This window comes from Pempheris klunzingeri, chromosome 11 (genome assembly GCF_042242105.1).
Source record: "Pempheris klunzingeri isolate RE-2024b chromosome 11, fPemKlu1.hap1, whole genome shotgun sequence".
Lineage (NCBI taxonomy): Eukaryota > Metazoa > Chordata > Actinopteri > Acropomatiformes > Pempheridae > Pempheris > Pempheris klunzingeri.
In genome coordinates, this window is record NC_092022.1 from 22019420 (window position 1) to 22082180 (window position 62761).

The following is a 62761-nucleotide window of genomic DNA, read 5'->3' on the forward strand; positions in this document are numbered from 1 at the left end:
GATCTTTCACATTCAGAAGGGGAAGGTGTGGGTAAACAGTTTAATGAAGTTTATATAAGAAGCTTCTTGAGACTTGATTATATCTCACTTATGTTGTGGGTCAGCTTCCTGCCACTATAAACACGGGTTTAATGATGAAGAATACAGCTGTGGGACGTTTGAATGGAGAAGCCTACAATTAACAAAGATTAATAACGGTGTGCTGTGATGAAGCCCCTCCTCGTACTGGGTCCCTCAGGCAAAAGCTCTGTGAGAAAAAAAAAGTGTTTGTTTATTTTCACCCTCCATAGTCATGCTGATTATAAGAAACTGGAGACGTTGCATTCTTGTCTGCGTGGAATTTGAAGTGTTTTTTTCCCCCCATGTCACCTTTCATCATCAGTTCATTGAAAACTGAACAAAAGGAGGCATGTCGGTTTTTATTAGACGACGGTGAAGACGTGCACTTCCCTTTTTTTCCCCTCCCAATATGAATCAATACATTTATTAAATTCTGATCCCTTTCATTTGCTCAAATGCATAATTTAGTGTCTTACAGTGAGGAAATGATATTCTCTCCCACACTTTATTAGGACCAAAGTTGTGTGATTGTAGTGTTGTGTGGCCCCACTCTCCATGGCCCACCTGTAGCGTGTGCAGTATTGATTGCTCCAGACGGCCTTGTGAGGTCCGATTGTTCAGCGGTGTTTAATGGAGCTCATCGTCCCCTACCAATTCTCTCACCATTTCCCCTGAAACTGGACACTTCTGCCCATGTATCATCCAGCAGCACCTTTCTTAGGAAGCGACTGGAGCATGGAGCGGGAGCTTTAACACTTTAAAGGATGAGACAATGAGCTCAAGACAAATTTCCAATGGAGCAGCTGTGTGGTGGAAAACACTCGCCTTTGTCCAGTCCTTCCCACCGTCACATAGGGGCTGTCATATGCCCAGCTTTTGGTTGATTCTTGTAGATGGGTTTTTGAATGCATGTGGGGTGGAACCAAACACATTCTTATGTGTGTGAAAGTCACCGGGTATAAAGACAGATGTAGCATTGCTCAACTCCTGCCCTGCTCCTGCCTGTGCCCTGGAAGGATCAGCTGGTATTCTGGTCTTTGAAACCAATTCAGTTTTCAGATGTTTTCCTCATATAAGCAACTATGTGTGTTTTCTTAAAAAAATATATATTTTACTGGCAGTCAAATGTTTAAATTGATGAAGCAACCATTTGACATTTTGTGAAACATGCTCGGTTATTTTCTTGCTGGGAGTCAGGGGTTAGAAAGTTAATTTCAGTTTCATGTCTGTCCTGTAAACATGAAGTTAACGCCAGCAGCTGGTTAACTTAGCTTAGCGTAAAGACAAAGGCTCTCTCCTAATTTAATCAAATCTATATGATAATCTTTAATTAATCCATATGTTGTACCTTTTAGATGATCTTTGTGCTAAGCTAACCTGTAGCTAAAGGTTCATCCATCGTCTCATCTAACTCACAGCGATTTCCAGAGATGCCGAACATTAACTCCCATAATGTGGATCTATTTTCCATTATAATGTCTGACAGAGAAGATACTAGTTTCCCTTCTCTGCAGTCTGTATCTCAGACGAAACCTCCCAGTGTCTGTATCCTGTTAGCAGGCAGATTCTATGCGCTGACTCACAGACAGCAGCCAGCTAAATGTGTCTGTGCGATAAGTTCAGCCCAAGCCTTTCATCCTCTGGACGTTGGGACGGAGACACAGACAGGTCAGGGTTAATGACAGGCTGTCATTGCACCTTTAATGTACTATGTGTTGAGTAAAGACTGTTTGCGTGTCCAGATATGGATCGGGAGTTTGTGTGGAAACAAAAAATGTCAAATGTTATACAGAAAATAGAAATAGAAAACTCCAAGATGTAAATATATTCTCAAGGGTTGAGTGTTTGGTTTGTTACGTAACTCGTTTTGATTTAGAATGAATTTATCTCCCATCATACACCACCTGGGTGAGTTAATACCCCCATGTCTGTGCAGCCTACCTCTCTCCTCTCTCTTGCCCTCCCCACAAAGAAACTGAGTATGAGCAACATTTCCTTTCGAGGAGTCCCACTGTAATGGAATACTTGTTAAAAAGAGAAGAATGTGCTTTAATTTGTCAAGGGGATCTGAGCTGACAACTTTAGTAAAGTCCACTATAACAACCTTCCAGGGCCCCTGACCTAGGGAGGGAGTGACCCCTGACCTTATTTGGGCCTCTTTTATGAGGACTTTTTTGGCTCCGGCCAGATGGCTAAACTATCAAAGGGTTTTTTTATGAGAAAAATCTGCAGGCAAGAGCGGAGTAGTATATTTATCTCATTGTGTGGAGGACGAAGCCTCTGTAACTTCCGACTATGGTGGGTCGAGAAAGAACTGGATACATGGAGGGGTGTGTATGTGCGCGCCAGCCTGCTCACCGCTGCTTAACATCTGAAAAGTTGTCATTTGGCTGAAATGAACGATTTCTATATCATAATATCAGCCTAAGTTGTAGAGCTTTTCATTACACCCCAATAATTTCCACTTGTCTTTCTCATACTCGAACACAAACACATTCATGCCTCCAATGTAGATTTTACAATCTGATATGATTGCAAGATATTTTACTCAGTGGTTTGGATAAGCAAGCTATCCTTAAAGAAAAAATAAAATGTCTCTGTGTTACCGTTATCAGCAGCTTACTATTGACTCAGTCCTCCAGCTAACAGCAGCAAACAAGAAAAAAAAAGATATTGATTTCATGTCTTTTCCACTCAAAAGCAGCTGCTTGTTAATCGCGGCAATCAGACAGTAGAACGAAATGAGCGGCCTGCAGCTGAACACGGCTGCAGCTTTTCTGTTTCCAAGCGAATGCGGACGCTTTTACAGGTAACGTAAAACCGGTGTATGAAAAGATTTTGAAAATGTTACCCTGAAGCCGATGTGACAGTTGCCTGAGATCACAGATGGGCGCAAATCAGTGGAATTTGTGTGTTTGAGAAAAGGGAAGAGTTGTGTGTCCCAGGGTCACTATAACTTGCTCTGCTCACATCACTCATGTGGCGTCTTTATGAGCGATGGGCTGTTTTGTTGGATTAGGTTTCTGGGGAAGCATTTAGGGCCGGTCCATAAGCAGAGCAATACATGAATGGATTCAAGATCCCAGTAAATCTTTGATATCATGTTTGATATGCATATGATCCTGTGCGTGTGTGTGTGTGTGTGTGTGTGTGCGTCAGTCTGACTTTGAGGGTGGTGAAAATGCTGCTATACCTGTATAAAGGCTCTGCTGAAAAGCCCACTCAGCAGGAAGTAGCTGCCTTCTTGTACACACATGAATAGTCGCACAGCTGCTGTAAGCATTACCTGTTTGTTGTTCTCTTCAGAAACCAAATCAGCTGCTCCCTCTGAGCCTACTCATCATACGTCTTTTGACCTCCGTATGAACAGGAGCAAGATAATTTCCAGACATGTATTCCATGACACATGACACCCAGGAGTTTTAAAGTCGATGCAACAACAGATATGTCTGCACAAAGATTCAAAGGGATTCTCTTCTTTACATTGAAAGCCAAAAAATATATATCACTTAAATGACAACATTCGGCATGTTTTGGCGTTATAACCTTCCCAGAGACACTGCTCAATCATTTATGAACATTTGTAGCTTTTTAAGTTGTATCTAACCCTTCGTAAGTGGGGTAATCTAAGCTGTCGCCGGCCTGGTTGTTTTAATGTGGCCATTCCTTCTCCTGATTGCACTCAGAGGTCGAGAGAGATCTGAAGTCACTGGAAGCAGTTAAAATAATAGGAGCTGACCATGTGTTTGAGGTTATGCAAAGGGGAGGGACAGCCACCCCCACCCACCCCCTTACACAGAGCCAAAACAGCCACAGTGGAGACTGCTGCAGTTTGCTTCAACATTATTGGAGCCCAGAGAGTGTATGATGACAAAGCATCAGGATTTTAGATTTCTTTTTTTTTAATTTATTCTACTATCTCCTTTGGCATTAATTTCAACCATTAGACACCATGCTACACACACAGTTCCAGTTTGGATCAGATAGTAGATGGTTGTTTCAATCAGTAGCCCACAAAAGGTAGTTTCATCCAGCATTTAAAATGAATTACAGCTGAATATCTGAGTTGAATAAGATGCTACCTGGAAAAGCAACCGAAGCAACAAAGTACGCTAAAGCAAGCAAAAGGAGAAAAATCTCAATGATCTGAAATTCATACAAATGTAGAAATGATGCACATTTTTATAATCATAACTCGATTAGTAATTCATGTTGTGCTGTGTGCATCTTCATCTCTGGTGCCCCTCTGTACATACTGCCTGTTTGCTTTCCCCTGCGGGAGCAACGGCTCAGCACACGTACACACACATGCACACACGCGACTGCTTTCAAAAATACTCAGCCACACACATGTACATAAACTCTGCACAGCTGTCTCCGCCCATTTTCATTCACAAAGACGAGCGTGCTGAAGGAGGCGGGGCACTGAGAGAACACACCAGGCATCTGCTACATGCTGCAGAAGTCACTCATCAGTTTTTAGTCATACTTTTATTGTGAAAATTCACTAAAGATCCTCTAAACAAAATGCCTATCATAAAAATGCTCATCAGTTTATGAGTACTTTTTCCCATGCCATTTTGGCTTCACAGTTTGATTTGTGTGTCTTTCAAATGAGCTAGAACCAGAATTATGAGGGGGATCCTTCACCTCAAGATTTTTTTTTTTTTCACCATTAAATCTCCTGAAGTTTAGAACACAAAGACCCCTCAGCACTGGCCAGCCCACCCTGCAGATGGCCGGAGGATCAGAGGCTGTCAGCACGCTTAAACGAGCCAAGAGTCGAGGCTTCAGCCCTGCGGGGGAGGACGGAGCATGAATGGGGTATTTCCACCAACCTCTATAGCCCCCCACTGGGCATTTGTAAAATGATTTGTGGCAAATTTGTTTAATCAATATGGATGTGGGGGTTTGGATACCCTCCTCATACTCAAGTCTTTCTTTTCTCCTTTTTACCCCCCTTTTTTTCTTGCCTCAGCGGTCAGTAGGAAAACTCAGGTTTTTGTCTGTATTTGTGTGAGTGCTGAATTCAGCGGATGCATACCTGAGAGGACAGAAGCTCGTGATCCACACGGGGATTCAAACTAGTAATACAAGTTTGGACACCTCATGACAAAGACCTCTTTGCAACATCTCTTGCATGTCCATCCTGGAAGAGTGATCCCTCCTCTGTTGTGAGTTTTTTTCTCCCTTTAAATGTCTTTTTGGGGGAGATTGTCCTCACCTGAACAATAGGTCCAAGGATAGAGGGTGTCATATTCTGTGCAGATTGTGAAGCCCACCGCTGTAGGTTGTGATTTTTGCCTTAACAAATAAAACCGACTTGACTCCCATAAGTTCTCTTTGTTGCTACTTGATGACATGTCTCTCACATGTATGATATCTTGAGCCTTTCTGCGATATCGTCGATAACCCATTTGGAGGTTTCCACTGACGTGGTCTGCGAGGGCAAACTGGGGGCGATATGCTGTAAAAATGACACACTTGTAACGCGTCGTGTGTGAATGCATTAGGCAATCTCATTTTCACCAGAAGCTTAAATCCTTCCTGCATCATGTAGGAAAGCAACTGTGTTCTCTCTTTTATTCCGTGTGCACGGTGGCTTTGCAGGCAGGCAGGTGGCTTCAATCCAATTCTACCATGGCTGCTGTCCATGAGGAATCAAAGGACAAAGGCACTACAGGGTTTTCTCCTTTTTGTCTAGCTTGTGATTTACAGTTGTGCCTCCCATAAAGTAAACCACCCTCTCTTTCTCTCTCTCACACACACAATCACACAAACCCATGCTCATTTTTCTCTCATCAGAGAGGAGAGTCATTTCAGTGACTTTTTGTTTAGAAAATCAGACGGTCTGCAACATCCTGTCATTTCTGAGTATATTTCTGACAACTAAATAGACTAAATTTCACCCTCAAATTTTAATCCTCAACATCTCTCCCACCACACCATCAGGCTCACACAATCCCATTTTTTGTGCTCATTTCCTTTTTGAAATATCTTTTTTTTTTTTTTATTAATTGTCTTGGTGTTTGTATGTTCTGCTATATCTGCCCTGTTGTGTTCATGTCCCCCTTATGTTTCACCAATAAAAGCAAAAAAGGGCAGAAGAAAGCCCTAGAAGCATATATTTTACCTCTGCATACCTTCCTGGGGTCTGTTATTATTTACAGTCTATCCAGCAGGATGTTTCTGGCTCTTCCTATGGAATTGTTTGCCATTATAAACCCTGCACAGCACATAAGAACTTTTGTCACACACTTTTTTTTTTCCTTTCTTGCTTCCTATCAAAACAATCCTACCAGAGCTCAGTGCATCGCAGCTCCCGGACAGATGTAGGCAGAATTCCTAATTTCATTCTCATTTTCTCAGCCTGTCAGGTTTGAAAGGGGGAAGCAGGACAGAAAATAATCGGCAGAACATCCCATAAGTCTGAATGTGGGGGCAGCAGATGTGGGTGTGGAGGGGGTTGCCACTGGGCCTCCCCAAGGTCCATCTGACCATTGTTCACCATAGAAGCCATTTCTGTGGTTGCTATAACAACCATAATACACTCTTATCCATGTCCTTGCTCTCGTGGTAGGTTAAGCTCATATTCTTTGAACTTTATTGACAAGAAGCAGCAGCAACAAAGTCAAACATGTCTAATTATCTTTTTTTTTTTTTGTTATCAAATTCAAAAACTTTAAATGTTTGCCTTGGCAGACATTATAGGACCAAGAAGCAGATAGAGTTGCTGTGTTTTCAAGTAACAAGGGTATTTTACTCGTACGACAGGAAATGTGAGCAGATTTTAAATGCCAGGGAGTGAATATTGTTGAATACAGTAGGCAGAGGCTGTGGGGATTAAGGGTTTCTTTCAGCGATCACAGAAGGCAGTCAATACCTCTGGGGTCCATGGCTGTCTTTGTCAATGGCCGCTGTAAACCTACATTGAAGAGGCTGAAAACCCACCAGGTGTCTTATAGTCTGTGAGCCCCAAAGAACGACCACATTCACTGTCAAGTGCTTTATGTGGCGTGTTTCTTTTGTATTCAGGGAAGTTTTTACCCCTCAACACCCAAGGGTGCTTTTGAGAACTTCTTGCTTATGCTAAATGAAGCCTTTAAGAGTTGCATTAAAATCATTTGAGTGATTAATGGTCATTCTATTCATGCCATGCCTGTAATATCCGGTGCCACTGAAGATTCAGCACAAAAACAAAAATGTCATGAGGTCATGTGCGTTATTGCTAATTTTCTGCTTTTTATTCTCAGATTTCTGACATTTTTTCTGGTGATACTTCTGCTTCATGAACCTGTACCATATTAGCCAACTCACGTTATGTGAGGACTTAAATGTGTTAAGACACTGTGGGGGCTTCCCTTTGGGGGTAAAATGCAAGTTCCCACAATGTAGATCATCAAATTTTAAGGTGAAGACTATTTTAAAGGTTAGTGTAAGGTTTAGAATTAGGGAAAGGGTTAGGTTTAGGCAAGTAGTGGTTACGGTTAGGGTAGGCCTCCATCAAATGAAAGTAAGTCAATGTAATGTCCTCCAAAGTGATGGAAACACAACTGTGTGTTTGTGTGTGTCAGCGCAAGATCACGTTAACAGGAGCGTGTTACAATCATCAATGTTTCATCAGCACCATACTTTACTCTGGTCACTTTGCCATCTGGCTGCACTCTTCACAAAACTTAATCCTTCAGTGTGAATGAGCATAACATGTGTCCTCCTGCACCATAAACCAGCCGCCTGGTTCTGTTTGGTTTCAAAACCACTCAAATACATTAACGCAATCAATTTGTTCATTTACCAAGTCGACCTTTTGACTCCTCAGTCGATGTAATTCATATTTTACAGCTAACTTCAGCAAAAGTTTTAATTTGAAGTTTTCTGAGGGCCATGTGTGCCTGTGGACCAGATTGTTTGATTCCCCTGCTGCTGTGAAACTCTAATTTTCCAAAAGATAACATTAAAAAAAACTTTAAACAGATTGTTTTGCCCTTCAACTGAAATTAGCACTTGGAAATCACCAAAATAAGGGTTGTCAGTATGCTATTGTATAACTAGTGCATTCTCATAAGCTAATTAGAAGTGAGAGAGGACCAACATCCTGCAGGCCCTCTGCTCAGCACTTCCCACCCTGTAAATGTTTATGACCCTGGCGCAGATTGCATCTCAGATTTGAGGGATTGGCCCCCTGTTGACTCACAGCTTGATGGTGACTGCCGAGCTCTCCCTATCTCTTTGTTTATTGTGTCTCAAATTCTTCAAGTATGACCTCTTCATCCTCAAAACTACAATTCATCTTGGCAAACGTGTAAAAAATGTGTCATTAATAGCGGCAAAATCTAAGAGAGGTGTTGCTTCTCATCTTCAAAACATCCCTGAAAGAGCTAAATCTGTTGCTCTGCTTTCCTCTCGCTCTGATGTGTGACTTCAGCTCTCCAGGCTCGTTATTGCATTGGCTCATCATACGCTTCTTCACCGCGTGGCTGATTAGGAGAGAGAGTGAGAAGTGGACACAGTGGGGTTCTCTTCATACATTGAGTCCTTGTCCCCCTCCCTTGTGCCCCTACCCCCCCCCCCCCCCCCCCCCCCCCCCAACACTCTATTGTTTATTGATGGAGGCGGTTGTCATAGTCATGCAATAACAAAAGCCTGACTATTGGTGTGTTTACCTCTGCGCAGGAACCACTGGGCAATTCTCCATTAAATTACAGCCATGTGTGGGCCACTGATCTCTCCCCTCACTCTCCAGCCCCTGCACACACACACACACACACATCTCACACTCAGGCTTGGTCAGGATATTTGACTGTTACTATCACTATAAACCAAGACCTAAAAAACACACATTGGCTTTTTTTGGTCATGTCACCACCCGTAGGACAATGTTAAAAAAAATAAATTGCCAAAAAACAGTGCTAACAGCGATTTTGACACAAATTATCATACCCAAACTAAATTTGAATAATTCTTGACCAGAGCAGAAGTTGATTGTGGAATGCTGTGGCACATAATCTCATCCAGCCCTCAACTCTCAACCCTCAGTCAATGGTGTGAGACAAATAAGTGGTCATCTTGTTATCTCCAAAGACACAGATGTAGTTAAAGACAGAGTCGTTTATGCTTCCTGTTTCACCCAGGTGTTACAAACCATTCCAGGTTGAGCTCTTAACATGCAAATGGCCCTGTTAAATTTGATTTTGTATTTTGTCACATAATGTATTCAAACATCCCCTTGAAGCGTTACGACATATAGAAATAGTCTGGTTTGAATAATACATTGTGTCTGATATGCTTTTTTCTACAAATTAAAAGTGAAATTATCATATTAAGAATGTTAGAATTACATCTACTCTTTTTCCTCTTTGAAAAAAATTCCCAATCTATGAGTATGCAAATGATTTCTTTATTTTAAGATGTTTTCTTCATCGATCGTCCATTCTCAGTGTTTCATGCTTCCACGTCACAAAATCACACTGTGATGTCACAAAAATCATGCTCGTACAACCGTCCCTTCATATTTGAGGTGAGCGCAGAAACTTTCTCCCCCTCGATGGACAGATGTGAAACTGTTTGCCTCAAACTGCACAGTCATCATTCTGCGCAGTGAAGGTCAAATATCTGAGTGAAGCTACAATAAGCACCAATATTTTTGGGTGGGGGGGACTTTAACAATTCAATTTATTACATAATATACACCCCACAGTTTATATGCTGAGTCTACATATCTACATGTATGTAGCCAGCTGACCAGTAGGCATATGTTGCATGCTGTATAAGTCATATGGGCTATGTTATTCAAAAAGGAACATTCAATAGGGAAAAAAACAATATTGGTGCAGCATACAAACATCCAATACCTTTCACCCCAATGCCCTCAGTCTCTATTCTAGTCATTGGCAAACAAAAGGACTAAATACATGTGTACATGAAAAGGAGGACATTTGAAAGGGTGTTCGCTGATAAATAATGACAACAGTCTGACACTGTAGTAATTGCAGTGAGCCTCTATACTTGTATTTGCTAGATAACACCATCTTTAGATGATTGTACAATCACTGAGGACAAAGGCAGGGAAAATGTCCATATAGTCTTAACGGTGCTGTCATAGAAAAAGGGGCATTGATTGCCTACAAGCACAGCTTATGTTGTGATATGACTAATATAAGTGGGAAAAAAAACCCCAGGTAGTCGAAGCAACGGCGAAAGGTCACCTGGACTGCATTCATTTGTGCTTGTCTGTCCTCGGTATTACTTATCTTTTCCTTTCCAATCAAGCCAGGAAAAGAAAAACTTTTCCATTTGTCCTTTGTGTGAGTTTAATGACGTTATTTATGACTACAAGGGAGGAAATGTTTTAAGGGGCACCTGAAGAAAACCAACAGAGGATAAAATAATAAAACAGGATATAGGAAATACACTCAGAAGAGATCCTGATGTCCGTGACCAAGAACCTGGTCAACCGTTAAAAGACTGTTTGTGGTGTCTTGCTGTTAGTGAGAAATGAATCGCCTGGCTGTTCTTCCGCTCCTCATGGAGGGAAACTCTGTTTTGTCATTCCTCCGGTAGGCAGTTAATTATTTGCAATCTAACACTTGTCAAGCGTGTGATTCAATGCATGGAGCTCAAGATTATACTGAAATGTCATCAGGAATTTCAAAAGGTTATTACAAGTAATTAAGTGTTTCCTGCTAGATTTTGCGCCCATAGTTGATTGAGAACTGTTTACAGAAAAAGAAAAAGTTAAAAATAGTATAAAAAATCTAGAAAAATCACACCTGTTCTTTCTGTCTCATTGAAAAAAAGTCAAATCTCTCATTCACTGAGGTGAGGTGTCAGTTTTCCACATCACATTTGTATGGATCGCATGTTGCACTGTGATTGGCTGTCAGGATAGTTGATAGTTGTGATGTCACTAAATCATGCTGGCACATACATGCCTTAAACTCAGATGGAAGGCAACGGTACTCCCACCAATGTGAAAACAACCTGTTAGTGTCGAACTGGAAATACAGAACTCTGAAGAAACACCCAAAAGAAGTGACAATAAGCCATAAAACATTTCTGGACGGAGGGGGACTTTAAGTTATTTTAGCTCCAGACTCACAAGCTTAATGATTAAACCTAGCTATTTGACTGTGTTCTCATACAAACACATTGATGAATGAAGCAGGATCTTTTCATAAAAATTGGACTTGTGTTAACAGCAGCACTGGTTGTCACACTGACGTGAAATAGCTCATCGTTCCCAGGTTGGCCTGCGCCTTTCATCTTTTACTGAGTCCTAAAAAACACATGTTCAATTCACAATTCCTCAGCAAGTGTCGGACTGTTATTGTTTGTCCGCTGCAAGGTCGTCGTAAAGGTCGGCAAATGACACATCTGAGAAACGTAACGTGTCTCCATCTCGCAGCCTTCTCTTGTGTAAACTCCAGAGGGAATCAGAAAAGGGAAGGAAATAGAAAAAACATGTTGAATAGTGACTGTCCGGAGGCTGTTTTCAAACTGGCCATTCATGAGGTCTCTCATATGCAACCACTGTAGATTCACTATTGTCAGATAGGTGACCTTGTCAGGGACAGGGAGCATGTTATGCTCTCTGCAACACACTACAGCAATGGTTGTTTCTCAAAAATGACATAACTGACATCGACCAACGACCATGATCACAATGGATGTCACCACTTAAGCAAAATGAAGGATAAGGAAGGAGATCCAGCCTTCCACCACTGATTGGTGGTGTCAGGGTGAAGCTGATTTTTTTTATTTTCACTGAACTATGTTTTACTTTTATCTGAGATTCACTGTGCAAGTCTTAATATTCCATTTTCCAAAAAGGGCAGGTTATGTAGATGATATCCCTCTGGTTCCCACAACTGCAGTTTTACGACCGCACACCATTTGAGTTGTTTAGATTGAACGAAGAAGAAACAGCGTATTCAAGCATAGTTTCTTATTGGGGCAATAAAGCGTCTAGACAGCACTCCCCTCTTTTTCACCTTCAGCCAGTCCCTAAGAGGGCATTTGTTTATCTCAATATATTGGCTTTTCTTTGTCTCGTGCTTATCAGCTGTGGCATTATATAACACATGCTGAGGCGTTTTAGACTGAATGGGAAAAAGGGCCAATATCGTGAGTGACGTGAGGCTACTTTAACACTGTCAATTTGAATAATGTCAAATTAACCTTCCACCTTTTTTGTCTTGATGAATAAAAAGTGTCAGAATAATAACAAATATTCAGAAGCACAACTGAGGACTTAATAATTGATCTTTGTTCCATCGTCTACAGTAATGTAATGCTGTATAAAAGGGTATAAAATATTCCCACTTTCTTTCATTTAATCTTTTAATGTTTGTTTCCTGTTTCTTTTAAAATGTTCTACTCATCTGCATCTCATGTAGAATAAATGTGCATCCGAAGCAGATTTTCCCACACTTCTGTGATCTGGACTGACCCCTCAGCGTCTGCACACGACTTGGTATGTCCTTTTGGCATGTCACATTCCAAAAATACATTTCTGTCTGCATGAGGTAATCTGAGAGTGAGAAAATGTACAAGCAAGGCAAGTTATATGTACAGCACAAGCATACATTATATCTTCATGCTCTGAAGATAAAATATTGATTAGCTGATCATGCATTCAGCTATTCTCTTGTCCTGTCTAATCCACTTTTTTCAGGATTTCTCTCTCTTACAAATATGCAGGAGGTGATCACTGCGCCGATAAAGGTTTTCTCTTTGTGTAAAGCTTCCTCAGTCATGTGTTGTGAATTTCCTGGAACGTCTTTGCGACTCCAACTATGTCCAAGGTGAATGTTAATGAGAGGCTGAACAAACTGCATTATTCCAGCATTTTCCTTATTCTACGGCACAACTCTTGATTATTATCTTTTTTTTTTTACTGGCTGGTACCACACCAGCCCCAAAGCTTTAGCTGACCGGGGTGACATTCCTTATTCTTTTCGACATAACAGTATATTTGGGGGGTTCGGGCCCAGAACACTGACATGTGGGAAACACAGGATAAACTACGTGACAAATTCAGCCTCAGCAATAAATATTGCATCACTGCAAATAGAAAATCTCTCACAATAAATGTACATGCTGTAGCTGGCCCTCTTGGCATTGAACAGTGTTGTATATTGTACTATGTGTGCACTTTTTCAGATGTAGATGGGCTTGTGAAATTGATGGATGGATGCCCTTGTTGATTTTTGTTTTGCCTTATACCGCTGACACTGATGTCCAGGTCAGATTGTGCATTGGGACCATAAAGCCTATTTTACCATAACAAATAAAGGTATCATCTAGAAGTATGAACCCTAATAAATTCTAGAATTCGGATGCATACTATTATTAATTATTTCGCAAAAGTCACCAGAAATGGATTATTATTGCTTGCATGAGCCTGAACATTCACAGTAGTTCAGTGATCTCTGTCCATCACAATAAAGAACGCATTTTGAAGCAGAGACATTAATAACTAGGCACAGTTGCACATTTAAATGTGGAGAAAACAACAACTTCCGTTCACAATAACAACCGCCATGAAAGAAAAAAAGCCTGCGTTTATGGTTTTATTACCCCTTAAAATAAACCACGTCATGTTTGGTGCTATTTTCTGCGAGGGCTTAAATGTCTTCTGTAAACATACATCATAAATACTTATGTCAGCCCTAAAGAAACATGTGCAAACAGAGTTAATGCGTGTGTTCCCTCCATTTGGGTTCAATCCTGAGACAAAACCACTGATGTTTGACTGTATTTGGAAGAGTTTAGACGGACATTTATACCCTCACTACATGTATACCCTTACTACTAATAAGTCCCATTATATTTGTCAGAAGAACATCCCAACAAATCTATAAAGAGAATATTATGAGAACATAATAGTGATACCACATATGCCTATCTATGTGTACGTAACATAAGTATGTTTAAATACCCATGAACTGACTTTTCCTTAGCACAGATGCACATTTGCCTAAAGGAGCGTCATAAATACATTACTGTGGGAGAAATAAAGAAATAAAACATGACGAGTTTCCTGGAAAGTGTTGGGTAGCATGCATAAACAAAGGGTCCCTGCAGGGTCCCAGCGTTGGGGTTACTATTAAACACATCCGGGCATTTCAATGTATTTTGAGTTAAAGGTGCCACAGGTTGTAAGAAGCCTACAAATTACGCACAGTGCCGTCTGACTAAGTTTTTGCTCGCTTGTGCCTGTCGGTGACAAATATCTTTTTCTTTTTTTTGTTTTTTTTCATGAAGAAGGAGAGGAGCGATGAGTGGGGTGTTATTAAGCCTGCCTCCACCCTGCAGTCCGTCCACTCGCAGGGCTCCTCCCGCCCCCTCCTGCCGCTGCGCTCCGCTCATCAATAGGCAGCGCATTTGAATAATGTGTGAGCACTTGGACTGGAGCCAATCAGCTGTCAGGGGACCGTGATAAATCGCAATGCATTATTGATAATAATAATTACGTTGACATGCGCATTTCTACTTGAGGGGCTAGTTTTCCAAGCTGAAGAATTTGTTGAAGAAGGGGAGGAAAATTGTTTGCAACTCTTTGCTCCCGATGGTTGCACCATGTCGAGGCGTAAGCAAGCCAAACCGCAGCACCTCAACTCCGACGAGCCTGCGTCGTTGGGAAATGGTGAGTTTTACACGCAAGAAGTGAGAGTTGGTCACCCACAAACTGTCCGCGGAGCCCCCGCCATGCCGAGCTGCGAGCCGGGGACGTTTTACCTCTAAAGTTTTGGGGGGCTGCCTTCTTACATTGTTCCTGCCGCACTTTGACCTGTTGCTGCCCCGTTTTAATTGACCAGGAGCGAAACGCAGTCCAGATAAAGGACACGTTCAGAATTAATTTAAAACGCACTACAGGTGTTCCGCACGGCTCGTTTGTTTGAGAGTGCGGCTCTGCGTAAAGTTGAAACTTTTATTGTTTTAAATCTCATTTAACAGGCCGAACGATAAAAATGAGCGAGTCGCATCCTATTTGTCTGTAACTTCATGTCTCTGTAATGTTTCACCAACTGAGCACTTCCATTGGAATCGATTACTTTGTAGATTTCTGTCGAGAATTTACTTTTATCGTGAGATTAAAGACGGCGAATCCCTTTTTTTTGGGACTTGTTTGGCTCAGTTGGACCGTGTGTGTGTGATACCTGCTCGTTTTTAATACTTTGTACACTTGTTGAAGTTATGTGGGCAAAGAATTGCTGGTCTTTTTATTTTTTTATTTCTTTCTTTATTTCAATCAGATATTGCTGACTGGTCTCATTATCATGACGCATCACTTTTTTTAATTGATGGCAAGTGTTGATACGTATTTTAAAATCAGATGGGTTTTAGATGCCATTGTCTAGTGTGGTGTAAATGTGACTACAGCTTGCTGTATCTAATGTAACTGCTCCATATGTGGTCATTCCTATTTACGTTGCGTTTGTCTGCAGTTGTGCGCCAGCGCTGCGGTTTGAAACAAAGGTGCCCAAAAAACTGCATGAAACGCGACTCTGGAGTAAGCTGACCTAAAGGCAATAAATCCCCCAGTTTAATGCATGACTGTTTCCTTTCGTACATATGTGGAGAGGTGGGGGATGGAGCAGTGGCCTTTTTGTGGAGACTGGGTGGGGGTGCGTTTTGGTGTTGCCATATGCAGGCTGCTGCCGGAGACCTCACCTTTTTTTTTTTTTTTTTTCTCCTTTCTTTGGCAAAGTTTGGAGAACCGTAGTGTATTCTCATTTGTGTCTGCCTTATAGGACCTGATTGTTTGTTTGATTTGAAAAGGTTACAGATTTTGTGCGACACACAAGGCTCATGGGCTGAATGTTTAGTCTGACCTCGTGTCATGTACCCCTCCAAAGGTGATCACATACAGGTCATGCGCCGTCAAGCGGCAAACTCGAGCGTTGCCTCGTTGTATATTCTTCATAATCGAGACTTTATTGGACGATCAAGGAAGAGCAGACAGCTTTTTAAATGTTATTCAGGTATATCTGGCGTGGGCTGGTCCTGTCCAGGTTGGTAGTTTTTTAATAGAAGAGCGGTGGTACTGTATAATGTGCTTAATGTGGGTGGCTGAGTCTTACTGGTCGTTTCCTCCATAGATCAGAATGAAATGCAGTTTGCAACTTTTTTGTGACACCATTTCAGTGCCTCCTGGTGAGCAATTAACAAGTCCAACAGTTTCCCAGGGCAAATGCAAACAGGTGGTCAACCCCCTTTTCTCTGACTGCATTAGCATTTAACAATACACCCAGTTGTGAAATGGCCTCTTGGTTAGCAGACAAATTGAAATGCACACTTTGCAGGCTTTCACAGGCTGTGAAAATGCTTGAGGGCAATCAACATTAGATCACTCCCTTTTTTTTTTTTTTCAACCCATCTTTGCAAAAGGGACTTTTGTGAACTGTTTTATTGATATTCATTGGTTATTGTGGAATCTAGATTCAGCTTTTACTGCATGTGAGTTTGGTCACAAGTTTTGCACCAAATGTGGCACTGGAAACTGATCAGATTTTTTTTGTTTTGTTTTTTTTAAGTGCTTGGAGGCCCATTTGAGAAACAGAAATGTAATGCCCATGGCTCTCTCTGTCTGGACATTGTTCTGGATAATGTCAAAGGGAGATGATTGCCCTCTGCTGGCCCTGTGGGCAATAGCCAAATTCATAGTCCCTAATGTCCCAGTGCTTATTCTAAGATAATCAGAACAACAAACTACAGCCCCAAATTACCAATGACTCAAATCAACACTTTGTCAAAATGACTAGGGGGGGAAAACACACACAAACACACAAAGTTAAAGAACAAGACTCCTTTACAATATGTTGTTACCACAGTTTGACTTCTCTGAACACATTTATGATGGCACTGTTGTCAAAATGTGAAAGTCTTTTTATTTCTGTTTAGTAATCAGTAATGTATAAAATTGTAATTCATCAGTTTTATTGGTCAGATTGTAATAACTGTATGAAGAGCACTGATCTAAATCCTGTATCCTCATGTTTTTTTTTTTTTAGGGAATCCTCGAGATGATCAAGCTGAGGAGACTGGAAGTGAAATGAAGAGGTTCAAAATGGATGAGACCAGGGTCTGCAACAAGTGTTGTGCCGAGTTCTTTGATGAAGCAGAATATCTTGAGCATGAGAAAAATTGCACTAAAAGTCAACAAGTGGTCATCATGAAAGATGGAGATGGCAATGAAGTGCCTGAGGAGTATTCACATGGCTCTCCTGAAGGCCTTGTGAGTGACCATGACGATAGCCAGTCCAGCAGCCATTCCCTATCAAATGTCAATACAGACCATCTGGACAAAACGGAGGACGAGTCGAGCATTAATGCAGAGGACTCGGGGCACCAGGAGCAGGCAGAGATGGCTGGTAGCCCTGAGATGACTTTCCATCCTTCTCTGAAAATTCAAGATTCAAATGTCACCCTTGAAACCATGGCAGACACTAAAGTGGCCGTTTCCCAACATTCTTCAAATAGTACATCTCTGACCACATCACAGGAAGCCATGCAGACCATCCCGATGATCTTAGAACAGTTAGTGTGCCTCCAGCAACAGCAGCTACAGCAAATCCAGCTCACAGAGCAGATTCGAATCCAAGTAGCCATGATGACTCCACAGGGTCTCCAGTCCTCAGTGGGGGCTGTAATGGACCCTCTGAAAGCCCTCGGTGCACATCTCTCTCAGCAGCTATCTGCCGCCGCAGCTCTGATAGGAAAAAGAACCGGCAGTCAGAGTCTCTCTATGGAGACGATGAAACAAGTTAAACTACCTCTGTCCACTGGCATCCCTACCTCTCTGCCTGGAGGATTAGGGTCAATTTCTTCTAAAACAGACATTTTAAAGGGCATTCCAGATCTTGCTAGCAGACTACCAGCACTGCTGCCACAGTCACCAGGTGTCATGGGGTTTTCCAGCACCTTCAATGGTATCCAAGCAGGCATCGAGTCCTCCAAAAAAGTGAAGCCAAAGATGCTGAACCTTCCACCAGAAACCAAAAATGGTGACTCGTTATACAGGCACAAGTGTAAGTACTGCGGCAAGACCTTTGGCAATGACAGCGCTCTCCAGATTCACTTGCGTTCTCACACTGGCGAGAGGCCCTTCAAGTGTAACATTTGCGGAAACCGCTTCACAACCAAAGGAAACCTCAAAGTGCATTTCCAGAGGCATAAAGACAAGTATCCTACCATCAGCATGAACCCACATCCTGTGCCAGAGCACCTTGACAATATTCCCACCAGCAGTGGCATTCCCTTTGGCATGTCTGTGCCCCTAGAAGAGGCAAACATGAGTGAAATTAAGCCCATGCTAGGCCATCCTGCTACTGGGTTCCACTCATCATCCATGCCAGGATTGAAGACGACATTTGACAGCTTTGCAGAGAACCCATTCTCCCAAAGGCCTTCCCCATCAACAAGTGATGGCTCTCCATCTGTTTCCTCTAACATGTTTGGCCAAGAAGCAGGACTGGATCCGAATCAGAAGGATGGTAAAGAACTGCTTGGAGCACTGCACCATATGAATGGTAGTGCCCTACCAGGAGAGCAAAGCTCGGGAACTGCAAAACTTCAGCAGATGGTGGATGGCCTGGAAAAGAGAACAAATGACCCCAACGAGTGTGTAATCTGCCATAGGGTGCTCAGTTGCCAGAGCTCACTCAAAATGCATTACCGTACACACACCGGCGAGAGGCCCTACAAGTGCAAAATCTGTGGCCGTGCATTCTCCACCAAGGGCAACCTCAAGGCCCATTACGGAGTGCACAGGGCTAACACACCCCTTAAAATGCAGCACTCGTGTCCCATCTGCCAAAAGAAGTTCACCAACGCTGTGGTCCTGCAGCAGCACATTCGTATGCACATGGGTGGGCAGATCCCCAACACCCCGATGCCAGAAAACCAGTTTGAAGCAGAAGAGACAATGGAGTCATCCTTGCCAGAGGAGACTCCCATGGATGGCACTGGTTTTGAAGCAAGCATGGAAAATCATGAGCCAGAGCTTAACTCCCAGAAGTCAAACGACACGTCGGATTCCCTCCCACCTGCCTCAGAGGAGCAACCACAGAAGCTTGCTGCCCCTGCCGTGTTTTCCAGCCTCGACGTTTTGAAGAATCTCACCTCTGCTCTTGCACTGAAACGTCAGAGTAGCACTGCTTCGGAAAGTGAGGGAACATCCAAAGAATCCCCATCAGCGCCCAGAGAGCAAGAATATCAGAATGGCCGTAGCCCTGCCATTTCTGACTCTGCCATGTCCTTCCACTCATCTTCCCCAGTAAACAACATGAATAGTTGCAAGTCTCCTGAGCCTGCTTCTGATGATGTTGCCCGTAGCGTGCAAAAACAAGAGCCTGATTGTGGTTCTCTGGGTGGAACTGAGTCCAGCGGAGCCCTCGACCTCACAGCATCCAGCAGCTTCACCCCGAAAGCGATTAAAGAAGAACCTGGCATCGCCTTCACAAATGGAGACTATGGTGAGTTTATTAGTTAAGAAAAGTGTCTTTTAAATGCTGTCATGTTGAATATTGTGATCTAATTCTCCACCCCTTTTGCCAACAGTTCCTAGCAACATGCCTTTCATGAGGATCCCATCAAGTCTGGCCAGTCTGGAGATGAAGATTCCTCCAGAGAATCCTTTGGGACCTCATGGGTTGTTCAGCTCCCATATGCCTCAGGGAACAGCCATGCCGTCCTCCATCTCCACTGCACCGCGACGATCAACCAAACAGCACGTGTGTAATGTCTGCTGCAAAAACTTCTCATCCGCCAGTGCCTTGCAGATCCATGAGCGCACTCATACAGGGGAGAAGCCTTTTGCTTGCAACATCTGTGGCAGGGCTTTCACCACCAAGGGAAATCTGAAGGTAGGTTTGACAAAATGCTGAATAGGTCATTTTCAGTGCGTACGTGGGGAAATGCATATGAAGTGTTTTGATGGTATTGTAATTAACCGTCTTTTCTTTAGGTGCACATCGGCACCCACATGTGGAACAACTCGTCGCGCCGCGGCCAGCGTCTGTCTCTGGATAATCCCATGGCGCTGATGGCAATGAGCTCCGAGGCCAAGATGTTGCCAGACATTATGCAGGCCCCCAAAGAACTGGGCTCTCCTCAGATGAACTTTGACTCGTCTCTGTGGAACCAGTATGCTGCTGCCTTCAGTGGTGGCCTGACCATGAAGACCAATGAAATTTCTGTCATCCAGGCTGGAGGCATCCCGCTCCCTGGGAGCCCCGCCGGTGGGCCTCTGATTGGATCCACCGGAGGCCTCATGAAGATGGATGGATCCCACTCCGGCCTGCCTGCCACCATGGCAGAAATTGAGAAGAACAGCTCTGACAGTGTGCCGAAATCGCAGTTCCCACATTTCATGGAGGAGGGTAAAATTGCAGTTAATTAGGCCTTTTAGCCCTTAGTCAATTTATCACCCTAACTCAGTTTTTGAATGTCTCCCTTTTTGAATGAGGTACAATCAATATTCAGAGAGAACTTTTGTAGAATTCTGCATAAGATTGTTAGGACTTCTCCAGTAACCTAATTGCAGCTCCCACCCCCACCTGAACATTTCTCAAGTGTTTTTTTTTTTTTCTTTTCTTTTCTTTTTTTTTTTTAGTTGAACTTGATATAACTACTGTAGTTGTATTTTATTTTATATAAATATATATGCGGGTATTTTTTTTTCCTGTGATGTTTTTTTGTTTTGCTGTCTATCCAGAAGTTTGAATGTATAACTTACTTGAAACTGCTTTAATTCAGACTGTCTCCTTGATACTTCTGAAGGATTTTGACTTTAATAGGAAAAGTTTCAGGGCATGACTTTTTACGGACTCCATGTCCAGACTAATGGTGTAGTTAACCTTATGTATCTATAATGACTACTCTCCCTCTTATTGTGTGCCATAGGTTTTATGACATCGTACATTTTTTGTAGTGGTTAATGTCTCATTTTGAAGGGGCTTTTGATCAGACTGATTATTCCACTGTCTTGTCTATTAAATCAAGGTGCAACAGTTCAGTCATCTATTTCAGATAGTGTAGGTTATAAAATAGGCTTTCATCTTTGTTGCATCAGTGCTAAGATACAGTAGTTAATAACTCAACCCTTTTGCCAAGTGCCTAACCTGAATTGTACATGTTGCTGTTATCTTTCACTGCACCATGAGGTTGTCATGAAGGCTCTGTTAGACTGAGAAATTAGTATGTTGTGCTGTGTAGATTTTCATCAGTTTACAAAAGACGACCCTCCCATCATATTCCCCTCGTAAATCTGCAGAGTCAAAACTAGTTGGCTGAGGTCTGAAGGCTGATTTATGCTTAATGTTCTCATGCCTGCACTTTATTTCAGGTTGAAGTCGCATTTACATTTTATAATTACATTTCACTGCTTTTATTGTGAAAGGAAAGGGCAAACTTTGTTTCCTTCCTGTCAGATTTTGTTTGAAACAACCATTCAGAGTAATGTTTTTTTTTTTTTCCTAGGTTATCTTATCAACTTGTAGCATGATTAATTTATTTATATTTCACAAAATGCTTGAGTTTAGGGGGTAACTTCTACCTCGTTTAGATTTTAGTTGTCCTCCACACCCCCGACTCAGCGTGATGCTCTGTACGTTTTCCGATACATTCTTGAGTATGCGATAAGATTTTTCATTCTCAACCTGCTGAGTTGAACAGTAATGAATGTATCACTGGACACTTTACACAACTCAGAATGGTCAGAGTACTTTGTAGGCCCCTGCTGTACATTCCTTATTGATATGCATTTTGCCAAGTTGTGCCTTTCTTTAGCAAACCATGTCAAAACTGCTTGCAAGTTGTCTCTACAATTCAAGTAATGTTGAGCCAATTTGGCCTGTTTACAATGTAAATGTTTGTTTTTTGTTTTTTTTTTCAAATGGTTTCTTCACCTAAATGTTTTCTGATTTTGAAAAATAAAATCAGGGTGACTTTTTCGACATTCTCACTGTCATTACTTCGAAGACATTAGAAGATGAGAACAGTCTGGAAACGGTCACTGAAATATACCCTATACCTACACTCATTTCTATGCCTGCATGCCTTGAATGCACATAACACTTCTAATTTACATTAATTCACCTTCAGATGACTTTTTTTTTTTTTTTTTTTTTCTGTTCTCATGACCCACCAGGAGCCATTAATTCCTTGCCATTTTGCATCCTCAACGAAAAGTTATTTGCATCCACAACTGAAGGGTGCTGTCCAGTCACGTGTGTCCACAATCCATTTTAGTTCAATTACATAGCTGCTTTCTCCTTTTACAACTCTGAAATAATACAATACTCTGCATGATCGTCATTTACAGGAACTCAGACTAGCAAAAATGCAGAAACACCTGTACTACAACACATCATGGCTGCAGTGACTTAGTCATTCAGTCATAATCACAAAATGTAAATACTAAAGACCTGGACAAACAAAGCAAATGAAAGAAATTTGATTGTTTTATACATAAAACTGAAGCAAAGCACTGGATAGAAACATTACAAAGAACTTTCTCTGTGGTAGCTCTCCCAAAAACCATAACAGCAAAGACTGCTGTTCCTCTTCCAGGCTAAATTAGACTGAAGTCAAAGTTGTATATGTTTTTGCAACAGTAGTTTCAACAATTTCTTTCTATGTCCTGTAATAAGTTTCTGCACCTGTTTTTAGAGGCTTATACATGTTTGAAACACCGTCCAATACAATACAGTCCAACAGAAGACCATAAACTACAGCCTTAAACATAACATACGCATAGCAGCTGAGGAGGAAAAACTACTCATGTACAAATGCAAGTACGCCCTCCATTAAAAACTACTTGAGTAAAGTATTACCAGCAAAATGTACTTATCAAAAACAGAAGTATGCATGTTACAGAATGCCTCCTTTCAGAGTGTTAAATACACTTTGTTAGTGAGTCATTGATGTGTTAAAATATAAGCAGCATTTTAATGTAGCTGGTTTGGGGGAAACTAGGAACTAATCGATAAACTGAACTAAAAATCAATGACTGGTAACTATAGGTGTTAAATAAATGCAGTGCGCTTACAATATACAAAGTAATGTATCACCTCAAAGTTCAAATACCTCAAAATCAGTGTAGCGAACATTTGCACAAGAATTGTATACAATTTTGAGTTATTTGTACTTTACCTGAGTATTTCTATTTTATGCTTATTACCTATGACCTCTTAGATATTATCTAGTTTCTTGTGACCGTGCAGGGTGACAACCACTGGACTAAACTACCTGTTTTTGTATGTTTAAACTAGCTCCACCCGTAGCAGCTACAACAGTTCAACATCGCTTGCATGTTGATGCATCAGTTTCTGATAATATCATATATAATAATACACAGATTCTACTTTTGTATTTTCACTCAAGTATGATTTTGAATGCAGGACTTTTACTTGTGATGAAGTATGTCTACATTAATGTATCAGTACTTTTACTTAAGTTAAATATTTGAATGCTGTTCAAAAATGTACATCAGTGCAATACTTAAGTACATGTACTCAGTTAGTCTACTTTCCACCAGTGCTCAGTAGTTTCCCAAAACCAGCATTACATAGAGGTCAACATCATTCCCCATTTCTTCTTGTACATAATACCAGAAATATCACCAGACATAATGACTACTGTCGTTTGATGATAATTTCATACAGTAAATCTAACTCCAAGCTAATAATTCACCCCTAAGCAGTATACAAATGAAGAATTATTCAGTCCAATTCAAACACTGACAACAGAAATCTAAAATCAATATACTGTATTATTAAACACTGTTGCAGAGTAATTAACTACATTTACTCAAGCACTGTACTCGAGTACAATTTTAAGACACTGATTCATTTTCATGCTACTTTATTGTACTTTTACTCCACTACATTTATTTGATTACTGCATGTATTATCATACATTGACTTGCTAGTTACTTTACAGATTTAAATGAATAATTCAAACTATTACCAACAAGTAAGACATATTATTATCATAGACTGAGCTACACAGACCGGTAAGAGGCAATTAAAATCAGCCCCACCTTTACACTCTGCAGTGACATTTCAAATATTATATTATAATCTAATCATTTAACATACACTATTGTGAAATGGAATAATTCTGCACGATGAGTACTTTTGGTACACTAGGTATGCTTTGGTGCCAATACTTTTTTTTTTTTTTTTTACTTTTACATGGGTGAAGTGTGTATTTCTGTGGCTTTATAACTTAAACTTGAGTGAGTGGTGTGAGCACACCCTGCACCACAGTCAGTGACAGGGTCAGTGCTGCTGTGGAGCTGTGGGCTCTCTGTGGGCTCTCTGTGGACTCTCTGTGGACTCTCTGTGGACTCAGTGTCCCAGCAGCGCTTCCCTGCTCTCTCTTGCACCGTCCTGTGTGACTGACAGCTGGGAAGCCTCCGCCCAGAGCCGCTGCAGCCGGGCGGTCTGTCCTCAGCCTCTACCCGCTACCAGGAGCCGCAGCCATGACCGACAACATCCCCCTACAGCCCGTGAGACGGCCCAAAAGAAACGACAGCAAACACAGAAATGGGTAAGGGCTTTACACGGCACGGAAATATTAATTTGAAGCCATTTGTTTGGGCGTTTAGTCGCTGGTCGCCGCCTGCTGATGTCAGTGTAGCCGATACATTGTTTACAGGAGCGCGTCGACATTGTCTCAGTAAGTAGCAGAGCGGTGGCGGCTTTTAGGGGGGAAATGTAACATATTGGGGAAAATACAGCGACAAACAGACACATGCGTGCTATTAAAAATATGTGGCCATGTAGCCTGTAATAAGCTAGCTAGAGACATCCTGGTTCCGGGGTGCAGTTGGAGCAAGTGCATTTGACGCCCATGTCAATATTTGCTCGGCTGACTGGAGCTCAGCCCGTCAGAGAGCACAAATGTAGGCCCCGACGTGAAAGACATGTGTCCTGAAGTCCCATCCCGGCTACATGGCGCTTTGGGTGTTTATCCCGACTAGCAGATAAAGGAGCAGGCCGCATAAATGGTGTAGAAAGACAGTGCAGGGCAGACACGGTGCTGAAGTGCTGCCAGCAGTCTCCATCAGGCCACGCTGGTGATGTCACCTCCTGTAAGAAACACTCAGTGAGCCGCCTTCATGCTGGGATACTGCAGCTAGCTGCTCACTGTCTGTTTGCTGTGTAGTTTGTAGCCAAGCTTGATGACCATTATTGCATCCATCTCACCTGTCCACCACCCCACGGGGCAGTTATTCACACAGCTGCCAGTTTCTTAAGGTACGTCAAAGTAAAAAGACTGCAGCCCAACACAGCAGTCCTGCTTCATCAAGGTTATGATGGTCAGTTTTCACTCCAGCCTTACATCAGTGAGGGTGAGCTCAGTGACAGGAAGGTCTCTCTGTATAATGCAGCACAGTACCACAAACCACGTCCTCCCAAATGATAATAGGGACTTAATAAACTGGCTAGTGAGTGTACTAAGTAAAGGCTGCGATCAAGTGTGCCATATGTCAGTAAGTAAACCTCTTAGGGTCTGTCTTAGCTCTAAATCTAAGATCTACAGGAAAGCTGAGAAAGTCATTTATTAGTCGAATGACTGAATTTGAAACGGTAGTGATCATGAATTCATTGTTTAAGTGGTTTTTTTTAAGCAAAAATGACAAAAAGTTACTGGTTCCGTCTTCTGAAATATGAGGATTTTGCTGTCGGTTGGACAAAACAAGACTTTTGAATGTGCCGACTTGGAAATGTTAATGGACGTTTCTCACCAAGTTTTGATTATTTTGTAAAAATAAAACAAGGGTTAGCACGGTGATCCCTGGGCTGGTGTTTTATACCTGAAACAGTTGCATCGAGAAACCAGCTGGCATAATAATCAATAACAAAATAAAGGGCCACAGCAGATATTTTGGCTTGTCATTGTAGGACGAACACAAATAACATTAATGATGGCTCTGCTCTTCAACTGTGCCAATAAGCCGTGACGGCGAGTCAGCACGCACAATGCCAGGATCCGGAAACCGAAGCAGCTAAATAGAATTCAGCCATTATTAGTTTATTTAGTTATTATGTATTTTAGTTATTTATTAGTTATTTACACCTTTGCTTTTTCCTACTGTGACGTGTCAAAGTGTCCTTTGTGAAAAGGACCTGTTGTTATTTGCAGTCCTGATCTGCAGAAGGATGCCATGTAGGTTAGCTGTCTCTGTGAGAGGATTCTGGGGTCAGAAAAGAGCTTTATGAGGATTAAATTTTTACTGAAACCACGAGTCGCTTAACCGATGACAGAGCTCATTCCTATTTTTGTTATTCCCAAAAAATATCTCATCATATGAGGGCCAAAAAGATATGTGTAAGACATATGTTTGATTTCTCCCTGTATAGGAGGTGTACAGTATACACTGCCTGGCAGACTGTGGATATTGTGATGGTGTTTAATATCTGAGTCTGTCATGTTTCCTCAGCGTCCTTTCTTTGAATGGAACCATTTTGTCTGCAGCTACAGTAAAAGAGGCTTCATATGTAACGCCTATTTTTTGTTTGTAGTCAGTGTTTTATAACCTCCCAAGTGGTTCAGTTATTAATCACGATCTTGTATTATTTGTGTAGAGAGGAGGAAGTGGACTCTTTCTTTTTCCAGATAAAGTTAATATTTATTTTGTAAGGCATAATCTGTTGAGACTCCATGGTCATGGACTTTTAGCTCAACCTTGTCAGTTCTTGGGGGTTGTTGCAATAGGCAACACATTAACTAAGAGATATGACAAGAAATTCATTAAGAATGGAGCCGTCACACCACACAGCACAGGTTTACGAGCCAAACTACAGTGAAAGTGTGAGAAACAGCCTAATGAATCAGCTAAATCCCAAATAGCTTGTTCATTTTTTCTTCATACAGCTGTTTATTTCTCAGCATGTCTGCTATTGAACCAAATGGCGATATTAAACGTGAAATTCATGAACTCTTCCTCTCAGGTGCTGCCCGTGGTCGAGATGCTGTGGCATGGGGGACTTCCGTCCCCGCACCGTGTGGCTCGGCCACCCAGAAAAGAGGGAGCAGAGGTACCCCAGGAATGTCATTAACAACCAGAAGTACAACTTCTTCACCTTCCTGCCTGCGGTTAGTGTCAGTCAGAGGTCACGTCTCCACCCCCCCACCCCCCCTTTAACCCCCAAAACCACCACCCACCTCTCTCAGAACGGTCCTGATTCACTCTCACCTGTCTCACACAATTTCCTAGTATGACAATCATAACAGCAGAGCTCATCTTGGCTGTCCCCCTCACTGGTGGTAGCTGGTAATGTGGGAGGTCAAGGCTCATTTTGAATTTGTCATTTTCCAGATGAATCAGTTAATAATTCAGTCCATAAAATGTCAGAAAAAATGAAATGAAGAGATGAAACATGCCCATTAGAACTTCTTGTTCTGTCGTTCTGTCAATCATATTAAACAGAGCAAAAGAGACAATACTCATCTAAATGTTTTGTGTCTTTTGGCTCGAAAAGTGACTCAAACAATAAATTAGCTACCAAAATAGTTGTCAGTTACCTTTCTGTGGAACGACTAGTTAACTATCTCAGCTCTAGATCGGATACATCCCCCTAATTTGAATATTTTTTGTGTTGTTAGGTTTATCTTTCTAACGTTAAATGTAAGAATACTGGTGTCCTGTTTGCTCATAATTACACTTATCCCCAGTTAGCACATGTTAGCATGCCAATGCCCTTATATATGTATATATCATGCCAGAGGCCATGTTCTGACAGATGCACAGTTTGCACTGGGGGCGAGGTTTGGTCTGTAGGTAACGTATTTATTACATTCTTCAGTTCACACGTCGGCAGAATAAAAGATCATTAGTCATTCAGAAACAGCAGAATGTGTCAGACACATTTGGAAGAACATTGCAGTGATGCTTTTTTCGTGGTCAGTAGTTACCAAGCTGTGTGTTTCTGAGCCTTGTGTTCTCCCAGTCTGATTTACATATGCATTTGTTTCCCAGACATTCAGTTGTCTTAAGATTTTTTTTTTAGTATATGAAGTCAGACATTGAAAGTAGCTCAAATTTGTTTGGAAAGCAGAAGACAAGAGCAAAGCCTTTTTGCATTGCAAATTGTGATGCTTTTTATTTACTTTGGTTCATGTCAAGAAGTTCCCGTCTTTATAATGCTGTGTATTGTTTCATGCTGTCTACTCTCCACTTGGCATCAGTTTTGGAAATGACATACAGCAGCAATGGGAAGACCCATGTTTTCCCTTGGTAGTAATTTTGGAAAATGGTGGTAATGAAACTACGCAAAGCTGTTGTATGAATGTTAATTCAAAGAATGACACTGGTAATATGTGTGTATACATATCTTTTAGCTTGGTGAAAAGGTTGGTTTTACGTTTTAGTAGAGGTGGGTAATATGTCAGTATATATTTTGGCATACTATTCAAATTCAGTGCTCCTTTTTTTTTAAAGTTTCTGGGTGTCCAAGGCCATTGTGTACAGCGTTGCAAATCATTTTGGACAACGTTGCATTTAATTAGGATTTTCAGTGTCAGGAAGTTTTTTTAGTTTGTCAGGTTTTTAATTTGCCAGAAAACAGCTTCTGGTTTGATTTTCCAGAGAATTTATTGTCTTATGATTAGGGCTGCAGCTAAAGATTAGTTCCATGAATGATTATTTTCTCAATTAATAGATCAGTTGTTTGGACATAGAACAGTGAAAAATGCTCACTGTGCTTTCCTAAAGCCTAAGATCTGTTGCTTGTTTTGGTTGACCAATGGGTTAAAGAATTGTCACTTTACTTTAATTGGAGACTAAAAACAGCAAATATTCACGTTTGAGAAGCAACAATAAATTGTTGATATTTTTGCTTTTTTTTTTCAAACGCCATTTGACATTCTGATAATCAAGTGATTGATTAATTGACAATATATCTATCTATATCATGGTATGACTTTACATATACATCACCTACTCCTACTTTTTACATTTGTATATGTTTGCTGTTATTCTGGTTGGTAGATGACTTTTCACTAAGAGGTCACCAACACAGTGTAGCAGGGAACATGGAGACCAACGGTGTCGAATATAATGAATGCATTTTCTATCACAATCTGTCCTCATGCTTGGCCTTAAGATAAATGGTGTCTAGCAGTAAACGCCAGATACATCATCATATGTACAGTAACCAGCCACATGGCGTTTTTTAAAATTGTGCTTCTCTGTTCTGTGTTCACAGGTGCTGTTCAATCAGTTCAAGTACTTCTTCAACTTGTACTTTTTGCTTTTGGCCTGCTCTCAGTTTATCAAGGAGCTACGTTTAGGTGCACTCTACACCTACTGGGTCCCCTTGGTACGTGTCATTTCACAAAGCTATCTTCCCTATAATTGTTTATTATATATAATCATGGTCAATCAGTAGCTGTTTTTCATACTTAATTTGTGTTCAGTGCATCTTGGTATTTTTTAACGGAAGCGTTGTTGCCACAGCACTCACAAATGTAAAGTTGGTTTGTCGTTCTCCTCTCTGGAAACAGATCCTTTTTTGATTTTAACATTTCACTCTCCAGGGTCTTGTCTTGGCTATCACCATCATGAGAGAGGCAGTAGAAGAAATAAGATGCTACGTTCGAGACAAAGAAGTGAACTCTCAGATTTACAGCAAGCTATCGACAAGAGGTACGAACCAGAAGCCGAGACAACATCCGTTATGTTTTCTCTGTGTCGAGGCCTGAGCCATGATGCTTATTTCTCGGCATCAGCGTCTATTAACTGTAGGAGGTTGGTCCTATTAAAACTTATTGGGGCTAGGGGAAATGGTGGGTAATTCAAAGCAGAGATGTAAAAGTGTGCATGAGAGGCCTTGGTATAAAGTGCTACCTGCAATAAAAAGCAGGAGACCTCTTGTGGTTTCCGTCACTTCGTCCCTTTGATGTGGCAGCTTGTTTTACCCATAAACACAATGAGTGGTTGCCTCCATGATAGCGGCCCCCGTGCATATCTTGTGGTTTATGGAAACTTTATGATGTCAGAACTTGGTGTGTTGTTTTCTTGCATAAGAAGAAACTGGTCAGATGACTTGTTAATCCTCTGATGGATTAATCGATGAATCATTTTGTCTTTACACTGTTAAAAATAGTGAAAATAGTCATAATGTCTGACTGCTTAAGGAGATGCATTCAAATTCCTTTTTTTTTTTTTTTCATTCCAGAGACAGTCTGAAAGGCAAATGATATTCAGTTTACTTTACTTAATCTTTACTTTAAAAATGATTTAAGAGATTATTTGATTAACAAAACTGCTGCGGACAAATTCAACGAATAAATGAATCAATGTTTGCAACAAGTGTGCATGAGATATTGACATGAAACACTTCCTTTCATGAACAAAAGCTTTATCTATTCATGTAGGTAAAGTCAGTTATGTTGCCACATTTGGCTTCCTGCATTGCGTCCTTCTCTTCTGTAATCTGTGAAACCTTTTTGCCGTCAGTGGAGCAGAGCCCTAAAGTGAAGTCCCTCAGAAGCCAATGCACAGCAATATTAATGTGCTTTAATGTCTTACATATGCAAAGCCCAGAGGTCACAGCAGAGGTCAAGGGTCGGTGATCTCTTCCAAACAATTTTGCCAGTTCATTCCAAAGAAAAGGCTCAACTCCCCCAGCATTCTTTCAAATCTGCAAGGAAAATCAATCTCCCCAATTCACTGGGAGTTCACTCAAAGAGGACAGTAGTGTTTTGAAGTCATATTTGATTTGAAAAGCACACATGAACTTTGAATGATCACTTCCATAAAAGCTCAAAAAGCACAAGCAACCCATCAAATGAGTTTACTTACTAAACCCTTTGTTGTCTTTGTTAACTTTGCTGGATGCCTTCTGTATTTCAGGCACAGTGAAGGTTAAAAGCAGCAGCATTCAAGTTGGAGACCTTATAATCGTGGAGAAGGTTTGTTGCATTCATTGTTCCATCCACACCTGTGAATAGTTTTGTAGTTTTACTTTTTAGGACTGCCAAGTTACCATTTACATGACAGCGAATAATGACAGGGTTGTTAATCTTCTGTGCTTCACTTGTGACTGGGGTGAAAGGAGTTAGTAAAGATTTTGTAATCTTGTGATCAATGCTGAGCCTCGGCCTGTCAAACTCAATGCAACAGACGTGAACCTAAAATGCCTTTAATTAGATCGTAAACACAAATTCAATTGAGTACTATTTATTGATATAGTTTTTTTTTTTTTAATCTTGAAATCCCATTTTGGTTGTTTGAAAAATCCAAGTTAGTTTGAGTTTCCAGGGGAATCTGTTGTGCTGCTTTTGTTGTGGGTTCCCTGAGGTCTTTGTGCATGAAACATGAGAAGTGAGCCCTGTCTTCAGTTTCCAACCGAGGGCTTCTTTCTGAATCACTCATTTCAACGCAGCTGAAGGAGAGGTCATGTTGTCCTACACATTTCACTAATATGACTGAGTGATTTAAAGTTATGCGGGTCAACAAATCAGACATGTGAGCTCACAAGCAGAGGTGAAACCGGTAGCTAACCAGAAGAAAGCTTTGGAATTTTTAAATGAACCTGCTTTTGAGGAGCCATAATACATCATTATTAGACTATCGACCACTTAGCAATAATCCGTGCACAGCTCAGTTTTTGGGAAGCTGTCCGGATGAATTGAACAGAGAGGTTTGTCTTGCGCAGTGGAGGGACCGGGTCAGGCAGAGTGTAAAACCTGGTCAGGGTCCTGTTCAGGCCACGACAGGATGATTTGCTGGAGGGCTTATTATTTTGACTGACTGGCTGCTGGTAATGTGGCACCCGAGAAGCTAAAAGTCTTAGTTTTCTACAGTTAAAGAGCGGAGGGAGGAGGAGGATAAGGAAGTGATGTTGAAGTCATGTTTTTCTTTCTGCCTTTCTTTGTAGAACCAGCGTGTTCCTGCTGACATGATCTTTTTAAGGACCTCTGAAAGAAATGGTAAACATCTGCTGGTCATTCATCCAGATCTCCACAACAGGCTGGCTGCCTGGCTGGCCGGCTGGGGAAATGACTTGTTTAAATAGGCGCTGAGGTGCGGGGATTAGCCCTGAACCCGGACAGGAAGTCCTACAATGTCTAAATTGTAATTGAGTCCAGTACTATACTATCATTCAAAGTGTGGCGTGGTGGAGAGTTTCTACTCCATATTATGGTGAGATGCGCACCGTAGACAAAACATTGTTCTCGTAATCTTTGTCTATGACGGATTTTGTCTTTCAAATGAGAAGATAATGAAAAGGAAAACAGAGAGACGCACGGACATCAAATGCAAAGAGAAGACAGGAGGCATGAGAGGAGGATGCCTCATCTGAATACTCAAATATGGATTTGGACAAGATTTGTCAGTGATAATACAAACTTTGTGAATTGCATTGTTAATTTGCACATATACAAAATCCACACAAGTCCATTCAAAATAACAACCTCTAAGACACAGCACGGCAAAAAACACTAATCACAGCTTATTTAGAAACCAAAGTGTGACGCTTAAACAGCGGCTGGATGCATGTTGTTGTTGCACCTTCCTGTTGGGGGAAGAAAAACAACAGCTTTGTTTTACTGGAAATAGTGCTTGGTTATCTCTCTTCCATGTGGAGGCCATTAGGTCAATTATGAAGAGCCTAGGCAAGGAATGGGAGTTTTGGGCAGGATGACGCATGCAGGCCAGTGGGGGGATGGGCTTTGGTGGACGCCTCTACTTCTATCCCAAAAGTATATTGCAGCTTAGTTCCATTCATAAAGGTTGCTGCTTCTGCGACCCCATGCTTGATTGTTTTATTGCCCTTTTTGATGTCAAGCTGGGAGCTTCCCTGCATCAGAGCAAATATAATCCAAAAACCAGCAACAGTAGCCTTCAGTATCTTTTGAAATATAAATGAAGTGATTTGCACAATCAATGCCATCATCAAGAGCGGAGAATGTGATGCCCCTCCTTTAACTAAAAGCCTACCTATTGTTGCCCCCTAGGGGTCATTGTGCTTCTGTCTGGCACCAGTGGCTCAGTAGCTCTTGTCCTCTCCTTCCCAGGCTCCTGTTTCCTGAGGACTGACCAGCTGGATGGAGAGACGGACTGGAAACTACGCCTCCCAGTGGCCTGCACACAGAGACTGCCAACTGCTGCCGTGAGTCGTAAAATAGATGTGGAGAGGTAGTAAGGATTGTGGGAGAAAATGTACGTTTGACACAGCGTTTTTGCCCTCGCTGTGCCTTGTGTTATGTGAGATAAGAACAGAATGAATATGTGAGTAATTGCACACTCTGACTGTGGTCGTAGAGAACAAGAACAAGAGTGGCCATTTAACTAAAGTGCAGGGTGGCCTGGTCATCAGAGAATGTCATGACTAAAAGGTCAAAGGTTAACCTCAGGCCCGCACTTTAGAAGACTTCTACGGTGTTTAAGCAGTTGGAGTTTTTAAAGGCAAATATGCATATTGATATTTCTAAATTTCAAATGGTCAAAAAGTCAATAAATTGTAGCTAAATATTATTTTTCAGTTTGACACAAATTAAATTCATGTACATAAATAGTAGTATTATATAAATATAATAGTTATTTTATTTATTTAGTTATTCATTTTCAACCTTAATTTCATATTTCACTATACATTATCGGCATTTTGGTGAGGCATACGTAGTGTGGCATGAAGAATTAATAACCCTGACCAATAAATTAATAAGTAAAATCTGAAAAGGATTCTGACATTTAATTATAGATTAAAATATTATTATGTAGCTGGCGTCAGGTAGAAATCTCCCTGTTGTCAGAGAAGATGTGCACTGCTGTCATTTGACATGTGGTACGGCTAATATTGGCTGCTATTTGAAAACCGAATCATTGGTCTAGAGCTGAAACGATCAATTCAATTCCGACTTCTCAAATGTGTGTATTTAATAGCCATCCTCTATCATGATAAATTGAGTGTCTTTGGGTTTTGGAGTATTGGTTGGAAGACACATTAAATTTAATATGGGCTCTGGGAAATTGTGATAGGCATGTCTCACTACTTTCTGACATTTTATAGACTAAATGATTCATTGACTAACAGAGATGATAATTTGCAGATCAGTCGATAATAAGAATAAACAATAGAATACAACCGTGGGTCTAACTCAACCCTGAACTGCTATGTTTCCCACCTGTGCTGCTTCTGTCACCTCCTGCTCTCTGAGCGCTGGTACCAGGAAGAGAAAATAATATGTGCCTCAGGACCTATAAGACAGTGAAAATACAATAACCGCCTTATTTGTCAAACAAGTGGAATATTTATTTTCTGAATGTGTCATAGCCGTTTGTCTACTAATTATAGCCTCAAGCTAAGCCTTAGGTATGTAAAATGGAAACCATCAGAGCTCCACACTGCAGCTGTATAAGCTGTAAATGAAAACATAAACTAATGTGGTTTCTAAGTAAGTGATGCTATCTGAGATGATTACACAATGTTTGATGTCTGATGAGTAGATTAGGTCAAGTGCTGCTTGTTCTTGTCTTCTCAGTCATTAATCATAATAGTTTTTTTCCTTTGTCAGTGATCCTAAACCATGTTCTGATGTCTCACAGGATCTTCTACAAATCAGATCATACGTATACGCAGAAGAACCCAACATTGACATCCATAACTTTATTGGGACTTTCACCAGGGTGAGTGCTCATATCACTGTTTTGTTGAACCCTAACCTTGTGCCTACACTCCAAGCACTTTAAGTCTATAACATCGCCATTACTTGTAATGTTGATGCCCGATAAAAAGGCTCTGAATAAATATTTGAATTTACATTTTGCAATCTAGGCTATTCGTTATTTCAAACTTCATTGATTTGATTTGAGATATATTGAGGCTTTCTATCATTTTAATGATCAAACTTTTATTATCTTTATTTTCTTATTACCTGACCTTGTTTTTTTCTTTAGTTTCTGATGTTATGCTCTCAAAAAAACCCATCTAAAATATGAAAGTAGCCTACTTCACCGTCAAGTGCCGTGTAAAATGAGGAGTGACTTTAGGGTCAGTCATACACATCAGTGCTGATGGACTGTTGTCAAAAAACACTCAAACACATTGAAGGAAAACTCCTCACTGCACAGAAAGTCTTGACAGACAGTCGGCTCAGTGCAAATGTTGTCGTCACACGAGCGCTACGCTGATGTGACGCTTACGGAGTTAGCCTCTTTCAGACAAGCACCCTTTTTTTTGTTGTGAGGGCACTTTAACATGTCAGCCACATGGCTGAATAAGAACACTGATATACAAATTCATGATGGTAATTTGGTTGGGTCAGCATTTCCATATCACTGTCAATATGGCTGAATTGAATGAGATCAATAGATACATTTAAAGGCAGCAGCAATGGGCATCTTGTAACTGATAAAGTCATCAGTTTGATAAACTATGAGATTCTTCTCATATCAGATCAGCCTTTAAAAGCTGATCTGACCTCTCATAGTGCGGTGGCGATAAAATAGGCTTGAAAAAACCTTGGTAATAATTTGACCAGTGTAACTTATTTACTTTCTGTTCACAAAACCACACAAACCACTACCACTAACAAAGACAGAAATTGTTTGGGTGGTGTCTGTCTTTCCTCATCATTCTCTATGTTTGTTGTTTCAACTGTTACAGGAAGATGGGGACCCTCCAGTCAATGAAAGTCTCAGCATTGAGAATACCCTGTGGGCCAGCACCGTTGTTGCCTCCGGTAAGTATCTGACTGCTGGTGCATCTCTGCCAACAAGGCAGCTAATACCCAGGACTTAACCAGGATCAGCCTTTGTTTAGCTGAAGCATTGCTTTCCTTCACAACTGTTCTGATCTGAAGACTGATTACTCTAACCAAACGCACACACACACACACAGAAAAAATAATGAGGCAGTCATTTTGCTCATTAATAAATAGCTCTAGGGCAACTTACCAAAAGAAGGTATACTCCTTCGATAGGACACTCAGTCCACTTTAAACCACCCTAACATGTGTTACCCATCAAGCAATTTGAAATCTGCATCCTATATTTCAAATGACATTTCTCATTTGAAAAAGTCTATTCATGTCAACGTTATAAGTCTGGGAAACATCTTCTTGACACACTTTGTTTTATGTTGTTCCTTTATTATTTTGACCTGAGGTTCAATGGCAGTTTTTTTAAGGTCTTTTTCCCCTCCTCTCCCTCCAGGCACAGTGGTGGGGGTTGTGATTTACACGGGCAAGGAGCTGCGCAGTGTCATGAACACCTCCAACCCAAGGCACAAGGTACAGTAGTAGTGTGAGACTGAACATTTGATCATTTAGTCTGTGTAAATGTGTATTTGTTTGTAGGATTTAGGTATAGAAATCCGACATATTGCACATACACGGACCATTTGTGTTTACATTCATTTGACTCATAATGTTTACCTCTCTTGCTCATGATAGGTGGGTTTGTTTGACTTGGAGGTGAACTGTTTGACTAAGATCCTGTTTTCGGCCCTCGTGGTGGTGTCTCTGGTCATGGTGGCCTTGCAGCACTTTGCAGGCCGTTGGTACCTCCAGATCTTTCGCTTCCTTCTGCTCTTCTCTCACATTGTGCCCATTAGGTACAACTTAAGATTCTCCGCTTCCAAATATGCAGTGTTGCATTGTGTTTACATGTAAGGGGTTAAACAGCACTCATTTCCTGTTTTTATTTAATGCAGTTTGCGTGTCAATCTGGATATGGGAAAGATGGTTTTCAGTTGGATGATTAAGAAAGACTCCAAAATTCCTGGGACGATGGTGAGGGCCAGCACCATACCTGAGCAGCTTGGACGGATCTCATATCTCCTTACCGACAAAACAGGTTAGACTGCAGGAAATGGTTGCAAAAAGGAGCATACTTTATAGCAAAAGTGCAACTGAAGCCAGTGAGTGGAGTGCTAAAATGAAAGGTTATAGTGTTGGGGATTTGCCAAGGAAGTGTCCAGTAGGACAGAGTTAAGTCTTTTCCTTCCCTGGGGGGGATTTGCTCTGTGGTGGGGGTTCTGCTCCAGGAGACCTGCTACTTATTGGACCCTTAAATCATAAAAAAAGCCCAAAGTCTCTCTCATCCATACACACCTTTAGAGCACAACAACTCCACCAGTGCACTTCCTCAGGCTCGAGGTGTTGCACGTCAGATTTATAGCCCTCATGCCCAATAAAATGATCAGCCATTTCCCCATTCAGAGTGTGATAAGGCCTGCGGGGTCTGCAGGCTAATGTGCGTTCGAGGCCCCTGAGGTCTTTTTGATATACTGGCACAAAATGCTTTTAAACTGAGTGTGAGGATACAGAGGTTTTGTGTAGTGTTGAAGGGAAGGCTTCTGGCTGTCTCAGCATTTTTCCCCAGCCACCATATGTGACCTGCAACAATCCCAACCCATTAAAGGTCTAGAAACACTGATGCTCGAAGAGTAAGTTTCTAAACTTAAATGAGTTTAATTTCATATTTTTTGCTGTCAGCCTTTATACACCACCCATCTTAAAATTAACTGTTTCAAATGTCATAATTTTGGAGGAATTTCACTATTTGAATGCCTGTGATGCAATCTTTACCAGGGACTCTCACCCAAAATGAAATGGTGTTCAGGCGGCTCCACCTTGGAACTGTGGCTTATGGGATGGACTCGATGGATGAAGTACAGAGCCACGTGTTCAGTGCCTACACACAGGTAAAAAATACATGCCTGAGCGTATGCAGTGCGAGGAAATGAACAAATTCACTCACAACATTTAAAAAACAAACCAAAGTCAAAACCTTGTGTAAGGGTAAAACAAACAGACAGGAGCATTGTTTTAAGAAACATATCAGTTTGTGATTATTGTTTGGTTGAATGCATCCTGACCCCAGATGACACTCTTTGTCCCCCTTGACACCAGAGGTTAGTGAAGCAGGAAACAGGATTAGCCCAAAAGCGAAGCACTGACCGGACTTCTTTAATGACGCTACCATTAACCCCTGGAACGCACAGCCTTCTAAAAATAGCGAGGCCACAATGCAAAAGCTAATTGTTCATATTTTCTTTACACATCTGGTTATGTTTATAGGCCACTATCACAGTAGTGACTGGAGCCGGGGGTTAGTGAAGCAGCTAGTTTCTCAGACTGAAACCTACACATCTCCCTTTAGTAATCTCTGTTTTCTTTTTCAGTGTGTCTTTGTGTAAAAATGTGTTAAATATCGGAGTTCATACAGCTTGTTTATTATTCCATTTTAAAGCACAGATTATTACTTCTATTGGCTACAATAGCTGCCCACGCTCTTTCAAGAAAAACCTTGACCACAGTGGTCAAGACTCCCTTCAGGAGCATGATTTTGTAACTCCTTTCAGATTCCTCGTACAGCTTTCACACTACCTTCTGTAATTCTACTCAGCCCACCCACGACCTTCCAGCCTCTAGGGCTCCCGCAGCCACCAAGGTCCGGAAGACCATCAGCAGTAGAGTACATGAGGCTGTGAAGGCCATCGCCCTGGTGCACAACGTAACACCCGTGTATGAGTCCAACGGTGTGACGGACCAGGCCGAGGCGGAGCAGCACTATGAAGACACATGCAGAGTCTACCAGGCCTCCAGCCCAGATGAGGTATGATGGCCGGATGATGCCGGACATTCACTTTTTTTTTTTATCAGCAGAGGGGTTACAGGCTCCTTAGTACTCTGAGAAATTGGGTTTTTCAAAACCTGCACTTATACTGCCACTTATACTGGCTTCGATCCAAAATTAGTCTATTAGTATTTAAATCCTAAAATGTATCATAAAGAACTAATGTAAAGTCCAAAATATGTTAATATTAAATATGCTTATTGTCACTTCTTTCTCTCGGATATTTGAGCTTCACTGTGCAGAGTTTAATTAGATCAGATACTAGACGGTTGTTTTCTGCTGAAGGGAGAAAGTTTGTCTGTGCTCACCCCAAGAGTTCAAGACACGTACATACAAGCAGTATGTAAGTGACATCGCATCTAGTTTGGAGGAAGTTGTTGTTCACTTTACATAAATGTGATGCAGAAACATGAAACGTCCAGTGTACATAATATTTACATACTCGTATATTCTAGATTGTTTAGTGATGGGGAGCAAGGAGATGTCATTTGAAGAGTAATTGAACTTTTTTTGTCAGTATATTTAACAGTATTTTTCTAAAAACATGCCTGGAGGAGACCTTTAACTGGACTGGGAAGATGTTCTCAGCACTCAAATGTGACAGCAAGAACCATGTGACTTTGTGAGGTACTCATCAGTTCAGTTGCTGGAGTCCAGGTCATATGTCACTTGAATATTGATAATAATACATTTTATTTATATACCGATGGAACCTTTTAATACAAGAAATGCAGCTCAAAGTGCTTTAAAAAAACAATTAAATAAAAAAGACAATTTAAACAACTGTTAAAATATTATAACATAAGAGGAGAAAAGTTTGATAAGAACAAATTAAAATGTAATTAAGTAAAAGTTACAAGGCATTTTGGCCTCACTGGATTTATTAATTACAAACATTTTATTGCTTTGCAATTTGCACGTTTCTCATATTTATTATTAACAGGTGAAACTGAAACTACACACAGGCCTGTATGGCCTGTATGGCCTGCTTCACCATGGCCTGTTAGGAAATGTGATCACAAGGATGGAGAGTTTGTCAGTACAGGCTGTTATCTTCAGTGTCTTCACTGGGTTCTTGCTTGAAGGGGAACATTCATTCAAATGGCATCTCACATTTATGTCCTTGATCAGTATGAATTCTTTGAACATCAGGAAGGGGGCTGCGGAATTTGACTCGATCCATTTCCTGTGGTGTAAATACGGATTTCCTTAATGTGCTCCCCAGCCCATTGCACTTATGCCCTTTGAATTTCCTATTTGATAGAATACTTAAATAGAGCCCAGTACATCTGTTGTGATTAGAGATCTGTGGTTTGTTCTGTGGGAAGGAAATTGAGCCGGTTTGTTATTTTAGGTCACATTGGATGAAAATGTAAACAGTTTTCTCTGAGTTGCTGATCCCTAAAAGGTGCATTTGTATCAGTTTTACACAACCTAGAGCAAGATTCAGTTTGCTTTTCTATAGCTTTCAGGAAATCTTAATATAGACCTGGTGGTCAAGAGCTGTGAGCACCATAGGCACAATGTCAGTGACTGTTAAATGCATGGTTTTACCAATGCAGTCAAAACTTGACATTTGCCTGAATGCTTGTCACTTTTATGTCTGCATGCAAATTGAAATAGGCTTTTTTACATGTTAATATCAGAAGTAATAATAATCAAAAGAATGACTTACATTATGTGTGATTCACCAAGGAGAGTTGATATCTGAATCACTTTGCTTTTCAGCTCATAAAAACCTGTCAGCCATGCGGTGCTTCTGAGTCAGGATGCAGCTTTATTCGGTCCAGTTAGAAATCTGGAGCCAGCCCAGATGCTGCTGTTATACGGTGGTGCTGTTGTGGCAGACACCAGATCCAAGAATGCCTCCACAGTGACTATTTCTAGACTGTGACTAAGCACAATCTTCATATTTCCCAACATGGATGACCAATATTACGGTAGTCTGTGCTTCTCTGACGTTAGAGTGCTCCTGGCCAGGCATTGTCAGACTACATGGTCATGCGTTTCCAAAATAAGTAAATGCAGAAGCACCTGAGGTTTTTGAGTTACCTAAGGGTTGGAACATGGCGATCTTTGTTGTTTTCTCTCATCTGTGTCCATTTGGCCAGTCTGCTATTAGACCTGTCAGAAGATGGATGATGAATTGGGTATGCGATCTGGCGTTTGGTCTGGAAGTTATTGGGCAATGTCATCTCGCCTCTTTTTTTTTTTTCTCCCCACAGAAACCCACAAACACAAGTTAGCATTGTATTAATGGATGTCGTCTGTTGTGTCCTTCAGAAAGGACTGAGCAAAAACAATACTTTCAGTTCACAGACGGACATCTCCTTAGTTTATCAATCAATACCATGAGTGCTGAAAAGGCTTGAGATATTGATCAAGGCTGAATGGTTACTGTGCTTTCTGGCATCCTATTCAGTCCAAAGTGCCCTTCACTGTTTTCTCGCTAATTCAACTAATGGAACATCATATCGACATTATGGCTTTACCATGAGAATAATATCTACTCTAAGCAGTGGTCAACTCTCGCTCTTCTGTGTGTAACCGAATGATGATTACATTTTTTTATTTGTCAAAAGCACGACATGTTAGCTATTAGAATACATTTTGCAGCCTGGCCATCTTTTCCCTCCCCTATATCCACATATGTATCTTAGTGACCACTAAACCACTAAAGCCTTTACAATGTGGCGTTGCTAGGTGTCGCTGGTGCAGTGGACTGAGAGCGTTGGTCTGACGCTGGTGGGGAGAGACCAGTCCTCCATGCAGCTGCGGACCCCTACTGGCCAAATCCTGAACTTCACCATACTGCAGATATTCCCCTTCACCTATGAGAGCAAGAGGATGGGCATCATAGTGCGAGTGAGTGCCAAGATAATTTTGTTAATTGTGAATATTGTTGGGCGGGGGGGGGGGTGACAAAAGAGAAACAGATGAATATTTGAGCATGTTATCTGAGAAAAACCCCACCCCACCATAACCTCTGACTAATTCTGATGACTAACATTATTTTCATTGGCTGGTCTATAACTCAGGAAGCATGGGACTTTTAAACTTGACTTCCTCTTGATAATATTTTCAGAAGCTTTTTGAAACCCCTTGTGGATACCAAAATAAGAAATGCATTCCTAGGCAACACAAAATCATGCACGTGCACCTTGGCTCACGTGGGTCAGGACTGGAAATCCCTTCTGAGTGAAACGTACTCGTACATTTAATGCAAGTCAGACTTTTATATCGTGTTTATGTGTCCCACTGAACAAACTGGAGAAAATTGTTTTCTAGGATGAATCTACAGGAGAGATCACTTTCTACATGAAGGGTGCTGATGTGGTGATGGCAGGCATCGTCCAGTATAACGACTGGCTGGAAGAGGAGGTAGATTTCCTGCTTTTAAACAAGACATGATGAAGATGTAACAACAGGGATTTTACTGCTGTTATAAACAACCCACAGACTAATAGACTTTGTAAGCCTGCTGAATCCAGATGTTGCTGACTCTTGTTTTGCAGTGCGGAAACATGGCGAGGGAAGGTCTGAGGGTCCTTGTGGTGTCCAAAAAATCCCTGACAGAGGAGCAGTATCAAGACTTTGAGGTAAACGTCTTCTTGTGAGGCTAAGCCACAGCGATCTGAGGCCAAGCTGAGGGACTTGGTCTCAGATTCATCCCAGAACAAGACAACACTCACACACAACTTACATAATTATTTAGTTTATCAAGTATATCAACAATGTGCCAGCTATCTCTTATGACAAACACACAAATGCAGAATGATCCATTTTGCAGACATGTTTAGTGTTTCTAAATGTCAAAGTGTGCTGTTGGGTAATTAGAAGGTCCAGTCCATACACCCCACCCACCCACGCACACACACAAACACACACACACACACACACACACCCAGGCCCCACTCATTGTTTGAGCAGGGCTGGGCTGTCTCCCCTACAGTCTTCAGGCCCAGGCCCATTACTGAAGTGTATAATTGTGTGAGCAGAGCTGGTGGGCAGCAGTGAGTCACCAACTGAGTCACACACAGAGTTTGTGTTCCTGTATGAGTCACACTCGGATTGTTTTTGCTTTATCTCACTCACAAATTGCCCTGGAGCTGGAGGGCTGAAGACGGGCGTTAACCAATTGATCATGTCTGGTCTGTGTCTCCAGATTTTTAGAACAGTTTAGGGGCTACTTAAATATCTAGAAGATCGTATTCATATTATATGTTACATGAAAGTTTCTGTGTGTTGAATGGTGTGTATTCATGCAGCAGATCTGTGGGGGCTGCAAAAAGTCTGTTCATGCATGCACACTGTGAGGCGTCCCCGTTGCAGTTTTTAATGCTTATCTCTCTGTGTTTGTCATGACTTCTACAGCTGGTGGCCATATTGTTGTTTTCTCATTCTATTCCTGGCTGCTTCCCTTCTTTGATTCAATTATTTTATCTTATTTTAATTTTTTGATTTAATCTCCTCCCATGCCTCTGCCGCTCCCCAGGCAAGGTACGTCCAAGCCAAGCTCAGCGTCCACGACCGCTCTCTGAAGGTGGCCACAGTGATTGAGAGTCTGGAGATGGAGATGGAGCTGCTGTGTCTGACTGGAGTGGAGGACCAGCTCCAGACTGATGTCAGGCCCACCCTGGAGATCCTCCGTAACGCAGGCATCAAGGTCTGGGGGGCAGACGGCTTCTTGGCTCACAGTAGCAACAAACTAAGACATCAAAACATAGGACCAAGACAAGAACAGATGTTTTTCTGCCTACATGAACAAGCTTCCTTTAAGTATAAAAACCAAGACTGGAATGAATTTGAATTAATTGAAAGGAAAGTTTTAAGCGTATGTTGTTTGTCACTTCAGCTGGTTGATATGAACTATTTTAAACACATTTTATGGAAATGAGCATTTGGTTTTCTGTTAGCGAACCAGAAAGCTGATTAGTCACTGTGGTAAAAGTTGGTTTGATAGCCCCCTTCACTCTTTTTAATATAAAGGGTTTCACAAAATATATTTTCTCACTTAGGTCTTGCTCATTTTCTAACCGGTGAGGTTTCGATGTGGTTTCGTTTGATTTGCTCTGGTTTTGACAGCAGCATTGTTTCTGGAAAGATCTGTTACTGCTGTCAAATGTTTTTTTTTTTGTTTCAATTTTTTTTCACTGCTGTGAGCAGCAGAAATTAACTCCCACTAATCTCCATTGAATCTGAGTGGAAGCAGAAATCTCTCCACCAAATGAAACCCAAACCGCTACAGTCACGAAATCTTGTTTTATTGTCATTTGGACATCCAAAACGACTCCATTAACAATCAGTCTGAAACAGAATTTGGAAATTGTGATACCAATCTAGGCGTCTTCTTCTTGAAGTACAAGTATTACAATAAGGTATGTTTGATCATAAGATAGGCTCACAAACTTTGGCTCCCAGACAGAGTAATTACAGGTGGCTTTGTGATTAGAGTCTTTGATCCCTGGAATCTAGCTTCTATCAACTTATAACACAGAGAGCATTTTGTTTCATGTGGTAACAAATTTGAGTAGAATTTCTCTTCAACCATCAGTACATCCTGTAAATCCCAAACTGACATGTTATTCTCTGGTTTCTGTGTAGGTTTGGATGCTCACAGGAGACAAGCTTGAGACGGCCACATGTACTGCTAAGAATGCCCATTTGATCACCCGCAACCAGGACATCCATATCTTCAGACCGGTAAGTGCAGGACAAGGACCCTTCTTCCTCTAATATGCATTTAAGAGGGTAATAGTTGATTTAAGTACCACAGGGTTCATCCCAGTTCAATGCTGTACTGACAGTTTCCTGACTCCACTGACCCACGGGCATCCATCCTCTGTGCGACCAAGGCCCATTAGCCAGTGGTCACACAGCCCCACAAAACGACGCATGCAGCCCAAGCCAGCACAGCTGAATAAATCACCTCCCACCAGTGAAAGCATCCAAGCCACTGTCAAAGAGAACAAACAGGCCTTCGCTCAAACAGAGAGGAGAACCCAGCTGAACCACTCCCAGAGGGAACATGCAGAGGGCTCACTTCCTAATTTGTTTTGCAGGTTTCGGTCTCTCTCGCCACTTTGATAGTCCCCTTCTGCCTTCCCCTCTGGAGCCACGCCAGAGCAGAAGGAAAGCCTGCCATATAGGAAGGTTACAACTTGCGTACAACTGTGGTTACTGGAAGAGAATAACAATGGCTGGCACGGCTTGAAAACCCCTGTCCCAGTGGATGGGGGAGTGCTGACTGGGCCTGCAACACATACATCTGGATTAGTTTCCTGGTGTCCACCAATGGCCTGATCTGGATTGACGTATGAATAGTGAGCGGTTGAAGGATATTCATTCCAGAACATAACTCTTGTCGACAGATTCACACCATGCCTTGTCAGTGCTGCATTTTTGGAGAATTTTTAAGTCTATATTTGAACCTGACACAATAGTAATTTTATAATATAGCATATTTTGCCAGTTTCCCATACCAGCGGAGATTTTTAACTTCTACTTTATAAACTTATGTAGTTGTTGACAAATAAATAATAAACACTAATACATTTACAGTGTAATGTGCTAATAAAATCACCGTACACTATTTATAAATGGTTACATACTGTAATAAATGCTAGATGAAGGAAGTTTAAGTGTTAGCATAGAATTACTTCATATAAATATGAAGTATTTCACTTGTGACTGCATTGCTCAGTTAATGGAGCAATAATTCAATTTGATCTCTTATTGACGATGAAATTGAATTTGTGTCCTGGTTTGATTATATCACGATAACATGTTGCAATATTTGGTAGTTCGAAGTAATGTTTCCAGGCAAATTCTAATTAAAAGCTCTGATGAGTGCATCCCCAAATGATGGGAAAAAGACAATCATCCACCCTTATCAGTTAGTCATTTAGTTAGTTGGGTATTTGGCAGCCTTCTGGTCGCTCTAACGTTTGCCGTCTATGCAGCTGAAGGAAAACGACCTGCCACCAGTCTGATGACATTCAGGATGCGAAGGCTGACAGATTGTTACCCTTGATAAATTTTCAGTCTTCTGAGTGCCTTTTGTGTGCTTGCATGTGCATGCGTTTCTAAATGTGGTTGCCATTTCCATAGGTGACAACACGAGGGGAAGCCCACCTGGAGCTCAACGCTTTTAGGAGAAAACACGACTGTGCGCTGGTGATATCGGGGGACTCGCTTGAGGTAAACTCTGGGCTCATGTGTCTAACCCTCGTCCCTCTCGCTTATCTCTCCTTTTGACACTCTGACGTGTTTTCTGTGTGATGCATGATAATATCGCTGCCACTGAAGCATCTATGGAAGTGGTATCTGTGGTTAGAGTCACTTTCTAAACCGCAGTAGGAATTGAACTGTAAGTTGAGTTGAGGTGTTAAAGAGCCACCGTTGAGAGCGGTTATATGTGGTCGCTCTTCTTGCAGGTTTGTCTGAAATACTATGAGTATGAGTTCATGGAGCTTGCATGTCAGTGTCCCGCTGTGGTTTGCTGCCGATGTACCCCCACCCAGAAGGCTCAGATAGTCCGGCTGCTGCAAGAGCGCACGGGCAAACTCACCTGCGCTGTCGGTGAGTAGAAAGCAGCAGGTGTCCAACTGCTTTTTCATGTGGAGATCCAGTCTGTGCAGCTTTCAGCTCAAACATTAAACAACTCATTTTCCTTTTCCCCATTCTCATTCTCAATACATGTTTATCTCACTCCTACTCATCTCACCAGCACTCTGATTTAAAGTGGGGGCTGATTTTAAAAGTGCATTAACGCTAATATACACTATGTCTCCCTTTGTGATAATGACACCTAGAGCAGGGTGATTAATCATATTATTGTTATTGCTATTGCAGTAGAACCCTATCATGATGATATGATCATATCATGTTGATATCAGTGATTCCCAGACACTTGAGACAAATGAAATGAATCATTATGTCCTTTATAGGTGTTTAGAGTTAAGTAATAAACAACAGGACAGCCCAACTGAACATCAATCAGTATGAACATTTCATATATGATTTTGTTGTTGGAAATATATCTTGTGTTTTTGGTGAATTCCAGCCATACCGCCCAGCCCATTTATCCCACCCTTTATCTGATAAATTCCAAACAGACATGTCATTTTCCTTTCTTTGGCTCTGATTCTGATCTAGAAATTGGGCCAAAATAAGGGAGTATCAAGTGTAATACACACACATAACACTCTCACTAACGGTTTGTATCGGTGAGTCACTGATGTGAATTGTGACACCTCCGTGGCTCTTGTTTTCTCTTAGGGGATGGAGGAAACGATGTCAGCATGATCCAGGAAGCCGACTGTGGCGTGGGAGTGGAGGGAAAAGTAAGACTCTCTCCATCTCATCGCCTCACACTGACGTGCCGCTCTCACAGATTTTCGCTTTGTGTTTCCTGTCAAGATCTCTCTCACGTTCAGAGACATGCAGAGAGACGTGCACACAGATGATTCCTCTTTACGAGGATCTATTGTCTGACTAGGGGAAGCGAAGATGACAGGATGCTTTTGTGCTTGAGTTAAAGTAAGAGTCTCCCATCAGGCTGCCTCCTGTACTTCTCTTGGCTCTGCCTGTCTAATGGCTAGTTTGCACAGACGTGGACCTCATTCACGTATTAGTGATGATACTATTTGGGAAATTCCTTTATTCCCTCTCTTGCTAGTTGAGAAGATCAATACTATTCTTATATCGGCCTGTTGAATAAGCTGGAGCCAGCATCCAACTAGCTTAGCTTAGCATAAAGGGAAGATGCTAGGTTAGCTCACTAATTACCACATTATATCTTGTTTGTGTAATCTGTACAAATATCTGAAGTATAAAAACAACTTGTGGTTTTACCAGGTTTTACATTTGGAACACTTCTTGGCTGGCAGCAGCATTGTCACTATAATCTCTGCTGCTTAGCTTGAAACCCCACTGTGCCAACGAGACTCCAGGAAGTCTTTTTTTTTTTTTTTAGCAAAAAGGCCACAAAATCTCTGTATTTCAAATGTGAATGATAACATGTTCAGTATTTTTCACTGTCTAGCCGACACTTTTACAGACTGTGATATAAATTTTCTAATTGAGAAAATAATCAGCAGAATAACCGACAATGAAAAGAATCATATGTTGCAGCTGCACTGGTTATGATGCATTAATGCGGCCTACTCAAAGTTTTTGTATTTCAGTGCTTTATTCAAATCTGAAGATTTACATCTGATGCCTGCAGAATTCCTGACTTTCTCTAATGTCATATTTGCAGGGCGTATTTGTGTTCCATCAGTCTCAGTTTTCCAAATAAACGAGCTACATATCTGTCTGCGTACACCCAAAAGCCTGCTTTTCAGTTCGGCAAATACCTCTCATAGCCTGTCCTCACTGCCCTCTGTGTTGTGTGTTTGACAGGAAGGAAAACAGGCTTCGTTGGCCGCCGACTTCTCGGTGACTCAGTTCAAACATTTAGGCCGTCTCCTAATGGTCCACGGTCGGAACAGCTACAAAAGGTCTGCAGCCCTCAGCCAGTTTGTCATCCACAGGAGCCTGTGCATCAGCACCATGCAGGTAGAGTGCAGCTAAAGTAGTTTAGGCTTGTGTTCATCAGACATGTTAAACTTATGCCTCTGAATTATAAGTACTTTCCCTTTGCTTTGGTTCAGTTTTCACAACAGAGTGTCTGTTTGCAAAAGTCTGCCCACAAAATTCTCTACTCTTAATGTTGGCATTGAAATTAGACAGAACACATGACATAAAGCGTCTGTATTACATCAGATAATACATCACATACTAAGTTAGTCTGAGCCTCACAATGATGTTTATCCACAAATTTTACTCTGTTGCCCTTTAAAAGGAAATGGTCTTTAAATAATCAAATAATGCTGTCAAACAGTAACAAATTCTCATCAAAACGGAGTCTGCAGCATTAATTCCCACAAGATCATATAAATAGCTATGATAAAAAACGTTTGTAGAGTAAGAATGACTTTTGAAAACTTTCAAGTTATTTATTGAATAGGCTGTGTTACTGTGAATATGCACAATAAAGACTTAACAGTAAGTCCTACATTCATACAAAATGGCAAAATGCTTGCGATCTTACTGTTTCTGTTCTGCATCAACCACCAAGTTTTGTTTTTACTCAAGCCTAAGTGAACAGTAATCACACTGAAAATAGTTGCAATAGCATTTCTTTTTCCTTTCCACTACTGCGATACTTCTGACATGCAAGTAATTAGCCAAGCTGCTTGCAAAGCTGCTCACCTGAGTAATAATGTTAAAATGGGGGAAAATGCTTTGACATTCATCAACACATTATTGCGTCAGTTATGTGTATGTTTAGTTGTAAGCAGTGAAACCTAAATCAGGTGGTTGTATCCTGGTTTCATGTTTTACACTTTATATTTAGCAGCAGGTCAGTTTAGCTGTTTGCATTGAAAGTTTGTCACACTGACCCAGTCTGACACAAACCAGCTGTGAAATAATGTTAAATGTCCCAAAAATGACACGTTACAGTTGGGCAGGGAGATATGGGCTGTGTTTATCCACGACTACCTAAAACGATGAGGAGGTGATTAGGGTGAGGCAGAGAGAAGTTTCAGGGGTGGTCATGGAAGGGCGGGGTGCACGATGACTCAGAGGACTCAGTCTGTGGTGCCCTTCTGAGCAAGCACCCCCCCCACACACACACCCACCACGGTCCCCAGTCCAATTCCCATGTCCCAGTCCAACCTCAGCCCCCGTCGTGGAGGTACGGCCCGTGATTCACTGCATCGCGGATTTTGGGGTTTTAGGGAGGCCCTCCTCCACATGTCTCACATTAAGAGCAACCACAGCCACAGCTGTGACCTGTCTGGGTTTGGGGCCGCCTGGATGGCAGGCTGACTAGTTGACAGCTCAACATTGGCATCATCCAAATGATGAAGAGGCGTCCGAGAGTTAGTCAGTGAAGTTTGACCTTTCTCCAGCAGTTGCGCTGCGGTGGAATGATGATTATTGTGGTGTTGTATTTTATCTGCGGGGTCTGGCTAACTGATTAGTCAAAGTGTGGCTACCTTTGATCCTTGTGCTACTGTACCACATTAATGTTATGCCTTTCATTTTATTGTATGTCTGTGATGTAAGACTGGACTCTCAGTCATTATTTCTGTCTTTAGTATTTTGGAAATGATGCCCCTGGTTTCTTCATGCATCATCTATAATGCCATTTAGAAGACTAAATGATGCATCGCTGACTTTCATTCTTCTGTTTCTGTTCCCCCAGGCGGTCTTCTCCTCTGTTTTCTACTTTGCTTCAGTCCCACTCTACCAAGGATTCCTGATTATTGGGTGAGATACAAAACTCTGAATAGCGATGACTTATCAAGAGAGCATTTGGCTGCCCCGGCATTTCCTCTCTGTTAAAGCACTGTTGAAATGCGAGAGGGGGAAAATATGAACGTACTGACCACTGGACTGATGCATTTCACTGCTGAATCTTATGATGAAATGTGTGAAACATCTTGTCCATGCAACATTTGATCTGGATCTTATTCCCCACGCTGATGACACATGAATTTGTCTGTTTCAGCTATTCCACTATCTACACCATGTTCCCCGTCTTCTCCCTGGTGCTGGACAAAGATGTTAAGTCAGAGGTCGCCATGTTATACCCAGAGCTGTACAAAGATCTCTTGAAGGTATTTAATAAATGATTAAATGCGGATTGTTGCAGTGCAGCCAGATATGACATACATAGAAAATATGATGTCCTGTTCTGCTCATTGTTCTTGTTTTCTCTCCACAGGGCCGACCGCTATCTTTCAAGACATTTCTAATATGGGTCCTAATAAGTATCTATCAAGGTAAGGAAGCTGCTGATAATCAGATTCAGTAGCCGCTGCTGTAGGAGCCAGATTCTCCCATAATGACCCAAATGAACAGCAACCATACACACAAACATGCGTCCTAACTGGTCAACATACAATGCAAAGAGTAGTTGTATCATAGTGAGTCACTTTACATGCATATGGTCATCAGTCATTACTGTGGAGCATTCAAAGATGTATGCAAACTTACAAGACATCAGATCAGACGCCATGATGAAGACCAGATGTCCAGTTCAGACAGACAGACAAACAGAAAGATAACAGAAGGCATCTTGCTGCTCCACGACAAGTTACTCTTTAACAACAACAACAACGCACTTTGCCCTTCATTTCTAGAGGAGTTTATTTCTGAGTGCAGAGGTAACTGTCTCACATGAGCCATTTGCAGTGAAAAGGCATTTACAGGGTGCCATAAGATCTCTTTCTCTCACGTTCAGAGGCATGCACACACACAGGATTCCTCTCTACGAGCATCTATTGTCTGAGTGGGGGAAACTAAGATGACAGGATGCCTTTGTGCTTGAGTTAAGCCTGCCTGCTGTACTTGTCATGGCTCTCTCTGTGCATTCCCTGTCACATAGCTTGTTTCTAGATAGATGGCACTCACACGTGTCTTAGCATACTATTTGGAGAAATTCCTTTATTCCCTGTCTTACTGGTTGAGAAGATCGACACCACTCTTCTATCTGCCTGTTCAATAAGAAGCTGAACCCAGCTGCTAATTAGCTTAGCTTTTTAAAGCAAACATGCCACAAAAATCTCTGTATCTCAAATGGGAATGATAATGTGAATGAATATTTTTCACTGTTGAGCCGACACACTTTTACAGACCGTGATAAATTGACCAATTGAGAAAATAATCCCCAGAATAACCGACAATGAAAAGAATCACATGTTGGCTCAGTGCTAGTTATGATGGATTAATGCGGCCTGTATTTTATTAAAATCTGGGGATCTGTTGCCTGATGGATTCCTGATTTGCAGGGAGTATTTGGCCTCCTTCAGTCTAAATGTTGTGTAAAGAGGCGTTCACTGGGGCATCACAAGCTATGCCCCGAAACCTTTTATCTATCAAAACACGGAGTGTTTCATTTTACGGTTGATCTCAAGCTGCTGTATGCTTCCAAACAATGGGCCCTAATTTCCAAACCACTTGCCAAAGGATTCATCCTGGTTGGAGATTGTTTTCATTTAAATCAAACAATATATAAAAGTGAAACAGTGATTCACACTCTGTATGAAGCCCATAAACAAACTAAAGGCAGCAAAAGTTTATCAGAGATCAAAAATATACAGTGAACATGTTTGTTTTTACAATAGTAAAACAGTTGAGAGGACTGTGTGACCACCTAGTTAAGCATAAATACTGGTAGCTGAACACACAGCACACTCATGTGAATCATCCCTATGCTTTGCTGCATACTGCTGCAGTGTTACTATTAAAGGAAAACAGCAAAGCTTCATATGTCTCATATTTTGTGGCTCTTCTGATAACAGTTAAGTGCCCTATTTCAATCGCTCTCAATCGATCTCTCTTGTTCAGACTAAAACTGACAGGAGTGCCGAATCACCTCATGCGGATCGCGGAGTACATTTGTGGCTTTTAGTCCTTGTGAAGGGTCGGTGTCACTCTGAGGCTGTGCCCTTTTTAACCCCACAGGGAGCATCATCATGTACGGGGCCATGCTGCTCTTCGAGTCAGAGTTCGTCCACATCGTCGCCATTTCCTTCACCTCTCTGATCCTGACCGAGCTGCTGATGGTGGCCCTGACCATTCAGACGTGGCACTGGCTCATGATAGTGGGCGAGCTCCTGAGCTTGGCCTGTTACGTCGCCTCACTCGTCTTCCTGCACAAGTTCATAGGTGAGTGAACGCAAACGTGCAGGAAAACCGATATTTCAGAGTCTGTATTTCACTGAGACAAGGAACCACATGCGGTCTGCATTTGCTTCACTGCAGCCTGATTGATGCTATTGTGATTTCGCCGGCCTTGAAATAGTACGTCAGCACTCAGCAGTAAGGGGGACGCGCTTATTCATATTATCCCTCTGGTGTACAATAAGCTGTGGCATGCTGGATAGTAGGAAGACTGACAAACTGTCCTGGAGTGGACGAGGTTCAGGGGTACTGTTGTATCAACGAGGAAATGCTGACTCCTGTTTCCTGTGGACTGCCAAGGTTCATATGTTTATTAAAGACGTGTTGGCTTAAAAACACAGGCCACAGAAAGAATACTCTGCGAGTGTCAGCTAGAAAAGCATTCAAAGCCATTAAAACGACCTTTATAGCAGAAGAAGGGTAGGTTGTTGGTGTTTCATGTTGTCAGGCTATTGGACATTTATTTACTTGAGCTGGCGAAAAAAATAAGCCAAAATAAGACTCGTGACATATACAATACTCAAACCGAGAGCTTTCCAGCCTTTATTTTCAGCTTTATGTGGGGTGTGGAGTTCCATTTTCAGCCTCCAACCTCGGCCACTGAGGATCATGACTGGCATGTGGTCAAGTGTACCCTTTTTGGACACTTTGCCTCCCTCTGAAAGTCAGACTGGAATAGCTTTTAAAGGCGATTCTTCTGTTGAATGCGCAGTTTACACACGTAATTGGACATTTTCCAAAGAAATTAGTTTCAGACAGTCGTAGGTTCATCCTTCTGTCTGACAGTTTCCACCTTCTTTTTGCTCTGTCAAGAACTGCTGAGAGAAATTATATTTGACTTGGCAAGTAATGGCAAGTTTGTTTTTGTAGTTTGGACAGTTGACAGTCCTTATAAGCTCAGACCTTCACTAATCCAGCCACAGTTTTCTGTACAGCCATGAGAACACTGTAAACAGGAACTGTGAACAGCTGATTTGACACACTTTTAATGGGTTCTATTTGCCAAAATGTAATAAAATATATGAAAATACAAGCACAAGTTATGGCCTTCAGCTAACTGTCTCCATGGCAACATTGTCCTTCCTGTTTACAGCCCTCAAAGTCCCCGATTTTATTAGAACTGAAGTGCAGAACTTGCAGCGAGCATGATTATCCCCAGAACCGCACAGGAGAGCAACTGTCCCAGTTTTGTGTGTCTGACAGACTTTTCCTCTCATAACTGTTAAATGATGCTTAGGATGTCTGTACGCATGTCTGTATCCTACGACCTCATTCTGACCTGAGTCTTCGTCCGTGGCAGACATATACTTCATCACCACGGTATCGTTCCTGTGGAAGGTGACTGTCATCACGCTGGTGAGCTGCCTGCCCCTTTACATCCTCAAGTATCTACGCAGACGCTTCTCCCCGCCCAACTACTCCAAGCTGACCTCCTAAAGGCCGAGAGGAGCCCCCAGCTTCATTTCCTGTGGGAAAACAGAAAAGGTGTCCCTGTCTTCATCCAGCAAAGCCCACGCTCTGACCTGAGAATCAAACATGGATTCACCCCCTTTACTTTGCTCTGAAAAGTTCCACCTCGAAATGTGACGCACTGGCATTTTTGTCAGGGACGGGTAGTTTACTGAGAGCGAGGGTTTGTGTGTAAAAAGCAGTATTACTTGCTACACGTGTTTGATGCAAAGACTAACTGATGATTTCTCAGTAGAGAACGCCTGCAGTGAAATGCAGGTTGAGTTTAGCCGACAGCTGAACATAAATACGTCCTGAACAAATCTGTAATAACAAGCGGCTGACTAATAAACAGAGGGGCAGAGTCAGTTCAGTAAATAATGCAGGTCCAGTTTGACGAATGTCAAAAATCACATCATGGAAAGTAACTGGATGAGTTGGATGTCTCTCACTCAGTTCTGTAGATGTGTCTGGAATCTAATTGTCTCTCATTTTCAGTTCCATCTCAAATAGTAAAGCCATTTTTATTGTTAGACTCTGAAACTGACGTAACACTCTCACTCAGGACTTGATTCACACTCTCCTTAAACAGTGATTTCTAAATGGAGTTTGAGAATTATATGGTTAAAAAAAAGAGAAAAGTTTACTGGCTAGACTTTGCATAAAACACGTCTGCAAGTTTGTGTATTTGTTTATGCGTCACCGCGATGCTGCAGCCCAACACGGCGGAGGTGGTGTGGTTGTCGATTTTAGCATGACATGTGGTGTCTGATGTTAAATCTGTCTTTTGTCTCTTTGTGTTGACCCTGAGTTGTTAGTGTTTGTGGAGCGCGGTCAAAGCAGCCACAAAGAAGTGTTGGTTATTTGCAGCCGAAAAAACCTTCCGCCGGGGCTCCCGACTGGCTGCGTGTCCGCAGGGGAATGTGCAGCCTCTCATGTGGCCGCTCGGCAGGCCAGCACCGGCCACGCTTCAGCATTGCATGATGACTCACTGTAACAGTGACCTAAAGCCATAATTGAAAATACCCCGGTGACCGGCATCCAGCTGCCGACTTTCATGCCGTCTAACCCAGGGGCCCCCTCACATCTCACTTTTACTAACCCCCACAGTTCAGCTGTGAAAGAACCGAAGCGATCAAACCATCTCTCCTCAGTCAGATACAATGTGAATATTGTCAACACTACTACTGCACATTAAAACTGATGTGATGCCACACTCCCCATATCTCATTTCACTGGTGGTGCGATGGTGGAGATACTGTAAATAATAAGCAACTAACAGAATAATAATAATAATAATAATGACTGGTTTCAGTAAAGTTAAAAAAAAAATTTAAATAAAAAAGAAAACGGTCACTTTTCTCATGTGACTTCACGAGTCTTTATGTGTCAAACAGAGCGTCCAGGGTGCCAAGAGTAATCATTTCTCTAATCCGATCAACTAAAAGTTAAATCCCCACTGAATTCAGCAAGTTGTTTGCACAGAATTTTGTTTTGTAAAACTGATTATTATATTTTTAATGATATGGTTGCTTGTAAATAACCTGTGTTTTTTTTTTTATTTTTATTTATTAACCTTTTATTTAATGGTGTTGATTGCACTCAGATGAGCAGAACAATGAGGGAGAACTGTGTTGATGTCAATGTTGTGATGATGATTAATAAATCTCATGTTTTCTTTTCTCGTGCCATCGTTTCTTCCCTGTGACGGCTCAAAAAGACCAAATGTGTTAGTCTGTCGCTCCGTGATTTCTCACTTTCCTACCTTAGCACTCATAGCCATTCATTATTAAAGAGACTCTTTAAGAGCATGTCACAAATACATACTTTAGATTTTTTAAAAGGCCAAATCATTTCCCAAGAGAGCTGGGCATTGTAGTTTTTAAGAAACGTTTCCCAAACTGGAGTAAATAGTGCATCTGTCAGGGACTATTTTCATCTGCGGATTAATACACATCTGGTGCTTTAGTGAATATTCATGGCAGCAGTATGTGTGGCTCACTGAAGTGTTTTTAATAGTTTGTGGACAACAATGGAGTTTAATGAAGGAATGAGATCTATAGAAATATATATTTATAGCCTTTGGGTACAAAGACAGCACTTGTTAGTAGGATCAATTCATTACTGGTTTTGGTCTTTTTTATGGGATTTGTCGACAATTAAGAAACACAGAATCTCACCAGACTTATCCTTTAAGAGGGCCAAAAATAACTGAGGGAAACAATTCAGCCACATAGCCACAAAATGTAATAATGGAGCTTAATGTGGCTTAAAGACCATTTCATGAATTATATAAGTGAAACCAGTTGAGCTGAATGTGGCCTAACGTGGCTTAGTGGCCTCAAACAAAGTCAAAATGCAATTAAAACTGAGGGTTCTCACTAATGTGGCCGTAGACATGCTACGATAAGAGCGGGAAGTGAAAGACAAAAATAGATTTTTCCAAATGAAACTGTAATTCGTTCATTTTCCCAGGGCATTCCTCATACGTGGAAAGTGAATTTGGACTGAAGCTATCGTCGTCCACAGTTTGTATGCAAAAACAATTATGAAGTGTTCCACTTGGGTCCAGGTCGTGATGAGGTGTGACATACACAGCACATACTGTGCAGGCAGGTTGAGGAGACAGGGTGTTTGGCTCTCTCTCACCAGAGGAGGGAGTCCCTGATGCCTGATGTCTTCACTCCCCCTCACTCACGGGCTCATCCTGCATGGCTCCGGACGTCCACAACGTCAAACCGTGACATTAAACATAATCAGGAATCCAAAAGCTCAGCAGTAAAACACAAAACAGTCCATTCTCTGTGGAAAACATTTCATAAATGTTCTGTTAAATCAATGTCGATGAGTTTGTTTAAGTCTTCGGTGTGAACGTTGTTAATTATCCATGTAGGTTACAAGTTATAAAAGTACTGAAGCTCACTTCAGCTCAGAGATGGTTTTAGTTGGACCAGATTCTCAGTCATAAACTCTTTTCCTCTTCGTGCATCCCGGTACTGCATGTCCAAATTAAAACTACAGTGTACCAACTTTTTTTTTTTGTTCCATCGACCAAATGCGTAAGTTATACCATTAAAAGAAACCATTTAACTTAATCAGTCCCATGAAAAGTGAAATTCCACTCCAGAATCAACAGAGCTGCCAGCTAACCTTAACATTCATGGTCTTTCCTCCTCTCTTGAAGCCAGCTATGGAGCCCCCTCACCCCCCTCCCCCTTTCTGGTCCGCCGCCAAATCCACAATCCAATCAGAGTCAGAGTAAATTTTGAAATTTACTTTGCATTTTATAAGGTTTGGATTTACGGCCTTTTAAAAGAGGTAGCTTACAGCTGTTATGTAACATATCCAGGCTAATTATCACAAGGTTGGTGCGTTTTTATCTTTGAATCTTTGAATTAGTTTCCAGCTTGGAAACATCTCACAGGCTGCTACCAATGGAACAGTGCAGGAGAGACAGAGGGAGGCTGCCATGAATGTGCTGCAGAACGTACCACAAACTGTCACAGGGTCCTGACTGGAGCAGTTAATACAAATGATAGCATGGAACCATGTGGGATCCGTATCCAGCCCTCGGGCCAAGGCGACCGCATGAGCGAGGTCGCTGGGATTTGGCCAGTTTCCTTGAGAGAACTCTGAACTGCTGCTGCTGCTGCTGCTGCACGGTTTGGGCCTGAGGTCAACTGTGCTTCTGCGTCACATCTGATTGGCCTAACGAACTAACTCACACTCAACGCTCATTTGCGTAATGTTCCTGGGATTATATGCCACATTAAACACGTCTGCTTAGATGCAGCGAGCTGTTTTGAAATAACAGAAACCCTCGATGGATGATTTGGAATGACACCAAATAATGAACAAGCTGGTGCTGATGAACTGTTTACTACAAACTGTTATTGCTCTGTGTAAACACTGGATTTTGGCAGTCACAAAGGCCCTCACAGAAACATCGCAAAGCACGAACACACACCCTCCTCTGGCACTATTTATAGCTCGGTGGGTCAGGAATGCTTTGATTTGTCTTTGCACCCATGACTGTTAAAGACGGGCTGCAGATGTGTTTCCCTGCCTCTCCCTGTGATCTCTGATGACACTGGTTAATCCCTCCCAAAAACAACACAACGGAACCAAATCACTTTAAGACCGACCGGATTAAAAACATTTTCAAACCAGAGCAACAAGTGATTAATAGTGATTATTGAGGCTGAACAGTCAGTTGTTGTTATGAATGAAGCTGCAATGGGAGGAGTGAGGGTTTTTTCTTTTTTTCAGCTCAGATCCTCAACAAGTTTGTTCCACTTTGTTTTGACGACCAAATATTGAGGGGTTTTTTTTGACAATAGATACAGAGATGTGTAAAAGTTATGAAATACTTTAGGATAGAATTAGAAACCTGGACAAGACAGAAAATAGTGCCAAAAAGGGGCGGCGGATATTGTTTCATGGGATTTCATTTTGCTGTGCTCAAAAGGGAAAAATCCATGAGCTAGTCGGCCACTTTTCCACTGGACTTAAGACACTTGAATTCTCTTTACAAACATTCGAGTATCGATCAGAATCCTATTACATAACGAGGCGGCTTCATCCAGCAGTGGATGTATGTAGTTTCCATGTTGATGGAACATATTAGTTCATTCGCACGATTTGGAAAAAGAAGGAAAATGTTTTCCATTCTCAAGTTGTGGCAGGAAAGAAATCAGATTCCTTGTTGCACAACGACATGCCAGCGCTGCCCAAAGTGAAATCCTGTCAGCAGTGGTCTCGGCAGCCACAGCACTGCTTGTCTGACATCTATTTGATGGTTATGAAACTCAGCCTGATTCTATCATGCTGCTGCATCGACAAAAGACAGTCCACACATTCCTGGTTTGTGTGCTACACACCAACAGTCTATTTTCAAATCGATCCACGTTAAAGTCTCCCTCACCTCAGAAATGATGTCTCTGGATGTTTAACCCTTATTGAAGCAGGAGACGTCTGCAGGGGTTAAACTTTGAACTACTCTAGAGAGGGAGAAGGAGCAGACCCAGGCAAAGATTATTGTTTAAAGGACAAGTTCTGCATTTTGGGGAAATGTGCTTGTGAGTGAGCATCAGAAGCGACACAGAGAAATCAGCCTTCTCATCTAACTATCCACAGGAAACTATTCCTTTAAAGCGGATTATTGTACTATGAAGGCATATTTAACCACTTAAATTAACAAGGGTTTCAGTTTAGTGACGGGGCCGCAAACTGTTTAGGGGGGTACCCTGCTGCTCACCCAGTGCATGCTGGGATAGGCTCCAGCCCCCCACAGCTCTGAACAGCACAAGCAGTATAGAAAATGGATGAATGGATGCTTGCCTCTAAATAACATCATGACTAAAAAGGTTTAATCAGCGTTAATGAAAAAGGAGAAAAGTACACATAGTTGGCGAATAAGAGAGCAGATCAAAAGACCCAGAGGGAGTCAAAAGTCCACGCTTCCCTTTGCCCCCCGAATTTCCTTGGAAGGATTTCCATGAGACATGATACAATGAACCATTTCCATATCAAAGTTCCACTGCTTGGATTTAAAAGCTCAATCACACATGTTACACTTGGAAAAGTCAAGCAGGGCAATGCTCTAGCCCAGACAGCTCTACCTCAATGAGCTGTTTTTACAGTGATGGAAAATACTGCATGAACTTGGAAAAAGTGTTCTCGAAGAAAGAAAAAAAGAGAGACGGAAGTGCAAACTCGGCCGTCTGGACACAGGCGGTTTTCCTTTCTTAAGCGTGTGCCGTATTCATTTACTCATTCATAATTTGAGTTGCATAAGAGTTTCGTAACAGTGGAGGAATTTACATCTGGTAGACGAGGCTGCTGGATGGTTACCCCCAAAACGAAGGCTCTGGCCACCGCGGCTCACACACTCATCGCAGTCACCTTGTTCACCCAACAGTCTAGCACAGGCTGCCTCACTCAGACTAATCCGTGTCTCAATCCAAAACAGATCCTCTGATTATGCCCCCACCACCACCCTCTCTCTCAAGTACACACATTTTCCTATGAATTGCCTTGGGTCTGACATGACTGATGTCAGCACAGGATCAGTCACTGAGGTTGGTTTGTCTCTAAGTTCACTGGTTTTGTATGAAACTGCTGGATGGTGTGTAAATATTGGCCAGCATTATACCAATACAGGGAATGTCATAGTAGCCATGGTAACCATACAGGCATTGAGTTTGATGTATGGTATGTAAGAGATAAAGTGCAACAAGGTGTCCATTATCAGAAAAAAAGGGATGACAAGGAGGCTGAGAGCCTTTGAGAGCTATTGACTGCATCCCTGTTGCTATGGCGACTCATGTAGCCAATACATTAATTTGGGAGAGTGAGCAGACAGTTTTATAAGAGCTGCTCAGCAGGTGTCCCATATTACTTTTTAATGGACACCCAGCAGCCAATCAGAACCAAGTGTTCACCCAGAAGTCTCTCTCACGTACACACATTTTCCTACGAGTGGCTTTAAGTCCGACAGCAGTGATGTCAGCGGTGGTGTAAGTAAAGTTAGTGAATGAAATGAAATGCAACTCTAAGCAAATCCCACTGTACAAATGGGGATGTGAGTGTCACTGCACCGCCGCAGCACTCACTGTTACATTGAGTACTGTAGCTCTAGCTGAGCTGTATCCAGGGGCCTTTACTCTGATTCACTGGAACACTTGAAAAACCCCAAACTCTCACACTCTCCCTAGATCAACAGCCAGCGGCACAACAGCTAGCAGCCGCTACCAGAGCTGTGCCACAGTGTTGTATTAAAATGTCCTTTAAACACGATCAGGCGTTTGGAAAGTGGATTCCCAATTTGGACAAGTTCAAAAGGAGGAAATGGTTTTGCTAAATCCAAATGTGCATTTCTGGATTTTCTCTACTGTGAGCGCAGAACAGCTATAAACACACCAGAGCACGGACTCATGGCACTGGAACAGTAATGTGAAGTATAACTGCTTCCTCTCCAGGGCAATACGTGAACCGTCTAATGTTAAAACAGCCTCTCTCGCCACAGTTTCAGCCCCCTGTTTTCTTCACTAACGCAAATGTATTCAGGGCAAACGTCTGCCTATTTGTATGCTTTCAACTGAAAAGACCTCGAGTTATTACTTATGATTTTACAACAGTGGCAGTTTGCTAAAGGCAGCGATCTATGAACGTTTGCTTGCCTGCCCAGGTGGGGCACATAAAGATCAGTTGCTGCTTGGTTCAAACATCTTGTTTAAGCTCTCATACCACGGCCTGCTTCTGCTGTCGGATGATTTACGGCCTTGGAATTTAAACTCATTATCTGTTTGGATATTGAAGGAGAACCTCTGCAGACAAGAGCTATTGCTGTACCTGACATCACATGACCTGGGCCATGACTCAGGCATGTGCATGGGGTTTTACTCGTGGACTGTTTGCCAACGCTGGAAGGAGGTCGGTGTGGGATTTAAAGAAGCATGAGACAGTTCACCATGAAGTGCTGCAGTGCTGCTGCAATAAAGTATCACCGCCGCTGATTTATTCAAAGACTGTAGGACTCCATAGGTTTGAGGTTCTCCCTGTCTCAGCGAGCTGTTGACACACACCTCAGTCCTTCTGCAACACACAAGCAACTTGAAGTTTTATTTTGAAATGAAAAAGTGAGTCTGTGTTTTCGGTGTCTGACAGCAAATTACACACTCGGATCAGAAGGCTTTAGCACGGACGTATCCAAAATATAAGGGCTTTATTTTTTCCTTGGATGCTTCCTTATATAACTTTCCTATTGCAATGGAGCATGTGTCCTCTTGACTACTGGGGTCAGTCTATGTAGTGGTCTTATTCAGCCTTTTTTTTCCAGTCATATCAGAAGATGCTGCAGATTTCCATTAGGAAATGGAAATGGACAGCAGCTTCTTCCAATGGAACAATGGAATTCTCTATATTCCATGTTCAAAACGTCGACCAGCCGTGGCAGCTTGAATCCACTATAAACAAATAAACATTTTACAGCCTTCTGGTCTACCAGCATTCACAAAAGAAGACACATGGAGATGCAGTCTAATAAATTTCAGTAAATTTCATGTAGTTTATCCTGTAATCAAACTTCTGAACTAGTTTTCTTTTCTCTCTCTCCCTCTCCTACAGCGTCCTACAGTAATTTCTTCATCCCTACAATGAAGTTCTTGTGTGCTACTGTCTGAGAGAAGCCGCAGAAATGCCTTGGCGCAGGAGCCGGAGACGTCATGGATTCCTGAGTGTGGGGCTTTGCAGGAAAGCCCTGAGTCTCCGACATGGACCGGCTCCAGGTTTCCATGGCAAAGGCGCACAAACAGGAGGAAACACTGAGGGAATCCCGTTATTTTACAGCATTGGAGCATTATAAACACCCAGAGCGGGGAAGGAAGCCGCTCTTGATAGTCAAGTAATCCTTATAGAGCTCTAGGAAGGGGGACTTCATACCAGAACCATCGCCGTAGCTGGTGCGGCTGCATGTTTTTTTTTTTACAGAGAAGGGCAGTTTGCGCGCAGCAGCTGTGTCGCAGCTTCAAGTTTTTGAGCGTGAACGGAGAGATTTTTTCTCTTTTTCGCCTCCTCTCAACGATTTTTAAACCGAAGACAGCTTCTCCTGCTATGGTTGTTAACAAAAAGTAATTTTTTTTCTCCTTTTTCCATATTTTTCGCTCTTTCTCCAGATGTTCAGAGAGACTTGGAGGCTGGCACAGTACCACACCATGAGGTCGATGGATCAAGGTACTGCTGAAGTGTTGTGATTATCTGGTAATCAACCCATTTGATCTTTAATCGATAGAGTAGCGTTAGCCCCGGACTGTTTAAAGCCCGTGCTGATGTGAGCTGTAATGTCATGTGTCAGTGGTCAGAGATAGTCGGCATGTTGGTGTTTGGGAAGAGACGCGCCGCTGCGCT

The 62761-nt window shown here is 41.8% G+C and overlaps 2 protein-coding genes across 2 annotated transcripts; both read left to right on the top strand.

Annotated features, from left to right (window-relative positions):
• The first annotated feature begins 14540 nt into the window (after window positions 1-14540).
• Window positions 14541-20464, top strand: sall4 (spalt-like transcription factor 4). The gene is given in 5 exon segments (XM_070840024.1): window positions 14541-14599; window positions 14601-14707; window positions 17076-19538; window positions 19624-19928; window positions 20030-20464. Coding segments are annotated over 5 exon segments (3369 nt in total).
• Window positions 20465-24499: 4035 nt separating this feature from the next.
• Window positions 24500-55536, top strand: LOC139209425 (probable phospholipid-transporting ATPase IIA). Its single transcript, XM_070839131.1, has 28 exons — window positions 24500-24618; window positions 27027-27171; window positions 29283-29396; window positions 29614-29722; window positions 30932-30990; window positions 31959-32010; window positions 33100-33194; window positions 34631-34711; window positions 35691-35766; window positions 36239-36315; window positions 36478-36638; window positions 36738-36880; window positions 37618-37730; window positions 38435-38644; window positions 41369-41530; window positions 41954-42046; window positions 42181-42264; window positions 43161-43331; window positions 44270-44368; window positions 45776-45865; window positions 46102-46246; window positions 46946-47010; window positions 48071-48226; window positions 49923-49987; window positions 50229-50337; window positions 50445-50502; window positions 52187-52390; window positions 53706-55536. The coding sequence occupies exons 1-28, from the start codon at window positions 24551-24553 to the stop codon at window positions 53840-53842; spliced, it is 3141 nt and encodes a 1046-aa protein (XP_070695232.1). The 5' UTR covers window positions 24500-24550; the 3' UTR covers window positions 53843-55536.
• The last annotated feature ends 7225 nt before the right edge of the window (window positions 55537-62761 follow it).

Bases quoted from the DNA above. Each gene is read 5' to 3' on its own strand.
- LOC139209425 (XM_070839131.1), top strand. From the start codon at position 24,551: ATGACCGACAACATCCCCCTACAGCCCGTGAGACGGCCCAAAAGAAAC. The intron at 29,397-29,613 runs GTACGTGTCATT...TTCACTCTCCAG, and splicing joins ACACCTACTGGGTCCCCTTG to GGTCTTGTCTTGGCTATCAC. The intron at 42,265-43,160 runs GTAAACGTCTTC...GCCGCTCCCCAG, and splicing joins AGCAGTATCAAGACTTTGAG to GCAAGGTACGTCCAAGCCAA.